The sequence below is a fragment of the Arachis hypogaea genome, chromosome 12 (assembly GCF_003086295.3).
Source record: "Arachis hypogaea cultivar Tifrunner chromosome 12, arahy.Tifrunner.gnm2.J5K5, whole genome shotgun sequence".
Taxonomy (NCBI): Eukaryota; Viridiplantae; Streptophyta; class Magnoliopsida; order Fabales; family Fabaceae; genus Arachis; species Arachis hypogaea.
The window spans coordinates 13,259,996-13,331,935 of record NC_092047.1 but is presented as its reverse complement, the minus strand read 5'-3'; the positions used below and the strand labels follow the sequence as shown (position 1 = coordinate 13,331,935).

General features: G+C 34.6%; 6 protein-coding genes across 6 annotated transcripts; 4 read left to right on the top strand and 2 right to left on the bottom strand.

Moving 5' to 3' along the window:
* Positions 1-14,090: 14,090 nt before the first annotated feature.
* On the top strand, positions 14,091-29,583 carry LOC112726918 (methylcrotonoyl-CoA carboxylase subunit alpha, mitochondrial). The gene is made up of 16 exons (XM_025776480.3): positions 14,091-14,657; positions 15,295-15,416; positions 15,918-16,065; positions 16,580-16,717; positions 16,981-17,076; positions 17,162-17,221; positions 17,453-17,545; positions 17,623-17,734; positions 18,011-18,112; positions 18,259-18,395; positions 18,681-18,906; positions 18,988-19,154; positions 19,407-19,520; positions 19,614-19,856; positions 20,071-20,166; positions 29,321-29,583. Exons 1-16 carry the CDS (start codon positions 14,280-14,282, stop codon positions 29,327-29,329), a joined length of 2,241 nt encoding a protein of 746 aa, XP_025632265.1. The 5' UTR covers positions 14,091-14,279; the 3' UTR covers positions 29,330-29,583.
* A 926-nt stretch (positions 29,584-30,509) lies between these two features.
* Positions 30,510-33,257, bottom strand: LOC112726916 (uncharacterized). The gene is made up of 3 exons (XM_025776479.3): positions 33,067-33,257; positions 32,446-32,576; positions 30,510-31,052 (listed from the first exon to the last, which is right to left on the bottom strand). Exons 2-3 carry the CDS (start codon positions 32,558-32,560, stop codon positions 30,667-30,669), a joined length of 501 nt encoding a protein of 166 aa, XP_025632264.1. The 5' UTR covers positions 32,561-32,576; positions 33,067-33,257; the 3' UTR covers positions 30,510-30,666.
* Positions 33,258-33,978: 721 nt separating this feature from the next.
* LOC112726915 (uncharacterized) lies at positions 33,979-37,212 on the top strand. The gene is made up of 7 exons (XM_025776478.3): positions 33,979-34,184; positions 34,955-35,035; positions 35,159-35,272; positions 35,465-35,743; positions 35,861-35,974; positions 36,748-36,820; positions 36,932-37,212. The coding sequence occupies exons 2-7, from the start codon at positions 34,970-34,972 to the stop codon at positions 36,967-36,969; spliced, it is 684 nt and encodes a 227-aa protein (XP_025632263.1). The 5' UTR covers positions 33,979-34,184; positions 34,955-34,969; the 3' UTR covers positions 36,970-37,212.
* A 14,995-nt stretch (positions 37,213-52,207) lies between these two features.
* LOC140176632 (uncharacterized mitochondrial protein AtMg00860-like) lies at positions 52,208-52,615 on the top strand. Its single transcript, XM_072208164.1, has one exon. The coding sequence runs from the start codon at positions 52,208-52,210 to the stop codon at positions 52,613-52,615; it is 408 nt and encodes a 135-aa protein (XP_072064265.1).
* Positions 52,616-53,097: 482 nt separating this feature from the next.
* LOC140176630 (uncharacterized) lies at positions 53,098-61,238 on the top strand. The gene is made up of 4 exons (XM_072208163.1): positions 53,098-53,263; positions 53,459-54,478; positions 60,275-60,580; positions 61,096-61,238. Exons 1-4 carry the CDS (start codon positions 53,098-53,100, stop codon positions 61,236-61,238), a joined length of 1,635 nt encoding a protein of 544 aa, XP_072064264.1.
* Positions 61,239-61,392: 154 nt separating this feature from the next.
* On the bottom strand, positions 61,393-63,867 carry LOC140176629 (cullin-4-like). The gene is made up of 4 exons (XM_072208162.1): positions 63,634-63,867; positions 63,294-63,416; positions 62,619-62,700; positions 61,393-61,400 (listed from the first exon to the last, which is right to left on the bottom strand). The coding sequence occupies exons 1-4, from the start codon at positions 63,865-63,867 to the stop codon at positions 61,393-61,395; spliced, it is 447 nt and encodes a 148-aa protein (XP_072064263.1).
* Positions 63,868-71,940: the final 8,073 nt, after the last annotated feature.

Below are 71,940 nucleotides of genomic sequence, written 5' to 3'. Positions count from 1 at the left end.
TCAATTCATTTCTCTCAGGATTAATGAGATTTGTAATTGTAAGTAGTAGTTTAGGTTGAAAATTCGTAATATATTAACGAATATTGATAAAAAATGATTGACTTCTAACATTTTTTATAATAAAAATAAAAAGTTAAAGAATTAGTAATTTTAATTTATATTAATCAATATTTTTAATTAGTAATTTAATATATATCTTTAATTTATTAATTTAGTATCATATTTTTAATTAATATATTAATAAAAATTAATAAATTCTGCTATTTTTTTAACGTTGCTTATAAAATTGTTTAAACCTCTATATAAAATACTACAGGATCAGAATGTATTACAGTATAACTATAATATAATATTTACTTGAATAATGTTAAGCCTTTAAATGAATAAGTTAAAAAAAGTATCAATAATAAGGACTAATATTCTCTAACATTATAAATAATGTCACCACCAAATATAGTAATAAGAACTAAGAAGTATCAATTTCGAAAAAAAAAAATTAAATAAATAAAGACTATATGGCTCTCAATATTGAGGTACATATATAGTGGCCCCATATGTATTGTATGTCCTGAATGTAAACAGCATATATATATATATTGGTAATAAATAAATAAATAAATAAATAAACGTTCATTTTTGGATTTCATTCACCAAGCAATGTTTACACTTTAGACAAAGAAAAAATGTTAAAAAAAAAATATTAGTAGCATTATTGTTGTGGTTATTATGTAATTAAGTATTCTTCGAAAGGTGTATTATGGTCAAATAGTGAATAATTTAGTTAATTATTGTGGAATTTTGCTTTTGATTTGATGTTGACTTAGCTTATATACTAATCAACCATCCAACAGATTCTATCCATGTCAGGAAGGTAATAATATAGTTAACAAGATTAGGATGAAGATGTAAATAACAACAAAATATATAACATCATAGCTAGTCATCATACCAATAATATTCATTGATAGGGGAAGAAAATATATTAGAAAACCATTACCTATAGGTCACTCAATCTTCTTTAATTATTTACATATATAGTAATGAAAATTTTTAAGTGTATATTTTTAACTGTGGATCTTAATTATAAAAAATATATATAATATATAATAAAAATTAATAATTAATTAAAATTTATTAAAATATCAATATATTAATATATTTAAAAGTTTTTTTATAGTAAATTTACAATCTTATTTTTACAAAATTAAACATATAAAGAATAAAATAAATTTTGACAGAATTATTCAATTTTTAATCAGATCTATATAATTTGAAAAAAATTTAACTTTTATATATATGTTATTAGTATAAATTTTTTTTATACAAACAACTAATTGTATATTACTATATCAATAAAAATAATTAATTTTTAAATACATTATTTAAAAATCTAAATGCAAGTAACTAATTTTTAAATATATCATTTAAAAAAATCTAAACGCATGAATTCGAACGAATGATTATGTTATTTTTTATATTATTAATGTAGTAAAATTAAATTTATTTAAATATTTGTTTTTTTTTGTATTATACAAAAAAAAAATTGAATCAAATTTTATAATTTCATCACGTTTAATTTAGTTACTATATTGCATAATATTTCTCAATTGTACCTTTTTTGTTTAACAATATTGTAATTAAATTTCTATATTAAATGATAAATTACTTTTTTTTAAGTATTGGGATAATATAGAAGTTTGATAATAAAATTTTAAATTATAAAGAATTAATTAAAAATAATTTCTTATACAATAAAAAAAACCAATAATAAGTTTCGAACTACAAAAAAAATTAATTATAAATTATTGAATAAAATAGTTATGAGAATTTCAAAATATTTAAACTTAATTATTTTCCATCAAGATGATGCGAGATTGAGAATTTAGTCAATTTACTCATTCTCATATATATGTAGTGTGCAAAGTTTTCCAACAAGGACACTACTATATCCCATATGAATTGGTTTTGCTTCTATATGGGTCCTCCTAGTCTATTCATAGGAATATAAATACAAAAATGAATAGCTAATTGCTTAATTCACCATTATTAGGGTTAGGACTTGACTATGGAGTATATATAGTAGGGTGGCCATGCCATTCCAAAACATCACACACACTATGCATGAGTTGTATATGGGAGTAGGAATATTATGAGGATGTGATGTCCCCATCTCAAAACATAGAGCATATCAAATCATGTAAAATTGTCATAATGTTTGTTAGCTAGGTTAAAAGCATGATTACATATTTGTTCAAAAAAATAATAATATATTATTTGAGCTTTAATCATGTTGTTTTTTTTTATCAGCTTAAACTTTAACAAAAATAATTTTATAATATGATATTAAAATTTTATATTTAAAAAATCTAAAATTCAATTTTTAGTGAACTCAAAAAAAAAATAATATAAGATAAATAAAAAAATATCTACACTAAAAAATTAAATAAATAAAAAACTCTTAGTTTAAAAAATATTAAAAATATAATAATTTATGTTGTTTTTTTTAACTTAAGGTTTCAGAAGAAATAGTTTTATGATATACCTAAATATTAAATAAATAAACCTATTAATCTATTATATTATAGTGGGTCACACCCTTTCTCCTAAGTCCCAACTACCATTTTGATGCTTCTTGAATTTCCATGTGCACTTCTTCTTTTCAAATTGAACTTCCCTTCATCCAAATTAATTTGTTACAACATATACACATATATGTATAGTATAGCATATGATCATACTCATTTTATTCAATTATAGTATAGGGCTATATGAGTTTTTTAAGAAATCTTTTGGTTATAGAATATACCACGTATAAAGTAGTTAGCAACTTATTATATATTGAATTAGGACGGTGCTACTAACTTTATCCACTGAATTAATAAAAATTAAATATAATGATCTGTGTGTATTGGTACTTTCAAACTAGAAGATAATAAAAAATAGTCATGATACCTGATGTCTTAAATTAATACAATTTAATAACTGATCTTTTTTTTTATTTAAACTCTGTCAAATGGGTTTGTCAGTGCATATGTATTAGTTTCGCATAAGATTAAGTGTATTAGTTTAATATATTTACTTTATTTTATTCTCATAAACTCTAATAAAATAAAACAAAAATATTTTTAACTCTCTGCTTTTGTCTGGATTAAAAACATTGTTTAACGTATAATTTTTTTTAGCACGCTCTCTTACTAATGGACTTAAATTATTTTACACAAATATTAAGTGATTAATATTTTTCTTTATATTTGTAATACATTTAAATTAACACTAATTAATTCTCCATTTTTTAAATTAAAATTTGTTTCATATAACTGACAAAATAGGAACTTCCATTTATGGGAATAGAACTACATGAATCATGAATGTTACTTGTATCCACTAACTAAAAATGAAGCTACTAATAACGTAACTTTTGGGTGATACATGTGTCAAAAATTAAGTGACAAAATCATAACTCTATAGCTATATACTATACCAAAATTTAAAAACTTTGGTATCACATAAGTTAAGAACATAAGATTATCTGTGGTCTCATATATACAATTGGATTAAGACACTGGAGATTTGTCTCATCAATCTTGACGAGATTAATTTTCGAGATTAATTTTATTATAGTAAAAATAGTCATGAACCTATTTTGATTGGCCAAGCTAAAAATATACTTTTTACTCTTAAAGAGTCTAAAAGAAAATAAACACATAACTTATCTCATATTCAAATTAACTTCAACTTCATTTTATAAATAAATGGTATATGATTTATTTATACTAATGAGAAAAAAAAAATCTTCATAACTTAAGTAATGTGGGACTAATAGATAATACGAAGTTCATTATCCTAATCAATATCAGACTTGTATTCCCTTATTACAAATAACTAATATAATTGACCTACTAACTCTATTTGCTCTCGCGTCACTCCATCTAAATTATATAGATCTAGTCCTACTCGAATTCAGGTATATATGTCTTGCAAACAGACCTTATTTATTTATTTATTTTGAGGCACTCTTCTTGCTGGCGAGTAGAGCAGTGCAAGTGTTTTCAACTAATAGAAAGTCTATCAATTCTAAATTTTAAATCTGAAATTAAAGTCTAAAGCGACCAACTACTAAAGTTTTTTTTTTTTTGGTCTATGACCAACTACTAAAGTATGAATCCTATTTAGTAGTGCCAAGATCAATTGGCTACAAAAAGAGTTTTAGCTGTTTGTCATTTAAAAAAAAAAAAAGAATTTTGTTCTGGGTTGTAGATTTCCTAGAAGTTTTGGATACTGGGTCATGAGCTGGGAACTATGTTCATTATTTGTTTTTGGGTAAACTGGAGCTAGAGTTATAATTAGAACACATTAAAGTAAGTTGGTTCACATAAATGGACTTTATCCTATAAAGCCCAAATTTTGAGGGCCATTTGAAGGGAAATTGCTAGAAAGATAAAACTCAGAAAAATTGAAAAATGGAAAGCCCACTAACAGAAAGCCAAACCAAAAAGAGGTTAAAAGGCTAGGGAATGTACATAGAGATTTGGATTGGATCATTTATTTGAAAATTTTAAACCCAAATAAGACCGTGCAAGACGAGTTAATTGACCCTTGACCTTGTTTTTGTAGAGAAACGTTAACGACCTGAACTAACTTTTACTTGGTAGAGTGGTAAATCATTGGCAAGTTTAAATAAATGTGGAAAGTTTAAAAATTTCATCATATATATATATATAATGATTTATTGGTCAATAATAAACTCTTGAATAAAGTTTAAATTTACAACAAATTAATTATTAATCTGTCGAACTAAGAAATATGATAGACAATAAAAAATGACCGTCATACTATTTTTTTTTACCAAAGATAAGAGACTCGAACCCGCAACCTCTTAATTGAGTATGTGGAGATTATGCCATTTGAGCTATTACTCATTGGCTATTATACTAAATTTTTTAATTCTTATTTGATGTAACAAATTAAAAAATTTTTACCTTATTTTCTTCCTACCAAGTTTTACAAAAATTTTAAAATTTTAATCCTAGTTTTATTTAAAAATTTTAAAAATATTTTAGAAAATAAATTGAGATAAAATAATTGTTAAAAAATATAATATTTCAGTAGTTAATCAATCTCAACACAATATTAATAGTTTTGTGATAAAAATAAAATAAAAAATTAATACGAGTCACAAATATTAAATTAAAAAATTAAATTAAATAAATTAAAAATTTAAAATTAAATTTAAATAAAAATTTTATTTTAAAAATCAATTTGAGCATTAGCTTCGTACAAGATAACAAGCAAGTTGGCCTGGTGGTTAATGCCACTGTCCATAATCTTGAGGGAGGAGTTCAAACCTAGCTGTTTCATTTTAAAAAAAAAAATTTTAAAAGTCTCTAGGGGTGTCCGCAAATCGGATCAGATCGGATATTGTCGAAAATTCGATCTGATCCGCACAATTTCCATCGGATCGGATATGATATCTGCGCTTTTTAGTGCCGGATCCGATCCGCTAGATCGGATATCGGATATATCCGCATGATTAAACCTTCTCTTTTTAATCATATTTCTATGTTAAAAAATTCAATAAAAATATTTTTTCATACTTTTAAACTTATTTATTCCTAAAATATTTTTAATCAAACTCTTTCTAAATAAAAAAAATAAAATAATACAATATATGAATAATAATTACTAACTAAAATATGTTGGGTTTTTTCTCTCCTTTGTGAGGCCCAAGCCCAACATTTTAGGGGTGTATTCTTGCACCCTAGTGTCACAACCCTAATTCAGATTTTGGGGGTCATTGAGAGTGATAGAGAGTAGCCACCAAGTGAGAGAGAAGGGGAAAAACAGAATTTCCGTTTTTGCCCAAAGCAGTAAATTTCAAATGGCAGTTTCTCAGTTGTTCACCGTTGGATCGGCTTGAAATTTAAACTGCATGTTCCTATCATCTTGTTCTTCATTCTGGTCGGTGGAGATGTTGATTGGAGACTTGCAGTGAGAGAAATTGGCTTCACAAGAGAGAAATTAGGTTTCCCATTTTTACTAAGAGCAGCAATTTTGGAACGGCAGTTTATCATTTTTTCACCGTTGGATCGACGTAAAATTTGAACTGTAGATTCTTCACATCTTGTTCTTCATTCTGGACGGTGAAGATTTTAATTGGAGGTCTGCAGAGGGAGAAATTGGCTTCGACAGCAGCTCTGTTTTTTGGGTATATTTCATCTTCTTGCTTTTCATTTGTGAGCTTTGGTGCTTTGATGTTTTGGCTGGTTATATGCACATTTTTGTACTTTATTTGAGACTCTCTTGTACCTCATTCGATTATAGTGGAGCTATTTCATTGGTCTGGACGACTCGTGGTTTTTACCTCTCACACTGAGGGAGTTTTCCACGTTAAAATCTCGGTGTGTTCTTATTATTGCTTTACTTGCTATATTTGCTTGTTATAGTTGCTGCCATATTGTGTTGTGAGTGTTTTCATATTGTTCTTGTGTTAGACATTTGTGTCGTTTCCGCTGCTAGGCTCTTTTCATACTGGCATCAGAGCTTGTTGGTATTTTTCTGGGCTTGTGATTTTGTGAACAATGGAAGCTAATACTAATACTAGTAGGATGATCATTCTTAATGGTCCTAATTATGATTTGTGGAAGTCAAAAATGGAAGATTTGCTTTATGTCAAGAATTTTCATCAACCAGTTTTTGGTACAGAGAAGCCTAATGATAAATCTGATGATGATTGGACTTTGTTGCATAGACAAGTCTGTGGATATATTAGGCAGTGGGTTGACGATAATGTGTTGAACCATATTATTGGAGAGACACATGCTCGGATCCTTTGGATTAAGCTTGAACAGTTGTATGCTCGAAAAACTGGGAATAACAAGATGTTTTTGATCAAGCAGTTGTTGGCTTTGAAGTATACAGATGGGACATCAATGACAGATCACTTGAATAATTTCCAAGAAATTATGAATCAGTTATCTTCCATGGGTATCAAGTTTGATGAAGAGGTTCAAGAATTGTTACTTCTTGGCTCCTTACCAGACTCGTGAGAAATTTTCAGAATGTCATTGTCTAATTCTGCTCCTGATGGTGTAATCTCTATGGATCTTGCCAAGAGCAGTGTTTTGAATGAAGAGATGAGAAGAAAGTCACAAGGTACATCGACTACACATTCAGATGTTCTTGTTACTGAGTCTAGGGGGAGAAGCAAAAGTCGAGGTCCTAAAGGTAGAGATCAAAGCAGAAGCAAGTCTCGAGGAAAGTATAAGAATATTGAGTGTCATCATCGTGGTCAAAAGAGACATGTGAAGAAATTTTGTTGGCAGCTAAAGAAGGAGAAAGCCAAGGCAAGTAAAGACAAGAGCACAAATAAAGATGATGGTAGCAAGGAAGACAAGGTTAATGTAACTCATGATGATTTTCTTGTTGTTGAGGAGTTTGAATCTGTTAACCTTGTTGATAATAGCACTAGTTAGGTGATTGATAGCGGTGCTTATATTCATGTTACATCTAGGAGGGATTTGTTTACGTCTTATACTCCTGGTGATTTTGGTGATGTGAAAATGGCTCATCAAGGTGTTGCAAAATGTGCCGGTGTTGGACATGTTTGTTTGAAAACCTCCAACGGTACCAAGTTGACTTTGAAGCGTGTGAAACATGTTCCAGATATTCGGTTGAACTTACTTTCTGTTGGTAAGTTGTGTGATGAAGACTTGGATAGCTCATTCTCTCGTGATAGTTGGAAGCTCACCAAGGGTTCCATGGTTGTTGCTAGAGGTACTCGACACTCTACTCTTTATTTAGCTCAAGCAAAGATTGTGAAAGATTTTGTTAATGCTGCTGAGTTTGTTGATGAAACTGATTTATGGCATAAGAGATTATGTCATATGAGTGAGAAGGGCATGAATATGTTATCCAAGAGGAATCTTTTATCTGGTTGTAAGGTTGCTTTGCAAAAGTGCAACCATTGCTTTGCTGGGAAACAAAACAGGGTTTCTTTCAAGAGCCACCCATCTTCAAGGAAGTCAGAGATACTTGACTTGGTGCATTTTGATGTATGTGGGCCGATGAAGACAAGAACACTTGGAGGGTCTATCTATTTTGTAACCTTTATTGATGATCATTCTAGGAAATTATGGGTTTACACTTTGAAGACCAAAGATCAAGTTTTGAATGTGTTCAAGCAATTTCAAGCTTCTGTTGAAAGAGAAACTGGGAAGAAGTTGAAATGCATTCGTACTGACAATGGTGGTGAGTACTCAGGTCCATTTGATGCTTATTGTAAAGAGCATGGTATAAGACATCAGAAGACTCCTCCGAAGACTCCTCAGTTGAATGGCTTGGCTGAAAGGATGAACAGAACATTGGTTGAAAGAGTTAGGTGCTTATTGTCACAGTCTGGATTGGCAAAATCCTTTTGGGGTGAAGCTTTGAGCACTGTTGTTCATGTCTTGAACTGGACACCATGTGTTCCCTTGCAATTTGAAGTGCCAGAGAAGGTATGGTCAGGTAAAGATGTTTCTTATGATCATTTAAGAGTCTTTGGATGTAAAGTTTTTGTTCATATTCCTAAAGATGAGAGATCTAAGCTTGATGTAAAGACTAGGCAATGTATTTTTATTGGCTATGGCATGGATGAGTTTGGTTACAGGTTTTATGATCCTGTTAACAAGAAGGTGATTCGGAGTAGAGATGTTGTCTTTGTTGAAGACCAAACATTGAAGGATGTTGATAATGCGGAAAAGCCAATGGTTCAGCCTAGTGATGATTTTTCTGACTTGGATATTACTCCCTCTATACCTATGGTAGAAGATGGTAGAGTTGAAGCTCAAAATAATGAGCATAATACAAGTGCAGGTGAAGATGGAACAGTTGATCCGATACTTGATGAAGTTGGTGATGATGATCAAGATGAAGAACCAGCTTTAGAAATTCCTGCAAATGCACTTAGAAGGTCTACGAGAGAGAGAAAGCCTTCGTCAAGGTATTCTCCACATGAGTTTGTTTTGTTGACTGATGGGGGAGAACCTGAATGCTTTGGAGAGGCTGTTGAAGATGAAAGCAAAGCTCAATGGCTTGAAGCTATGCAAGAAGAAATGAAGTCCTTACTTGAGAATGATACCTATGAGTTAGTGAAGCTACCGAAAGGTATGCGAGTTTTGAAGAACAAATGGGTATTCAGAATCAAGAATGAAGAACACAATTCTAAGCCTCGGTATAAGGCTAGATTGGTTGTTAGAGGCTTTAGCCAGAGAAAAGGTGTTGATTATGAGGAGATCTTTTCTCCTGTTGTGAGGATGTCATCCATTCGTGTTGTGCTTGGATTAGCAGCGTCTCTTGATTTGGAGATTGAGCAAATGGATGTGAAGACAGTTTTTCTTCATGGTGATTTAGACAAGGAGATATAAATGGATCAACCGGAGGGCTTTGTTGTTAAAGGAAAGGAAGATTTTGTGTGCAAGCTTAAGAAGAGTCTTTATGGGTTGAAGCAAGCTCCAAGACAGCGGTACAAGAAGTTTGAATCTGTTATGGGGAAGCATGGTTACCATAAGACAACTTCAGATCATTGTGTATTTGTACAAAAATTTTCTGATGATGATTTTATCATTCTTTTGCTTTATGTGGATGATATTTTGATTGTAGGCAAGAATGCTTTGAGGATTAATGAGTTGAAGAAACAGTTGAGTAATTTCTTTGCTATGAAGGACTTGGGTCCTGCCAAACAAATTTTGGGCATGACTATTACTCGTTATAGAGATTCCAAGAAGCTTTATTTGTCACAGGAGAAGTACATAAAGAAGGTGCTTCAAAGGTTTGGCATGAATGATGCCAAATGTGTTGCTAGTTCTTTTGCTCCTCATTTTAAGTTGAGTACCAAGCAGTGTCCAACCACTAATGAGGAGAAACAAGCAATGGATGAAATTCCTTATGCCTCAGCTGTTGGAAGCTTGATGTATGCTATGGTATGTACTAGACCAGACATTGCTCATGCGGTTGGTACTGTGAGTCGTTTTCTCTCTAATCCAGGTAAAGAACATTGGAATGCTATTAAATGGATTATGAGATATCTCAAAGGTACAACTAACTTGAGTTTGAGTTTTGGTGGTGAGAAACCTTTGCTAGTTGGCTTTACTGATGCAGACATGGCAGGAGATATTGATTCTCGAAAGTCTACTTCAGGTTATTTGGTCAAGTTTGCAGGGGGAGCTATTTCATGGCAGTCAAGGCTACAAAAGTGTGTTGCACTTTCTACCACAGAGACAGAGTTTATTGCAGCAACTGAAGCATGTAAAGAGTTGTTGTGGATGAAGAAGTTTCTTGCAGCACTTGGTTTCAAGCAAGACCGTTATGTGTTGTTGTGTGATAGCCAAAGTGCTATTCATCTTGCCAAGAATTCTACTTTTCATCCAAGATCTAAACATATTGATGTTAGGTATCACTGGATACGGAATGTGTTAGATTCCAAGTTGTTGGAACTTGAGAAAGTTCACACTGATGACAATGGTGCTGATATGATGACAAAAGCATTGTCAAGAGAAAAGTTTGAAACATGTTGTTTGATCGCTGGAATGGCGAGAGCCTCCACCTAGTCGAGAAGGGGGAGATGTGTTGGGTTTTTTCTCTCCTTTGTGAGGCCCAAGCCCAACATTTTAGGGGTGTATTCTTGCACCCTAGTGTCACAACCCTAATTCAGATTTTGGGGGTCATTGAGAGTGATAGAGAGTAGCCACCAAGTGAGAGAGAAGGGGAAAAACAGAATTTCCGTTTTTGCCCAAAGCAGTAAATTTCAAATGGCAGTTTCTCAGTTGTTCACCGTTGGATCGGCTTGAAATTTAAACTGCATATTCCTATCATCTTGTTCTTCATTCTGATCGGTGGAGATGTTGATTGGAGACTTGCAGTGAGAGAAATTGGCTTCGCAAGAGAAAAATTAGGTTTCCCGTTTTTACTAAGAGCAGCAATTTTGGAACGGCAGTTTCTCATTTTTTCACCGTTGGATCGACGTAAAATTTGAACTGTAGATTCTTCACATCTTGTTCTTCATCCTGGACGGTGAAGATTTTAATTGGAGGTCTGAAGAGGGAGAAATTGGCTTCGACAGCAGTTCTGTTTTTTGGGTATATTTCATCTTCTTGCTTTCAATTTGTGAGCTTTAGTACTTTGATGTTTTGGCTGGTTATATGCACATTTTTGTGCTTTGTTTGAGACTCTCTTGTACCTCATTCGATTATAGTGGAGCTATTTCATTAGTCTGGACGACTCGTGGTTTTTACCTCTCACACTGAGGGGGTTTTCCACGTTAAAATCTCGGTGTGTTCTTATTATTGCTTTACTTGCTATATTTGCTTGTTATAGTTGCTGCCATATTGTGTTGTGAGTGTTTCCATATTGTTCTTGTGTTGGACATTTGTGTCATTTCCGCTGCTAGGCTCTTTTCATACTGGCATCAGAGCTTGTTGGTATTTTTCTGGGCTTGTGATTTTGTGAACAATGGAAGCTAATACTAATACTAGTAGGATGATCACTCTTAATGGTCCTAATTATGATTTGTGGAAGTCAAAAATGGAAGATTTGCTTTATGTCAAGAATTTTCATCAACCAGTTTTTGGTACAGAGAAGCCTAATGATAAATCTGATGATGATTGGACTTTGTTGCATAGACAAGTCTGTGGATATATTAGGCAGTGGGTTGACGATAATGTGTTGAACCATATTATTGGAGAGACACATGCTCGGACCCTTTGGATTAAGCTTAAACAGTTGTATACTCGAAAAACTGGGAATAACAAGATGTTTTTGATCAAGCAGTTGTTGGCTTTGAAGTATACAGATGGGACATCAATGACAGATCACTTGAATAATTTCCAAGGAATTATGAATCAGTTATCTTCTATGGGTATCAAGTTTGATGAAGAGGTTCAAGGATTGTTACTTCTTGGCTCCTTACCAGACTCGTGGGAAATTCTCAGAATGTCATTGTCTAATTCTGCTCCTGATGGTGTAATCTCTATGGATCTTGCCAAGAGCAGTGTTTTGAATGAAGAGATGAGAAGAAAGTCACAAGGTACATCGACTACACATTCAGATGTTCTTGTTTCTGAGTCTAGGGGGAGAAGCAAAAAAATATACAAACAAGTAAATATAATACCAAATATATATATATTTATTTATTTTTTAATTATTATTGTACGGATCTGCGGATCCGCGGATCGAATACGCGGATGTAGAGCAGATATCCGCGATCTGGTCCGCAAAGGGTGCGGATCGGATCGGATTTGATCCGATCAATTTGCGGATCGGATTGTATCCACAATTTTCGGATCGGATGCGGATATTTACTGGGGATCTGCGGATACGATCCGATCCATAGACACTCTTAATAGTCTCCACATACTCAATTAAAAGGTTGCGGATTCGAGTCTCCTATCTTTGGTTAAAAAAAAAAAAAAACCCGTACAAGATTGATGTTTAATGAGCATTTTAGTTATAAAAATGCATATAAATAGAGATATAACCTATGTTAAGATGGTGTATATTAATAATAAATCAAAGTCACGTTTGTTAGCTAAGGATAAGAACTGGCTTCTTTTTCCTTTGATAAAGAGCTACCTTTTAACTTCTAAATTCTAATTTTATGATGAAGAATAGGAAAGGAATTTGAGTTTGGAGTTATGTTAGATAATTAATAATTTTTTTGAATAATATGAATAATTATTAATTAAATAAAAATATATTATATTTTTAAATTATTTATTTAAATTTTAATATTAAAATAATTATTTATATATCTAATAAAATAAATATTTAATATATCTATTATTTTTATTATTTAATATTTTTATTATTTATTTATATTTTTTTTTGAGTTTGACTGTATACTTACTCAGTAGACAAGGGATTTAGATCCTCTAAAGTTTGAATTTCACTTTAGAGAGTAAAGTGTGATCTTCTACCTTTAAATAATTTCTCTTTTATATTTATTATTGGTCTCACCTATAAAATCAATGGTGAGAGATCACACTTTACTCTCTAAAGTGAAATTCAAACTTTAGAGGATCCAAATCCGTAGACAAGTATACCAAGCTCCAAAAGGATTATAATAATTATTTTTTAATTTTTTAATAACATTATCCATAATCAATTATCATTTACAGCACAGCACCCTTATCATCTCAACACGTTTGCCCATACTACTGGGACACCACTACACACATATCCTCACCAATATTTTCTCATACTATTTTCTTTTATTTATTTATTTTTCTTTATTTCTTTTGGTACAATACAAATCAAGTATTTAAGTGTGTTAAGGATTTATATACAAAAATTAATGTAAAATGGTTATTGTATGAAAACTGATAAACTTTCATCTTAATTTAAAATTACATGAATAATAACAAAGAGGGTGTGATTTAGTGATTGGAGATTTAATTGAAAATAGAGACGACAAGAAAATTTTAGTTAAAACATAGAATAAACAACAAAAAATTTTTTAATATTTTATTTTAAAGATAAATAAATTTTTAATTAATTCAAAATATAAAAATAATTTTTATTTTTTAAAATATAGAATATTTAAATCTTTTCGAGATTATGTTTCTCAAAAAATACTTATTATTAAAATTAGAAGTACAAAACATAATTTTTTTTTGGTGACTGGTACAAAACATAATTAAATTACGTGGAAGGATTTTTTATTTTTATTTGCAAAAAAATCATCGTGATTGAAATATAATGTTTATTTGAATGTCATCATTTTGATAAAAAAAAAAATTTTAATAAAAAAATATTTTTTTTATTTTAACATATTTAACAAATTTCTAGTAGTAATAAAAATAAAAATACTAAAAAAATAAAAAATTATTTTTTTTAAAAAACTGTAGTTTATATTTTTTTTAAAAAAAATATTTTTTATATAATTAATAAACAAAAAAATATTTTTATATTATTATATCTAAATATAATTAATAAATAAAAATTTTTTTATATGAAATATCAAATATAAAATTATTTTTATATTTTAATAAAATATTTTAAAAAAAATAATTCAAAATTTTTTTTTTTTTAAAAACTCACCTAAACAAATTCATAATATTATTTAAAAAAATATTTTATTAAAAAAAAAATTAGTTACCGTAAATGACCAAAACAGTATCCTATCATTGCAGTTCTTCTTCTTCTGCTCCTTCTTCTTCTTGAGTTCTTACAAGATTGGATCATATTCATGTTCTTCATCTTCTTCCACATTTGATTTCTCCAATTTCAATTTTGAAGCTCAAACCATGGCATCCATGGCTTCCTTCATCTTCCTCCGCAGAAAGCTCGCCACAACAACCACAATCCCCTCCTCCTTCCACCTCATCACCACGCGAACGTTCTCTTCCTCTTCAACTTCATCCCGCTATGTTCTAGAACCTTCTTCTCGTTCGAAGCGCATCGAGAAGGTTCTGATAGCCAACAGAGGCGAAATAGCCTGCAGGATCATTAGGACAGCTAAGAGGCTCGGGATTCGAACCGTTGCCATTTACAGCGACGCCGATAAGGATGCCCTACATGTTACCAAAGCCGACGAGGCTTTTCGGGTGGGCCCGGCCCAGGCCCGTTTCAGCTACCTCAATGGGCCCACTATTGTTGATGCTGCCCTTCGGTCCGGTGCCCAGGTTAACTGCCTCCTCCTTAGTCCTTCCCCCTTTCACTTTTAGAGAAAAAATAAAATAAAATAAAATAAAAATAAATTCAGCCCTTATTATTTTTTATTTTTTTAAGAAAATAAATGTTGACGCGAGAAGGAATTTTATAGAGTCAATATGAATTATGATCTTGTAGTGCTAAGTCAGTGTCAGTAAACTGTGTTTGACTTATGTTTGATAGTATATTGATATGATTATTTATTCAAATGAAATAAGAATTCTTAGATAATTTTTTTAATCAAAATTATAAAGCTTAAGAGTCATTATTGATATTGTCTTAATTTAGTTTATCCAGGCATCTATGATACAGTGAAATTAATAAGAGATAATCTTTGAAATTTGAATTTTAATTGTATGCACTTTCACTGCATAAGTGTGGTTTTGACTCAGAAAGGTGGTGCTAGCGTGCACTACAAAGTACTAACCACTGTTATATGGCTCTTTTGTAACTGGGCATGAATTTCTGACAGGATATGTAAGTAGTGGAAGAGGATGACTCATGTCTTCTGTTTTTTGGTTGTGCTGAAGCTACTAGTACTACCAATCCATAAATATGAAACTTCACATTTTCTGCAATCCATAATGGTTTGTTCATTTTGGTGATTAGGCTGTTCACCCTGGATATGGATTCTTGTCCGAAAGTGCCGATTTTGCGCAGCTTTGTGAAGATAAGGGTCTTACATTTATAGGCCCTCCTGCGTCTGCCATACGGGATATGGGTGACAAGAGGTATAATACAGTGCTGATTACCTTCCAATCATTCTTTCATTGTTTGAATCAATGCTACATTTATGAAGATGGGAATATGGTTTATGTTGAAACTCACGGCCTTGTGCATTCTTATGCTACCTAATAACTATTGCACTCATATTGGTAAAGGATAAATATTAGTTAATGCTTGTATACTTTTCATCCAAGTGACTTTCAATTGGCCAAAGAATATGATATTGAAACCCTTGCCAGGCTAGTGTTTTTATATGTTGTAATCGAGGTATAGATGCGCTTAGAGATAGAATGACAAAATGATTTCTTTAGATTTTCAAGAATTGCCTTCTTCCCCTCTCATCAAGTAGAGAATGTTTCAAGTCTGCCTTGGCTTGACCAAGACTAGAGTAGAGAGTCAATTCAGCATGCTTAACCTTTAACCTTTCTATCTATTTGAGATATAAAACTGTCTGAGATATATTATAGAGCTTCTTCATCTTATCAATGTTTTTATACATCCATCAGTGCATCAAAGAGAATAATGGGGGCTGCTGGGGTACCCCTTGTGCCTGGATATCACGGAAACGAACAAGACATTGATAAAATGAAGTTGGAAGCTGACAAAATAGGGTATCCAATCTTGATAAAGCCAACCCATGGAGGTGGAGGAAAGGTGGATGGTAACTTGATATTTATTCTCATACAAGTTATTACATTTTGTAATTCTTGATGCAGGGGTGCATTGCCTATCATCTTTCTTTCCGAGTCTATTTGCTTTGTGTAATGGACATGTTTGCCTTATTTGTAAAATATGCTGCCAAAAGAATGTAGTCTATTCCATTGGGATTTTTGCCATGTTATATGATTCTCAAATAGATTGCGCTAGCTATGAAATTTAAAAAAAAAAATAAAGCTTCCATAGGATAGAGGTTGAGATTTCATGCTGTAATTATGATACCATGGACCTTAGTCATCTTATTTCTTTTGATAGGTGATAACTGAATACATATCATAGAAGTTATTTAATTTTTCTGCATGTTTGAAATTTAAAAATTTAATGTAAGAATTACAGGATTATTTTATGGTGAAAGCAGATGAGAAATTGATTATTAAGAGAATCTTTGTCACTTATCACTTATGAGCATTATAATCTCACTTATGAAATTTGGAATATGTGAATATTGTAGGGTATGAGGATTGTGCATACTCCAGATGAATTTGTTGAATCATTCTTAGCAGCACAACGTGAAGCTGCTGCTTCCTTTGGCGTCAACACGATATTACTAGAGAAGTATATCACACGGCCAAGGCACATAGAAGTCCAGGTATTTATACTGCCATTTTAGCCCCAGGTTCACATTTCTCTTGGAACATTTCTCTTGGAGTCCTCATTGAATGCTTATTCTTTCTTATGAAAACTCAAAGCTGCTTCATAGTAAATGTTTTTTCACTGATGAGAGTATGTTTTCACTAATTAAGAACTTTATTGGCATAATGGAATTACACTAGTGGTCACTAATAACAAAGAACTTTATTGGCATAATGGAATTCAAGTTTATTATCAATACTTTTCTGTTTGACATTGTAGATATTTGGAGACAAGCATGGGAATGTTGTGCATTTATATGAGAGAGATTGCAGTGTGCAGAGAAGACATCAAAAGATAATTGAAGAAGCTCCAGCCGTAAGGCTTGTTTAAAATTCCCTAAAAAATAACAACATACACATCTCAATGTTCTCATTGTCAACTTGTAACAATGTATGTGCAGCCAAATGTTTCTACTGATTTTCGTGCACACTTGGGAGAAGCTGCTGTTTCTGCAGCAAAGGTAAAACTGTTTTTCTTATCCACTATGGTTTAGCTTTATCGAGATTTTAATAATCGGAAGGCACTGGGTCAATGACTTCTGCTGAAGATGAAAACCTTTAGAGAAATATAACAAGTATGTTATTGAAACATTTTTTGAGATGGCTAGCCATTTCATTTTTATGCCATATTTAGATCTGCATTTCGTTCAATATCATATATTGATTAAGTGGTTTCTCTCTGATGCCTGAAGGCAGTTAATTATTACAATGCTGGGACTGTGGAGTTTATAGTTGATACAGTCTCTGGTCAGTTTTACTTTATGGAGATGAATACCCGTCTTCAGGTGATTGGATTAATTTCTATTGTCCTTTGCTCCCAAGATTATGTCTTACAAAAGTATAACCCGGGACATGTGTCCAGGTTGAGCATCCTGTCACCGAGATGATTGTTGGTCAAGATCTTGTCGAATGGCAAATCCATGTTGCCAATGGAGAAGTCCTTCCGTTGAGTCAATCACAAATACCTATTTTAGGTGATTCTTCTTTTCATATCAGGTTGCAACTATTAATGAACAATATCTGGAGAAGTTCATGACATCCTCTTAAGTTTTACCAATACCAAAGCAAAATGAACATATTTCTAGTGTGAAAATCTGTAACATTTTGGCAATTGTTATAAGCCAACACATCTAATCATTTTGAGCTTGTCAATTATTAATTACACCCGTGCAAGAATGAGCATGTGAGAACTTCCGTCTCTCATACAGAGACTTTAAGTTTCTCTTAGTACAATTCTATTTTGATGTCAGGTCATGCCTTTGAAGCTCGAATCTATGCTGAAAATGTTCCAAAGGGTTTTCTTCCAGCCACTGGTGTTCTGCATCATTATCACGTTCCAGACTCATCTGCTGGTCAGTTACATAAAATTAGCAAGTAATTTATTTATGGTGGATTTGGTTATTGCTGACTTTCTTCTTTTGGAAGAACACATAACTTCAAGATAGATTTGTGGACCTTTTTATTTTCAAAATATTTCTGAAATCTGCCATTTCGGCAGTCCGGGTGGAGACTGGAGTTAAAGAAGGAGACACTGTTAGCATGCACTATGATCCAATGATTGCTAAGCTTGTGGTGTGGGAACAAAATCGTGCTGCAGCCTTGGTCAAACTGAAGGATTGTTTGTCTAAGTTTCAGGTAGACTAGTTTCCATAGTTCCTTTGCTATAGTGAGCTGTTAAGTTATTATGATTGTTATTGTGACTTTCTCAGTAAATTAAACATTTTTCTATTTAGATGCTATGTGACTTACACATTTAAGATCTTCTATATGTTATCTTTGGTAACAAGGGTGGGGTGATATAGAATGTGTAAACCTGTGTAAAACTTAGAAAATTTTCATTTGTCACCTTTGAGAAGAAACTTCAAATAGTTATAAATTGACTCCATCTTTAATTTGCTAATATAACATCTTATTCTACAGGTTGCAGGTTTACCAACCAATATCAACTTTCTTCAAAAGCTAGCGAATCACCAGGCATTTGAAAGTGGCAATGTGGAGACTCATTTCATTGAAAACTACAAAGATGACCTCTTTGTTGATTCTACCAATTCAAAAGAAGCATATGAAGCTGCCAGACTCAGTGCATCACTTGTGGCTGCATGTCTCATTGAGAAAGAACATTTCACATTAGCAAGAAACCCTCCTGGTAAATTATTTCACTCCTGCTGTGTAATATTCAAAGTTGGTTTTGTAAGTTCCCTTGATATTTACAACTGTCACTGTTCAGGCGGCGGCAGCTTGCACCCTATATGGTATGCTTCTCCACCTTTTAGAGTCCACCATCAAGCTAAGCGTACAATGGAACTTGAGTGGGATAACGAATATGGTAGTGGTATCTCAAAGATCTTGAAGCTTACCATCACTCATCAGGCTGACGGAAAATATCTGATTGAGGTAACATCTAAGTATAGCATCAAATAGTTTTCTTTCTTCTTTTTTGCGTATTTCACAAGTTCTTTTGGCGAGCCTTGGCGCAACGGTAAAATTGCTACCATGTGACCTCAAAATCGTTGCAGCTACCTTTGTTTGTTCAAGCTCAACTATGCTGGAGCCTCATGCACCAGCCAGCCTTTATTTTTTGTTCTATAATATTGCAAGTAGCCTGATTTTGAAGTTTTGACTAAAGATGAGAGTGCATACTTCCAGACAGAAGATGGATCTCCTGTTCATGAAGTTAAAGCAACATATGTGAAACAACACTCTTTTAGAGTTGAAGCTGATGGTGTAACCAATGATGTCAATATAGCTGTTTACACAAAGGTAAATGTCTTCCTCTGTGTGCAATTTTTTAGTGAACGTAGATAAGATTGATGACAATAATAAAGCTGATATATTCCTTCTCTTGCGGTTAAGGACCAAATAAGGCATATCCATATTTGGCAAGGGTCCCATCATCATTATTTTAGAGAGAAGCTAGGTCTTGATTTGTCCGAGGACGAAGAGTCCCAACATAAACCCAAATTTGAGACATCAGCCCACCCTCAAGGGACTGTAGTGGCACCCATGGCAGGCTTGGTGGTTAAGGTTTTAGTGAACGACAAGACAAGAGTCGAGGAGGGACAACCTGTCATAGTGTTAGAAGCAATGAAGATGGAGGTATGTGCTGTTGCTCCTTAAGGACATGTTTAGTTGGCAGATAAAAAATGGGGTAAAAATTTTCAATCAATAAGTTCCATCATCCATGTGTATTTTTACACATGGAATTCGTCTATAAAAAATTTCAACTCAATTTTACCCTCCAACCAAACACACCCTTAAAGACTCCTTTCTTCAATCTTCATTTAGTAACTCGTTTTTGTACTTTCTGTAGCATGTTGTAAAGGCACCATCATCTGGTTTTGTGCATGGGCTTAAAGCTAAAGTTGGTGAACAGGTTTCTGATGGCAGTGTTCTTTTCAGTGTAAAGGTTAGTTAACTATCTTTGCTGTATTATATCATAGGTACAAATTCACATGCAGTTGTTTTCATTTGAAGTTGATAGTTAATAACCGTTAGATGATAATTTAGTCAAATCTGTCAAATCATCTAACGATTCTCGATTATCAATTTCACATGAAAACAACTGTACCTAAGTTTTCGCGTATATCATATTACTAGCAATATTGCAATAGGATAGCACTTAACCACTTAGATATTCTCTCTTATTTCTTTTTTGATGTTGACACTTTTATGCCGGCATGAGTTATAACCAAGGTTGCGAGAACCGGACCGGTCAATAAACCGGTGAGGTCACTGGTTCAATGGTTCACTAGTTCGACCGGGGTTCAACCGGTTTAATTAAATATTAAATAAAATTATTAAAAAACCTAAAAATAATTTTAAATATATAAATTCAATAATTTCTAACTTAATAAAATTTAAAATTTCACATAATAAATTATCCATACCTTAATATTAGAGGTTCACAAACAACTTCAAACGTCAAAGTTTATAACTAAAAAAAAAAAAAAAAAAAAACGCACATAATGACAAACCCATAATGTTCTACATTCAAAAGAAACAATTAGTACCCCACTCTCCTCACTAACACCCCTCATTCCTCATCACCTCTCTTCTTCGGTTCTTCCACTAACACTAACTTTAGATGCAAGCTCACAATCGTTACCATAATCACATACATTCATAGAAGAAGATCTTTTATTCAAATTGTCATAAATAGAAATTTTACATAGACAAAGATCACAGTTTGAACTATTTTAGAGGTAGCATGCCCTAAACGATTGTGCGCAGATTAGTTTGAAAATTTGTTAAAGAAAAGACACAAGAATTTTGACTAGAAGGGATTTTAGGAGGAACAACCACATTGTAGAATATGTAGATCCCACCATTACAAATTTCTTGCAAGAGAACCTTCTTAGTATGCTAGCATTTCACAAAACAAACATAAGCATAGAATTCAAAAATGACTTTGTTACCTTCGGTAAATATAGAAACAATAATTAGATCTTTTTACTATATCAGGAGTATGAATTAATTTCTGTAAGTTTTGAATCTTTGCCATAAAAAAAAGAGTTACCAATTTGTTTAATAGTCAAACTTATTCCATTTTCTACAAGAATTGATCTAGACCTGAATATTTAGAACAAGAGATCAAACTTGTAGGATTTAGAGTAACATCATGCGATATTTCTGTGTCTGGGTATCAATTTGGGTCTGCCAGAGATTAAAGAAGAATAAATGACCATTTGTACCCATGAGAGACGAAAACGCTGACATTTGTACCCATGAAAGCTCGAAACTAATCTTGTACCCATGATAGATGCTGTCGTGTGACAAAAGTGCCCTAACTTGGATCTGAGCTTGGTTCGTGGGTTTTCGAACCTACATGGCACTCCCACCCCCCCTCCCCCAAAACCATATCTGAGCCAACCATTCACCATCATCATCTTCATCTTCTTCACCATCATCCCCATCCATCACTGTCTCTTCCCAGCCACCATAACCTCCATCACCATCACCACAGCACCGCCACAGCCACCTCCCTTCACCACAACCTCCGGCGACAACCCACACCGCCGCGCCCCTTTCTCTTCTTCCCCTCTTCTCACCTCCGCTGAGCCCAGAAACCACAGCGCTAGCTCCTCCTCTCCACCAAACAGCCACGACACCCAACCTTCTCCGCAGCGTCCTTACGGCGTTCCAACCCGTCACCACTCCCCTGTCCGAACCCTACCTCCCCCAAAGCTCCCAGCAGCATGAATCAAAACAACAAAATTTTCAAACAGCAGCATGAATCAAAATAAACCTAAATCCACTATCCAGCTCAGATTATCTAACAACCTAAGCAACTAACATGCATTTCTAACTAACCAAATTAAGCAAAATGAACTAAAAGCAATACAATGAAAGAAACAGAGGGAAAACGGAGGGGATGGAAGACACAGGGGCTGCACCCTATTCTGGTCGTTCCATGGGAGAACGGGAAACGGGGCTGGAATCGCGACGGTGCTAGGCTGGTTCGCGATGGTGAGACGGGATGACAGAGAAGGAAGAAGAAAGGGGGAAAGGGGCTCATCGTCGGTGTCGCTGTGGCTCGTCGACGGCGCGGCAGTTCGGCCAGTGAGAGAGAGGGAGGAGAAGGTGGCCGGTTCGTTGGTGTGGCTGAGGAAGACAGAGAACACGCAAAGAGGAGAAAAGGGAAGAGGGTTGCGGTGGCTCGTAGAGGCCGACGGTGATGGTTGGCGGAGCTAGGGTTCGGACAGGGGAGTGGTGACGGGTTGGAACGCCGTAAGGACGCTGCGGAGAAGGTTGCGTGTCGCGGCTGTTTGGTGGCAGACGAGAGGAGACCCAGGAATGGAGAAGGTGGCCACTGCTGCTCTGGGCTTTGGTGGAGAGGAGGAGCTGACGCTGTGGTTTCTGGGCTCAGTGGAGGTGAGAAGAGGGGAAGAAGAAGAGAAAGGGGCGCGGCGGTGTGGGTTGTCGTCGAAGGTTGTGGTGAAGGGAGGTGGCTGTGGCGGTGCTGAGGTGATGGTGATGGAGGTTATGGTGGCTGGGAAGAGACAGTAAGGGATGGGGATGATGGTGAAGAAGATGAAGATGATGATGGTGAATGGTTGGCTCAGATATGGCTTTGGGGGGGTGAGAGTGCCACGTAGGTTCGGAAACCCACGAACCAAGCTCAGATCCAAGTCAGGACACTTTTGTCACACGGACAGCATCTATCATGGGTACAAGATTAGTTTCGAGCTTTCATGGGTACAAATGTCAGCGTTTTCATCTCTCATGGGTACAAATGGTCATTTATTCGATTAAATAACTACTATGTAAGTTGAGGGATTATGAAAGATGGAGTTGGTAGAGGTGGAGTTGATGATGAACTAGATATTTGAGATGCAGTTGTTGAAAAAAGACCAGAAAATAACTTCAGAAAACCATGTAATACAGATAAACATGAAGCAGCAACTCATTTCATCATGAACAGATACCAAATCATGAACAGCAACTCAAACAGAATTTTTCTGATGACCTCATTATGAATCCAGATAACAAATCATGAACAGATACCAAATCATGAATCCAGATAACAAAACATGAACACAGATAACAAATCATGAACAGAAAAATTATAAAATCAAGCACAGATAACAAATCATGAACAAATCGCAAGCTAATAAATCATAAAATCAAGCATAGAAAATCAGAAGGCCGCGAGGTGGAAGGCGCAAACGAATAATAACAGAGTATTACCGGCGGCGAGTAACGGCAACGAAGTACGAAGAGGGGCTGTGGGATGCGGTGGCGATGGTGGTGGCTATGCGACGGCGAAGAGGGGCTGCTCGATCGTGGCCCGTGGGTGCTTTCTCTTCTGCCCGTGGTGTTGTGCTTTCTCTTGTGATTGTGAGAGTGTGAGACTGAGATTAGGATTAGGGTTCGTCACTTCGTTGCGTTTAGTTTTTTTTTATTATTATTATTACCTTCAAAACGACGCCGTTTAGTAGTTTAATCATGGTTCTGAAAACTGAACCGGATCGGCCGGTTCAATCGGAAAAACCGAAAATCGGTCACCTAGCCGGTTTGGGTAAGGTCAGAAATCGCCTGGCAAAAAACCGGTGAGAAAATCGGTCGAACTGGCGGTTAACCGGTGAACCGGGAGAACCGTCCGGTTTTTTGGCGGTTTTTGGTTTAGATATTAAACTACTAAATGGCGTCGTTTTGAAGGTAATAATAAAAAAAAGGGTTAAGTACTGAAATCGTCCCTAAGGTAAGTGGCGAAAATCAAATTCGTCCCCGACGTTTTTTTGCTATTAAAATCATCCCGAACGTTCAGAAACACTTTAAAATCATCCTTTCCCGAATTTTTGGACAAAAATACCCTTGACTATTAATAAAAAAAAAAAAGACCCTACCCCCACCCTCACCCATCAGCATCTCTTCTCTCCCCCCCAACCCCCAATTTCCCTTCCTCCTACACCCACCCCCAAATCCCATCCCATCCCATCCCATCATCATCATCATCATCATCATCATCAGTTCCCACTCCCTCACCCCCATCACCGTCGCCCCCTCACCCCTTCACCGCCGCCGCCTCACCCCCCTCACCGCCGTCGCCCCTGCGTCCAACCCGTCACCGCCCCTGCATCCAACCCGCCGCCGCTCCGCGTCCAACCCTCCTGCCGCACCGTGGGTCCAACCCCCCGCACCGCACCGCCGCACCACCGCTTCTTCTTCTTCTTTTTCTTTTTCTTCTGTGAATTGAATTTGTTGAATCTGTGGACTGGATTTTTTGTAAAATTTGTTGTGCATGTTTGAATTTTCTGTTGATGATGATGATGATGATGAACATGAAGAGAGGGGCATGAGAAAGGGGGTGGGGGGGAGGTATTACAGTGAGGGGGTGAGGAAGTGGGTGAGGGGGAGGTGGTGAGGGGTAGGGGGTGAGGGATGGGGGGTTACAGTGAAGGGGTGAGGGAGTGGGTGAGGGAGTGGAGGATTACAGTGAGGGAGTGAGGGAGTGGGTGAAGGGGAGGCGGTGAGAGGTAGGGGGTGAGGGGGTGGAGGGTTACAGTGAGGGGGTGAGGGAGTGGGTGAAGGGGAGGCGGTGAGAGGTAGGGGGTGAGGGGGTGGAGGGTTACAGTGAGAGGGTGAGGGAGTGGATGAGGGGTAGGGGTGAGGGGGTGGAGGATTACAGTAAGGGGGTGAGAGAGTGGATGAGAGGGAGGCAGTGAGGGGGTGGAGGGGAGGCGGTGAGAGGGTGAGGGGTGGGGGATGAGGGGGTGGAGGGGGTGAGGGGTGGGGGTTTACGGTGAGGGAGTGGGTGAGGGGGGGGGGGGGGCGGTGAGGGGTGGGGGGTTACCGGAGTGGGGTTAAGGTGTTGATGTTTGTGTTTGTGTCTGTGGTGGTGGTGGTGGTGGTGGTGGTGGGGTGATGAAGGTGAAGAGGAGAATGATGATGATGAGGGTATTTTGGTCCAAAAATTTGGGAAAGGATGATTTTAAAGTGTTTCTGAACGTTCGGGATGATTTTAATAGCAAAAAAACGTCGGGGACGAATTTGATTTTCGCCACTTACCTTAGGGACGATTTCAGTACTTAACCCTAAAAAAAAAAAACTAAACGCAACGAAGTGACGAACCCTAATCCTAATCTCAGTCTCACACTCTTACAATCACAAGAGAAAGCACAGCACCACGGGCAGAAGAGAAAGCACCCACGGGCCACGATCGAGCAGCCCCTCTTCGCCGTCGCATAGCCACCACCATCGCCACCGCATCCCACATCCCACAGCCCCTCTTCGCCGTCCCACAGCCCTTCTTCGTCGTCGCCGAGCTCTCCTCCTCGTCATCGCCGAGCTCTCCTCCTCGTCATCGTCGTCGCCGTTACTCGCCGCCGGTAATACTCTGTTCTTATTCGTTTGCGCTTTCCATCTCGCCTCCTGTTTAATCGTCGCCTCCTCCTTCCACCTCGCTGCCTTCTGATTTTCTGTGCTTGATTTTATGATTTATTAGCTTGCGATTTATTCATGTTTTGTTATCTGTGTTCATGTTTTGTTATTTGGATTCATGATTTGGTACCTGTTCATGATTTGTTATCTGGATTCATAATGAGGTCATCAGAAAAATTCTGTTTGAGTTGCTGTTCATGATTTGGTATCTGTTCATGATTTGTTCATGATGAAATGAGTTGCTGCTTCATGATTTTGGTTGCTGAATTATTTATTTGTTCATGCTGGATTTCATGATTTTGGTTACTGCTTCATGTTTATCTGGATTACATGGTTTTCTGAAGTTATTTTCTGGTCTTTTTTCAACAACTGCATCTCAAATATCTAGTTCATCAACTCCACCTCTACCAACTCCATCTTTCATAATCCCTCAGCTTACATAGTAGTTCTTTAATCGAATAAATGACCATTTGTACCCATGAGAGATGAAAACGCTGACATTTGTACCCATGAAAGTTCGAAACTAATCTTGTACCCATGACAAAAGTGCCCTGGCTTGGATCTGAGCTTGGTTCGTGGGTTTCCGAACCTACGTGGCACTCCCACCCCCCCTCCCAAAGCCATATCTGAGCCAACCATTCACCATCATCATCTTCATCTTCTTCACCATCATCCCCATTCCTCATTGTCTCTTCCCAGCCACCATAACCTCCATCACCATCACCTCATCACCGCCACAGCCACCTCCCTTCACCACAACATCCGGCGACAACCCACACCGCCGCGCCCCTTTCTCTTCTTCTTCCCCTCTTCTCACCTCCGCTGAGCCCAGAAACCACAGCGTCAGCTCCACCTCTCCACCAAAGCCCAGAGCGGCAGCGGCCACCTTCTCCATTCCTGGGTCTCCTCTCGTCTGCCACCAAACAGCCGCGACACCCAACCTTCTCCGCAGCGTCCTTACGGCGTTCCAACCCGTCACCACTCCCCTGTCCGAACCCTAGCTCCGCCAACCATCACCGTCAGCCTCTACGAGCCACCGCAACCCTCTTCCCTTTTCTCCTCTTTGCGTGTTCTCTGTCTTCCTCAGCCACACCAACGAACTGGCCACCTTCTCCTCCCTCTCTCTCACTGGCCGAACTGCCGCGCCGTCGACAAGCCACAGTGACACCGACGATGAGCCCCTTTCCCCTTTTCTTCTTCCTTTTCTGTCATCCCGTCTCACCATCACGAACCAGCCTAGCACCGTCGCGATTCCAGCCCCGTTTCCCGTTCTCCCATGGAACGACCAGAACAGGGTGCAGCCTCATCCCCTCCGTTTTCCCTCTGTTTCTTTCATTGTATTGCTTTTAGTTCATTTTGCTTAATTTGGTTAGTTAGAAATGCATGTTAGTTGCTTAGGTTGTTAGATAATCTGAGCTGGATAGTGGATTTAGGTTTATTTTGATTCATGCTGCTGTTTGAAAATTTTGCTGTTTTGATTCATGCTGCTGGGAGCTTTGGGGGAGGTAGGGTTCAGACAGGGGAGTGGTGACGGGTTGGAACACCGTAAGGACGCTGCGGAGAAGATTGGGTGTCGTGGCTGTTTGGTGGAGAGGAGGAGCTGGCGCTGTGGTTTCTGGGCTCAGCGGAGGTGAGAAGAGGGGAAGAAGAAGAGAAAGGGGCGCGGCGGTGTGGGTTGTCGCCGGAGGTTGTGGTGAAGGGAGGTGGCTGTGGCGGTGCTGTGGTGATGGTGATGGTGATGGAGGTTATGGTCGCTGGGAAGAGACAGTGATGGATGGGGATGATGGTGAAGAAGATGATGATGGTGAATGGTTGGCTCAGGTATGGCTTTTGGGGGGGGGGGTGGGAGTGCCACGTAGGTTCGGAAACCCACGAACCAAGCTCAGATCCAAGCCAGGGCACTTTTGTCACACGACAGCATCTATCATGGGTACAAGATTAGGTTCGAGCTTTCATGGGTACAAATATCAGTGTTTTCATCTCTCATGGGTACAAATGGTCATTTATTCTTCTTTAATCTCTGGCAGACCCAAATTGATACCCAGACACAGAAATATCGCATGATGTTACTCTAAATCCTACAAGTTTGATCTCTTGTTCTAAATATTCAGGTCCAGATCAATTCTTGTAGAAAATGGAATAGGTTTGACTATTAAACAAATTGGTAACTCTTTTTTTTATGGCAAAGATTCAAAACTTACAGAAATTAATTCATACTCCTGATATAGTAAAAAAAACTAATTATTGTTTCTATATTTACCGAAGGTAACAAAGTCAATTTTTGAATTCTATGCTTATGTTTGTTTTGTGAAATGCTAGCATACTAAGAAGGTTCTCTTGCAAGAAATTTGTAATGGTGGGATCTACATATTCTACAATGTGGTTGTTCCTCCTAAAATCCCTTCTAGTCAAAATTCTTGTGTCTTTTCTTTAACAAATTTTCAAACTAATCTGCGCACAATCGTTTAGGGCATGCTACCTCTAAAATAGTTCAAACTGTGATCTTTGTCTATGTAAAATTTCTATTTATGACAATTTGAATAAAAGATCTTCTTCTATGAATGTATGTGATTATGGTAACGATTGTGAGCTTGCATCTAAAGTTAGTGTTAGTGGAAGAACCGAAGAAGAGAGGTGATGAGGAATGATGGGTGTTAGTGAGGAGAGTGGGGTACTAATTGTTTCTTTTGAATGTAGAACATTATGGGTTTGTCATTATGTGCGTTTTTTTTTTTTTTTTTTTTTTTAGTTATAAACTTTGACGTTTGAAGTTGTTTGTGAACCTCTAATATTAAGGTATGGATAATTTATTATGTGAAATTTTAAATTTTATTAAGTTAGAAATTATTGAATTTATATATTTAAAATTATTTTTAGGTTATTTAATATTTAATTAAACCGGTTGAACTCCGGTCGAACCAGTGACCTCACCGGTTTATTGATCGGTCTGGTTCTCGCAACCTTGAGTTTAATATCCAAACCAAAAACCGCTAAAAAACCGGACAGTTCTCCCGATTCACCGGTTAACCGCCGGTTCGACCGGTTTTTTGCCAGGCGGTTTCTAACCTTATCCGGACCGGCTAGGTGACCGGTTTTCGGTTTTTCCGGTTGAACCGGCCGGTCCGGTTCAGTTTTCAGAACCATGGTTATAACACTTCAAGTTCTGCTTTCTGAATAAGTGAAAAATGAGAAAAGGGGAAGTTGGTATTTTGATATCAGTAAGAAATGCAGATAAAAATACATTACATATACCAACTTCGCCTTATTTTCGCAGTGTTCTCAAGTTTGAGTTCTAGAGATGAAAAACCCTGTGCTAGGAGGCTCAGACAGTTCCTTCCCCAGATTAGTTTGATTATTTGGTCATAGACTAATACATTACATGTTCCTTCTCTCACTCTCATTTTCGACCTCCTCGAACAAGTTGATATGATCATGTTGCTTCAATGAAATCTATTTTCTGAACTATCATTCTCTTAATCTGTTACTAATAATGTAAGAATCTTTAAGTTGACATTAAGCAACTCACCTTGAAACATCAATTGTTTACTTAAAAAGAGGAGTCATGTTCATGTCACTTAATTTGCTGTGTTACTTCTATTTTTCCCTGCCTCCCAAGTCACCAGTAATTTTGGATTTTCGATTGAATACATAAACATCTTGATAATTTTATGTTTATGCAGGATCAATAAAACCACACAGTTGGTAATGCCTTTTCGCTAAGATTTCAATAAGGGGGCCTTGATGGATGGCTGAAAGTGTAAATTAGTTGTTGGATCTCACTACATTGATGAACAACCAACATCTTGAAGCTTGAAGTTGATTACTTGTTACACAATCTTTGTAACTTGTATCCTAGAGTTACAAGGGATGATGTATACTTTACAATAATGCAAGTAATTCTTCAAATCATTAATAACAAAGCTAGAAATCGCTTCAGTTAAAATATCCTTCCATCATATAGGTCTCGAGTCACAACCCCTCCAAGGACGGAGGAGTTGGGAAACAAGGAAATTAGGATGCAAATAGTCAGACGGAAAATGCAAATTAGGATGCATAATATATAGATAGTTTGAAGATTCCAAAATCCAACCACTCTTCACGTTGAATATGAAATAACTGTGGAATGTTTGTTTCCAAATTTAGATTTACCCTAGAATAAAATTCATTCAATATTACCCAAGTCTTAGACTCAAAACTCAATAAGGTAGCGTTTGGTGGAGAAACAGAGACGAAAAGACTGAGACTGAGAGACAGAGACTAAGAAACAGATATTGAAATAAATCTCAGTATTCTGTTTGGTGCAAAATGGGAGACAGAAATTAAAACAAGAATAAAATTCTAATTTAATTTGTACAAAGGATAAAATTGAAATTAATAAATTGAAATGAATGTATTTTAGATATAAAATGTTATTAAAGTTTCAATCTCTATCTCTAAAAATTTTAGTCCCATGTGTTCTCTCTTTTTGGAGGTACTAAAATACTGAAATTTGTCTCTGAACCAACAAACATGATACTGAATTTCAGTCTTTCAGTCTCAGTACCTCAAAATGCTACCTTAAAAACATCTTTGATAAGAGGAAGAGGAGAGAGGCGCATTAGGATTTCTAAATCTAGGTGAAAAGGACTAAAAGTGGTTTTTTCTTTTTTCCTTTTTTTTTTTTAATTTAGGAGTGAAATACAAATCCAAAATCACTAAGTAACGATGAAAAACTATGCCATTTGAGTTATAAATTTTGGGTGGGGCAGATAATAGGGCATATTGGCCCCATCCCCAAACAAAAAACAATCAGGTCGACCCAAATCCGCTCCATTTAACATGGGGCGGATAGAATTGCCTTCCCAAAATACAATCTTGACACCACGGATATTTCTTAGAAGTTAAAACCATAAAAACTTCCCTCTAATTCATATGTTTGATGTTTCACACTTTCAAGATACTAAAAACAAATCTTTTTCATTACAACAAAAACCACAGATGATAGTGAACTTTTTCTACATGATGAAGTGGATTCTACCCTAGCAAACTAAGAATCAAAACCCGAATATATACCACTTTCCCTCAACAACCTCTTCTCTTCTTCAACATAACTTTTCCCTCTACTTGCCTGACCAAGTTCCCTTTTCCTCTTTTCCTTCTGAGAGAATGAAAGATTCTTCTTATCGTTCCGAGTCTGAACAGTCGCCAGCTGCTCTCCAATCGATATAGCCTCTCTTGTTTTCTGTCGCTGTTCGTACGATTCTTCAGTTTCCTTGTTGTCACGCTTATCTCTTCCAGTGGACCAAGACCAATCCTGCTTTGTGTCGCCTTCTTTCGGCGGGGGTACCCTCAATACCGACGGTCCACCTTTATATCCATGCCGCCTCAGAGCTTCAAAATCAATTGCAGCACTTTTCTGCTTCCCAGATTTTCCTGCAGACATGTACAGAAAAATCATATTGCAATCGACATAGTGAGCAAATTTCAATATGTCAACTTTTTAAAAGCACCAAGTATGAAGCAATAATAATAATATTGGTTACGGAAACTAGGAACTTCATGAACCAACAACACTCACCAATCGTGCTAAAGATCCCAATGTTTCTCATTTAAGTTCAATTGAAAATATCTAGGGCAAATTATACGAGCCTCTCCCCAGGTTTCGTGAAATCCAACTTCTTTCTAAAATCACACATTATTGATTATCCTATCCATAGATTTGAGTAGTAATACACTTGATACTTTCGTATTTTTTATAATATGGTACTAAGACCCTATAAACAAGACAGTAACCTCAGAAAGGTCAATGTCACCTAGACAAATAGATGAGAATCACGATGAATTTCGCCGAGCCTGAGTGAAGGTCGTCATAATTTGCCCAAATATCGATTATTCTAGAAGCTAAAGAAACCATAACTGGAATCACATTTGTCATAGTTGATTGTATACTCACATTTGTCAATCCTTTTTATGCCGGTATAGATCTCAATCAATTCTTCTAAGTTATGCTATCATTAGGTAATGTAACATTTCATGACATGGATCACGACATTAGGTAACGTAACATCCTCTGGAAGACCATAATTATATAGTCATCAGTAATTGCTTGGTATGCAATTATCCTCAACATTATCACTAGATTATTAATCACTATCCACATTAACAAGAAACAACCTATCTGACAATGCAGCATCATCAAATTGTGCAACCTCTCTTCCATAAATTGTCTCTCAACCATCTCTCAACTTTAGGGTATGTTTGGTTAGAACATACCTTAAGAAATTCTACTCTATCAGTTGCCAACAACGATATGATCATCAAGGAATGTTCCATTTTTTGTTTTTGTGCTCGGAAACATTCAAAACAAAACCTGAAAGAACCATATCAAGGTTTCACAACTAGAATGGAAGTTGATACACATGTTAGTTGAAGCAAATATAGAGAATAAAACCATGAGATACATTGTGAATAATATATATGTTGGGATATCTATAACCGTCACACAGCTCGAAACATAGCTTTTGTACATAATCATAACAACCATCTATGTGCATTGCCACATTCATCTTTCAACAAAACTAGGATACTCTTCAGAATCTACTCCCTCCATTTCATATTGATAAGTCGGTTTTAATTTTTCTAGTATGCAATATGTACAATCTGCACCTATCATTCATTCAAATCGACCTTTTAGTTTGAAATGAAGGGAGTCACAGTGTGACACATAGATTCAGCCTAGATACAATCTGCACCTATCATTCAATCAAGAACTTTTCATAAGATCAGAACTTCATCATACATGTCACCAATTCATTCAATCAAATACCTTTTGATTTCTTCCCACTGGCTTCATTATCGTTGTCAGAGTCGGAATGCGAAGCCGGCGACTCGTCACCCGAGGAGTCATCATCATCATCACTCCATGGCATTGTCCTCTTCATGGTAGGTAGAAAATCACTGAAAACAAATAAAGGGTGCTATCAAAATGAAGAAATATGAATAAAATCTCCAAAAGTTTGATACAAACAGGTAAATCAACCAACAAGAACACATTGACAAAATGTTCAATCACAACTAAAAGCAAGCAATTAGCAAGTAATACAGCTAACTAATTATATGCTCACAACAAATTATATACATCAGGATGAAAGAAAATTAAAAAGTATAACTAAGAAATAAATAATGTCACAAAATTAACAGCAACTGAGCATGGCATGCCACATAAGCAAAGAATCCCATGAAATTTAACAGAACCCACAAACCCAAAAGCCCTGAAAATTTTGCAGCAATAACAAAAGAAGAAACTTTGGTGTGATATTTTTTAAAATAATAAAAAAAAATATTTTTTGAATCAAAATCAGCATACATAGCATGGGTTTTAGGGACAAAAATAAGAGACGAAAAAAAGGAAGAGACAAAGTGCGAGAAGAACAGAACAAGAGAGTACCGTGAAAGGGGAAAGAAAAAAAAAAGCTTCTATGGTTCTCTAAATTTCTCTGGCAAGTGGATCAGCTACTCTTATCATTTTGATATTTTGAAGATTTCAGCTCCAGTCATCAAAGGTTTCTATGCTTTCTAGGGATTTCCAAACCTTTTTTTTTCTTTGTTGCTCATCTATGATTTTTCTTATATATTTTTACAAAAATCATTTATTAGTAGGACTTTTTTATTTTTTATTTTTTATTTTTTATTTTTTTGGGTATGTTTTAATGGCTAATCATTCGGTAAAATTTTATAATTTTATTTTTGGATGAATTATTTTTTAAATGCTTAAAGATATAATTGGTTAAGATTCAATTTATAAAATATAATTTATTCTCCCTAAAATTTTAGATCAATTATATTTACCTAAATTAAAAGATATCATTTATACAATAAATTACATAAATAAATAAAGTGTATGCCTAAATTATCCAATTATGATAATAGATATAATTTCGATTTAATTCTTAAAATTTTTTTATATTATGATTTTAAATCAATAAATTATTTTTACAAAATTTGTATGATTTTATGATTTAAATCTTATTAAAATTTTATATTTTAAATACTTAATTTATTTTTTCGATTTCATATAAAATTTCGATTTTTTATTTTTCTCTATCTTACTAATTATAATATTTTCAAAATAGTTATATTTTAATATTGTATTTAGTGTTAAATATTAAAATATAAATAAAAATGTTAAATAATTTAGTTTTTATTTTTAGAATAAATATTTTTTTATTTTTTATTATTTGTTTGGATAAAGCGATTTTTTATCTCTTCTTTTTTTTTTTTGGGATTGGAGATTTTTCATTATTTAATCATAAAAAAATAATAGTTAGATTTATGAGATACCAAAAATACCTTACATAAAAGTTAAATATACCAAAAATGTCCCTAGCTTATCTAAAATGAAAAAACTAAAGTCTAAAACCCTTCTCTCTCTGTTCCCCGCTTGTTTGTTCCACAGCCACCAACTGCCAAGTGAGCGTCCCTGCTGCTCTTCTCCCGCCACTCCTTGACGCCGCCGTCACCGTTGGTCATCGCTCTCCTTCCACCGCAACCGTTACATCCTTCTCTGTGAGTTTCATCTGCTATTTTCCTTTTAACTCTTTCAGCGCTTCACTCTCTTGTTCCCAAAGCATACACACAATGATGTTGCCTTGCTTCTTTCCGTCATCAAAACCCTCGTTTTTGTGAAAACTAAAAAACTTTACCGATTTCAACGTGAAACGCTACCATCAAATTTTGCCCCCTTCGGACTTTTGTCAACCTTAATCCCTAAATGTGAAATGCTATCAAATAGAATATGAAATTTTGTATGGAATTGTTTGTGGTCCAGTAGAGACTAGAGATGTTGATGCAGTTTGTCAAATAATTTGATAGGATCAATTTGGAAGCTGTGGTATTCAATTTGTAATCATGGATTGTCATGCTATTAATATTGTATAAATTTTTTACGTAATATGATTTTGTATCAATTATACAGTCCGCACAATGATGGAAAAAAAAAACTGATTTATACAAAGGTTATTTATTTCATTTTGATTATCTCATGCTGTTTAAAAAATAATTGTGTGTGTAACTATTAAAATATAATATTTTATTTCATTTAAATAGTCATTCCAAATCATTTAATTGAATCAATTCCGTTAGTATACTGAGTTGTTTCTAACATCAGAATTTAATTTTCTCACATATTTAACTTTCCAAACACTGTCAGTTAGTTCTTCAAATTGCTTGTTTTTGTCATTGTCTCTTAACTATTTTCACTTGAATATCATCGTATTCAAATCAATATCGTAACTTTACCATTTCTATACCCGATTTTCCATTTTGTCAAATTGAAGGAATTTTCTACCATAATGGAGGAGACTGAAGCTTGTGCAAACCACAGCCCGCTCGTGCTGTTAAAGCAAGGTGCTGAAGCTGTAAGTGCTAATATTCGTCAATGTCATATTGTCAACTTCCTTTATATGAATTTTCAAAAATCCATCCATGTCTGATATAGTTGACTTGCTTTTTGTTCTGTTGATTTTAATCATTCTTTGTAGAGGGTTTTTGAGTCCAATTTTGTGGGGAGGAGGTCTGTCATCAAGGAACGCTTCTCAAAGAAGTATAGGCATCCAACTTTGGATACTAAGCTTACCCTTAGGCGCTTAAATGCTGTGAGTATCACGATAATTTCATTATTTTCTGTTTATGTTTATTATGATGCCCCGGAATTCAGTGACTTGGTTTAATTCATGTAACTGATGCCATATGGTGAGAAAAGGTTTAGTTGTATTACTATTTTCTGTGCTTTTTGGATTATTTTGACATGCTATCCTTTTACCAATCAAATCAATTTGTTTGAACAGGAGGCTAGGTGCATGACCAAAGCGAGAAAGCTTGGGGTTTGTACTCCTGCACTCTATGCCGTGGATACTGTGTTGAACACTTTAACTTTTGAGTATGTTGAGGGCCCTTCCCTCAAAGAAGTACTTCTTGAATTTGGGTTGAAAGGTGTTGTTGAAGAGCGGCTTGATGATATTGCTTCCCAAGTTGGTGATGCAATTGGTAAATTGCATGATGGTGGCCTTATTCATGGTGACTTAACAACATCAAATATGTTGCTGAAGAGTGGTACCAATCAATTGGTGAGTTGTTTTAACTGTCATCTCATTAGGACTATTGTTATTTATAGACTCAAGTTATGTAATTATGGAAAATATCATAAAACTGATAAAACATAACTCAACTGTGTTTTTATGCAGGTCCTAATTGACTTTGGATTGAGCTTCACTTCAACTCTACCAGAAGATAAAGCTGTTGATTTGTATGTTCTGGAAAGAGCTCTTCTTTCAATGCATTCGTCATGTGGGAATGTGGTAATTCATTATGCCCTTTTTCAATAATCTTAACTTGTATGCGCATATGCTGCAGATTAGAAGTGCTATTGTTTGTGTTTGATGTGCTTCAAACAAAATGGTGCTGTTAGAAATATTTCCAGTTGTGAATTGTGATTGCAGGCTTATTATATAGCTTTATGAGAACTATAAAAGTGCGCACACAACAATGTCTATTAGAATTTCTAATGAGTCATCACTAGTTTCAATCTTGGGGTTTTTATTTATTTATTTATTTTTAAATTCTTAAATTGTATTTGGCTTCTAAAGAGTCTGTGACATATATTGATAATATATATTACTAGTTGGGTTGTAGCTCCGAATGTGAGATATGAACTGAAACCAAGAAAAAATAATAATGCCTCAGCAGCTAGGTCAATGCATTAGTCCAAGTACTGCTTAATCTCCTTCTAGAATGACTGCCTCTCATCGATTACTTGCACAAGAGTGTGTAACCCTGACTTGGCAATTAAAACTAAAGCCTAATTTATGATTAGCATGATAATTAACCGAGTTCAAACATGCGGAGATGGTGAGACATTCCCAAGATGCTCATGCTAGCTGAGTCAAGATTTCCAATGAGGGACTATAGATTGTTATTCTGTTCTAATATATAGCTTATTTTATGCTGATCTAATATTCTTTGTGCTTGGTTTCTTTTATTGAAAAAAAAAAAAGCTTTCTGCTTCATCAAACAGAGGAAACAAACAATATTGATTTCTCACTTAGTACAATCCCATAATCTTCCTCGACAGATGGATCGGATACTTGCTGCATACCGCAAGTCATCAAAGCAGTGGTCATCCACATTGAATAAACTTGCTCAAGGTATCAACTTCCCTCTTGTTTGAAGTTTAGATCCCCCCCCCCCCCCCCCTTCTCTTTCCTCTTTGTTTTCAAGATATGTTACTTATAGTCACACTTAACAATTTACTGTAGTGCGACAAAGAGGGAGAAAGAGGACCATGGTTGGATGATTCTTTTTCAATAATAGTTTCCTTGCTGCAGTAAAAGAAATATGTTTTAGCAATGTAATGAATGTTACTAATGTAATTTTCTTCTGAACATAATGTATTAGACTAGAAGTGTAAGTTATTAGGTGAAGGCTCAGGAATGGTATCATTATTATATTATCTCTGTAATATTTTCCATCTTCACTATGAACATATCCACGGTATTTGGAATAGAAATTCAAAGTCACATTGCACTTTTAGTTGCCATCCGTTTGAATGGCTAAACATACCCAACTAACAAGTCAAAACCATTTTAAGAATGGTACTGACTGATTTAAAGAAACTTGGGAGCATCGTTTTGATTATGTGGCGAACTAGCTATAGTTCTACACCATATGAAGTATTTTGTGTGCACTTTATGCATATTCTCCTTTCCACACTGTTTTGGTGTTACACATCTAGATGTGAAAAATGATTTGGCTCACCTCTTTGTTGAAGATCTTACAATTTATCATCTTTTGCAACTTAGCCCTTGTTCTCTAAAATTATCATTTTATCTTTATACTTATTAAAATTTAGATTATTAATCTCAACCTCCATTTGACTAAAATTACCCTCTACGGACTTATTTGAGTTTTAGATAACTTCTAATAAGCCAACTTTTGTATTTTACATCAAAGACCTCAAACGCTTCTAAAATTATAATTTTGTCCTAATAGTATAACACTCATATACTAGTTTTATGTTATTTACAATTTGACCCCTAATTCTAAAATAATCCTTAAATCATCCATGTTTCATCAAATTCATCAAGAATTTACACATAACTTTAAATGATCATTCAAGCATCATCAGTCACACCATTTCACTTCCAATTTATCAATACATCCATAAATCAACAATTAGATAAACTAGGTAAAACGATTCTTCTTAATCCTTAGCTTAATTCCAAGTCTTTTAATCAATTCTTGATTATTGAAAACCACCAGTAAAACCTTTGACGCTTGAAAGCTTTGCCACTTAAATGAGAAGTTATTGTGTATAAATCAAAGGTGGTGGAAGAAATAGCGAGATTAATTAATAAACCATCTACATTTTTGTTGTCTTATGTGTCTTTCTTCACTTCCATTCCTCAATGAGCCTTCCGTCCTTGTTTTAGGAAGATGGGTTTCCTTCATAAATCAACTTGGAACATTTTACTCTTAGACTTTATACATAAATATGGTTAGACACTTCAATTTCAGATGATTATGACAATATGATGGTACTTTTCATATGCAAGACTTTATATTATAGCTGTTGTTATCATACATTTGTTTGGTCCACTGTTATTCAATGTATTTCTTTGAGGCTTTTGGATATCACATGCAAATAGGTGAGTTTACCATACTCAGATAATTAAATCTACCCCTAATTTTTTGTCCCTCAAGGTTTCATTCTTATATCCACATGCCTCCATGTGAATTCTAATTTTAGAGAAGGATAGTGGTCCTTCAAGAAAAGCACATATTACTGTCCCTGAAAGGCATTAGTTTTTGTTTGATCACCAATGCTTTTGCATGATAATAGTTATACCCCTCTTGCTTTGGCAAAATATGATCACATATTATCCATTTATAAGATTATGAATTTCCCCAAGTCCAATCAGGCTTAATTTAGTTTGATTTGACCTATTCAGTTATAGCGAAATTCATTATTTCGATTGTTTGGTGTGACAGCTAGCGATGTGTTTGGTTTTCATTTTCATATTTTTTAGTATTTTATGAAGGAAAATAGTAAAATCAGACAATGAAAATGAAAGACGAATTTTATTTTTCACTATTTTTTTTCTTTACAATATCCTAAAAACAAAATGAAAAACACAAACCAAACACATTATTGATGTTCATTAATGTATCATTCCATTCAAATTATAGATAAATATATCGTGTAAGAAGTACAGACACATTATTAACTTGCTTTGTTTATGTTAAAGACACAGGTAGTATTTATTTTGAGGTACTGAGACGGAGACTGGAAGGCTGAGATTTAGTATTATGTTTGTTGGCCAGAGACTGGTACTAAAATTTCAGTTTCTATTCCCAAAATTTCAGTATTTTAGTACCTCCAAAAAGTGGGGACACAGCAGACTGAAATTTTTAGGGATAGAGACGGAAACTTTAATAACATTTTATACCTAAAATACTCTCATTTCAATTAATTAATTCTAATTTTATCCTTTGTGAAAATTAAATTAGAGTTTCATTCTTATTTCAGTCTCTATCTTCCACTTTATACCAAATACTAAGACTTATTTCAATTTCTGAGTTCCAAACGCTACCTAAAACTAAACGATACTCGATTGACACACGTCTTTTTTACATCTCAATTTTTTCAAGTTCATAAGTTTCCATATTCATATCTCATATCTATGTTGGTACCACTAAACCTATTGATGCATATTGCAGGGAATTGAGCTGATGCATCAATACATTAATGCTCCTAAATTTTGTTTAGTCATTACTATTTCCTATAACTTAAACTTTGGTGGTTATATGTCACAACTAAGATTGTCCTACTGCAATTAAGTGTGGTCCGTGCATGAAAGAGATATGAACATTCAGATTATCCATTATGTAATCTATATTAATGACCAAATCTGCCTCATTATTTTGATTGAGACAAGAACTGTTACATTGTGGAAAATTCAAAAAATTCCATTTGATTTTAGAGTCTTTGAGTTTTTGGGGTAAGGGTGTCCCACTAAAAAAGAAAATTGATCATGTGTTCAAATTAAATGTGTGCATAAGAATCAAGAATGTCTCTAAATTGTGGGGTAGCATGCTATTGACTGCTGCTGGGTCCAAAATCAGTGACACATGAGGATTGAAAGAAAATTAAAGGGCATTTTTGAAGCTGATTTTAGTTTTATTTTTTATTTTTTATTTCAATTGACAAGGAATTAATTAAAATATTAATAGCTCAAAATCTAATAGAAGATATGGTTTCACCATTTAATCTATTGACCTTTCCATGGAAATTATGCTAAGAATTGAATTATATTGCTACTTACAAAATTGCCATGTGTTCTATGTTAGTATGTATGATCATATATATGTACATAGTGATCTCAAGTTCTTACTAAAAAAACAATCATAGTTTATTGATAATAGGGTTTATATTATGGTGACAGAAAAATAAAAAGATTAAACATTCAAATTAATTTCTACAGAATTTTAAATCAAATACTTTATTTTTTAATAAATTTTCATTTTCTAGAAATTTTTGGAAATTACCCTTTTTAGACAGTTTCTTTTCCGTTTTAAAGGGACACTAATTTATTCTTATAATGATACTAAAAATTTGACTAAAATCGACGAAAAAACTAACCTATCATAAAAATTTATTAAAAACAAAAGTCTCTGATCTAAAATTTATTAGAATCTATTTGCATGTTTACCAAAATAATGGAAATAACTAATAGCATGTTTGGTTTTTCTTTTGGAAAGCTTTATGTCATGCTTTTGGAGATCTTAAATGAAATTCAAAACATTCTATAAGAAGAAGGAAGCAATGCTTAGTCAAGAAGCATAGTATGTTCCTAAGGAAAGATTTATGGTTTCTTTTTATGTATTGGGTGCATGGAAACAATGAAGCCAAGAATAAAAACAATGCTTCCCTTTACAATAATAATCCATAATATTGGTGAAATAATTTTTACCTAGAAGGTGACTTGCCAAATCAGGAAAAGTGAAATGCTACCCATATATCAATCTTTTTTCTAAGGAAAGCATTTTTTATGTACCATTTTTATACAATGTACCAAGTAACTTACCTCTTATAACTTTCAAGCAATTTGTTTTTATCCAGCACAACTTTTATTATTATTATTATTATTATTATTATTATTATTATTATTATTATTATTATTATTATTATTATTATTATTGTCATTATTGTTGTTATTTTTATTTAGTTTGTTAAAATTTACTACTTGCTATAAATGGAAATTCACTTGGTACATGCTTGTACTTGTTTAAATGTTAAATCAAACTGCTTTCTATAAAATACAGAAGATAAATTCTATGATATTTTTATTATGATATTTAAATTGTTTGACTTATTTTTAAAAATAAAAAATAAAATATTTAAAATAAAATATAAAATATTTAAAATTTATTAAATATTATTTATTTATTTTTTTTAGTAAGTTAGGCATAATATTAGAAGTATCATAGCACTCGAGATGTTAATAGTTTTGTATTTTTTATAAAAATATATATAAACTTCAGCTTGGTAGGGTTAGATAGATGCAATAAATTTTCTCATCAAACAATCCAAATTGTTGAGAATTATATACCATTTTGATATGGTAAAACTGTAAAAGAATCATGTGATGTAAACATTTTCCAAACTTTAACTTTAAGAAAAGATTGCTTGCGTGGAGTGTGATATGGATAGTGGCAGCAATTGATTCACAAATAAAATACCCATATAGGCCTCATGATTAAGTCAAAAAAAAATTTTTAATCTTATTTTAAAAAATAAAAGATATGAAAGTTTGGAAAAATGGTATGCAAAATTGAAAGGTTGTGATAAGATCTTTTGCCTAGTTGCTATTTTAATGAAATAAAGGGAAAATAACCAAAAAAAAAAAAAGTGAAAAACTTGAAAAAAATTTCTACCCCAAAGTGAAAAGTTTCACATCAATAATATCAAGCTTTCCCTTCAAGTTCTTGCCATCATCAATAAATAAATTGAGCAACAAAGTCAACTAAAGTGATTTCTTCATTGTGGGGGCATTGCATTGTTTTCATCTAAAAGCAACATTTATTTCATTTATTTCTCAAACCATATGATATGATCATATGATATCACATTAAAGGCTTCTAATTAATATATCTTATGCTGAATTTTATGTTAAGGTTTAATTTTCTTTCTGCTTTGCTTCACTTCAATGCCATTTGCTTCATTTTTTTTTCCCTTTCTTTTGCTCTACCAACTCCTTTTTTCTTTTCTTTTCTTTTTTTTTGATTCCAAACATCTAAAAAAAATATTTTACAAAGAGAAACAAGTTCTTTCAAATTCGGGAATGTGGTTCATTTTGTTTTTTACATATTAAACAGGTGAAAAATTAATATTATAAGCTTTTAATTTCATACCTTATTAATTTACTTTCCAATTTATTTGTATATGTTTCATAAACAAAGAGATACATCCAATCATAAGGCAACCACATAGAATGTATTGTAAATCATATAAATAAAATTCTAGTTTTATAATTAAGAAAAGTGATTAATAATATAATGATATAATAATTCTAAAAGTATTGAATAATGAAAAGGCCCCACATAAGATCTGTTTTAAGCTAAAAAAAAATAATATAAATTCCTTTCGCCAATAATATGTAATAAATTGAGACGTAATCATATATAATTTGTGTCTTTATATTGCTGTTTTTTTGTTTTCAAATTTTTTGAATTAAAAAAAAATAAAGTATTTTTTGTTTTTATTTTCTATTTTTATTTTTTTAATAAAATTTAATAAGAAATAAAAATTCAAAAAAAAAAAGAACTCATAGTGTCATATGACCTGGCTATGATTGATATGATCATAATTCATAAGTTAAAAATATCTTAAAAGTATGAGTGGATAAAGCTGGAGAAACTATATTGTTTCTATTATCCAACAACATTTAAAAAAAAGTATCTTTTGATAAAATTTACGGAATTTAAAATAACATAAAAAATAAATCAAAGTCTATTAATTAATGATTCCAACACTTTTTATAAAATCACACACACACACACACACACATATATATATGGTATTTTAAAAAAAATTAAAAGCTTGAATTCAAATGTGTGGATCACTAAGGATATTACATGTGTACAATAAATCTAGAGATGTACATACCTTTCATATTTTACCAAATTCTGAAAAAAAAAAAATAAGACAAAAAGGGAATTAAAACTAAAGATAATTTAAAATAACCCATTCTATATTTTTTTACCAATAATTTAATCTAATTTAAAATAACCGGTTTATTTATTCAGCGCATTATATTGTTTATTATTAATATCAAGGCATTCTTCTCTTTGAACATTAAAAACAAAATTGACATTAGATTTAAATTATTTGAATAAATATTTAAAAATGATTTCTTTATAAACAATAGAAAAACAGTTGAAAAGATATTTCATTACAAATAAAATCGTTAGTAATAATAATTATAATTGTTCATATCTGAATTTGTAAAATGAACTCAACAATACCAATCTATTATCAGTCAAGAGATTTATGCTACAATGACTAAGTCATTCATGAACTCTATAAATATCTCCACACTTCATGTATATTTAATTCAATTTACACTACATTCTGTTAAAAATCCTGCTGAGTTAAGAATTGGAATGTTTTACATGTACTTTCTTCTATTGTAGGCCCAATATCGTAATTTCAGATACTATCTCGACACGATAATATATATTTGAGTGAACTACTAATTCAATTTTTGTCTATTTTTTAAAATGAGTGACTCCTCAAGATAAAAATTAAACGATTTACTTTATTTTCTGTCTTTTATTTCTGTGACTCAATATAGTCTTACAGGTATTTTTTCATTAACTCTAAACGAAAAATGCTGACATGTCAGGTTCAGAAATGGATAGGAGTCTAATTATCTCTAAATTCAAATTAATTAGAGATTTATTTATCCTTATTCTCTAAGTTCAATTAAATTTAGGACAAGTTACAAAAATAAATCATTTGCATTTCAATTTTACCAGAATACAACATTTAAAAATTGTATAGACAAATAAATGCAACTTTCACATTATTATAAAAACCGCGACTGAGGACCAATGGATTAGGAATACATGTGAATCGCTAACCGTTAGAGGGATATAGCGGTTTACGTTTAAACACAATAAAAAAATCGCGACACTTCTCCAACGATTTCTTCACGAAGTCCAACAATACATAAACCGCAAAAAAGGTATAGCGGTTTATGCTTGATTATAATTTTAACTCTCCATCTTGTCGTAAATTCTATTCGTTCCGAGAAACTTCTGCATTAGCTTTCAGCAATTTGTCCATGTATGCAGGCTATCTGGTAAGAATGCATGCAAGAAGCAGGTGAAATTGTATTTGTTCCCAGTAGATGGTACCATAATTTGGTATGCCCTAACTTCTTATGTTTATCGATGTTATACACTTATACCCTCTTGCTTCTGAAATCGTTTCCTACAATCCCTTTAAAGTTGGAATTTTTTATGGACCAAATAAAGTAATGCTTCTGTTGGCATCACTTATCTCATATTATTTATTCCCCTGTGTAAAAAGATGTTAATTATTGCATTAGATGGTAGAGACAGTGATATAGCTAGCTTCTGACAGATTTGAAGCATATTCAACGATCAATATGATTTCTTTTTAGGTTTTTTTTTTCCCAATTTTTTTAATTTTCAAAATTTGTGAAAAAAAAATGCAATCTTGCTGCTAACATAGGTATTAATGGCATAATCATTTATCATTCAAAGATTGATTTATTTCATTGAAAAAGAAATTTCTGATAATTCAATTATGGATAAGGGACACATAGTTTATTATTAATAGTGGTGGTGGTGTTATTATTATTTGAAATAGGGATGAACTTTTATGACTTCTTTACTTTCATATCAAGCTTCACACTACAAGAAAAAGATCTATGGTCACGTTTTTTTCTTGCCACGCTTTAAAAGTGTAGCTTAAAGTGGTCAATGGTGACACTTTGTTGAGGGTGGCGATTGAATAGAGATTTGGCCACAATTTTTTTGCTACGCTTAAAAAGCGTGGCAAAAAGGATCTATGGCCACGCTTTTATGAGGGTGACAATTGGTTCGAGATTTGGCCACGCTTTTTTTGCCACGCTTAAAAAACGTGGCCATAGAGAGAAACAGGCACGCTTTAAAAGTGTGGTGATAGGATTTTGTTATAGTGATGTTTTAAAAGCGTGGCCGTTTCTTATAACTTTTTTGGCACGCTTCAAAAGCGTGGCCAAAAAGTTCCAAAAAAAAACTTTAACTTTTTGTTTCTAACAAAACCCTGATTCCCATTCCCCTAACCCTTATTCACGCAGCAGTGGCACCCCCGTCTGTCCCTAACCCTAATGTACTCCTCTTCCATCCTTCTCACGCTGACACGCAGGACGACAGCAGTGGTGGTGGGTTCGTTGTCGCTTTCATGGCGCCTTCACGAGTCCCAGCTACCGCGCTCTTCTCCTCCTCCTCCATCCTTCTCACGCAGGATAGTAGTGGCCGTTCTTCGCTGGCGCTCTCACTCTCGCTTCCAATAACACTCGTTAGTCAACCTCTCTCACAACCCCTCTGCCGGTGCTCCCTCCGCCAGAGAAAGGAAGAGATTAATGGCGACACTTGATTCAGATGCCAGATAATGCCTGTTGCTCGTGCTTTTTCTTTGCAAAAACTGATGGCTTCACTGCAAGAATGTCAAAGAAACGGGTAATCACACTATTCATGTGATTTCTTATGTAGTCTGTATTTTTGGCCCTTCAGGTGTGAACAATTCCAGTGGTTTTGAAACTTCCGTGTTTCATCCTTAACAATCAGCAGAAGATATTGATCGATTACATAATTCTTGATGGGGTCAATAATGAAGAGCAGCATGCCTACCAATCGGTACCTAGTTTCATATCTTAATGTATGCTAATTGTTTTGCACCTTGCATCTGTTTGTTTTTAAACTTGATCGACATTCCCAGTTATGTAATAAAAGTGTGCATATTGTCTCAACTATCTCGCAGGTGGTGAACTTAATACCTTTCAACTCTATTGGTATGTTGAGTCAATTCAAACCAACTACTGAGCAGAAAGTTTGGGCATTTCATAAAATTCTTAGAGGTATGTATAATATCCAAACAAAAATTCGGAAGCAGATGGGTCAGGACATAAGTGGTGCATGTGGACAATTGGTGGTTAATGTACCCGATAAGTCTCTCGGAAATGCCGAACCCCTAACAATCATAGAAGATCTTTTCATTTGATATGCCTTAACAAATTTAATTATAGTGCTGCATTTTAAATGTCTACTTGTGAATGTTCCTTTCTTTTGGTCTGCACAACCTTTCTTTTCTTTTCTTTTTTTGTTTTGCTTAACCCACCTGCTCACTTTGACTTTTATTTTGTTTTGCTTAACCTTTTCAAAATATAAGATTGCTTTCAATATTTTGCTTAACCCAACTGCACTACTTTTCCTTTCAATTTCACCTCTAATGGCACCACCACAACCCTAACCCTCTCTGTCTTTCGATGCCACCAAAGTCTTCCTCATCAACGCCTCAAATTCATTCCCACTTACACCAACACGGGACCCTCGCCATGTGTTGATGTCAATAACAACCAGTTAGAACAAGAAGAGCAAGATGATCTAGAGTTCCGCGTTGAGAAGGTAATATAATCAACAAAGTTAGTTTTCATGATCTTTATTTGACTTAGCATAATTGCTTTCTAATTTATTAGTGATGAAACTTTTAATTTGCAGATTATATATAGATGCCGCTTCTTGGTTATTTCTGGAGTCTTTGGTTATTTAATTGTGGAAATTAATCGTGAATCGGGTGACGATATTTTGGACTATTTAAAGAATTTCATTTTTGTTAATTGGTAGAGGACAAGCATAGAATTTATTATATATAATGTGACTTGTAATTTTAAACTCTTAAATTCCTTCCATTCTTTTATCCATATAAAAAGAGTGTCCTAGTGTTTTCTTTCTCCGTGGGACATATATATGGAGATGATGCTTTTGCCATTTGATTATTGCTATTATACTCTGGTTGAGAAATAAGAATTTTGAACTCGAGATATATTATGTATTTGAGTATTAATGTATAAAATAATTATAGTAAAAGTTATATATGTCACTAATTACTATTTGATTTGTCTTGTAATAAAAATTGCATTATATTTATAGGTTTGGTAATAAAAAAAGGACTACAAATTTATATTGTGCAGTGATGAAGGAAAAATCAGAAAAAAAATGTTTTTATTAAATTTGATAAGGCTATCGCCACGCTTTTAAAGCGTGGCCGTATCTCTAGCTATGGCCACGCTTTTAAAGCGTGGCCGTATCTCACACATATGGCCACGCTTTTAAACGTGATAATCCACAAAAGCGTGGCAAAAAATAAAGCGTGGCGATAGGTCACCAAAAGCGTGGCGATAGAGCAACCACCACCCTTTCAGATGTTACCCTTTCAAAAGCGTGGTAGTAGCTTAAAAAGCGTGGCAATAGAGTTGTTTTCTTGTAGTGAATCACCTTGGCCAACATTGTCTTGCTTTGTTATATAAATAGAAGACATGAAAATATCACTCAAATCTCCTCAACAATAGCTCAGCATTTTATTGATGAATCTTGGATCCATAAGGAAGGTTGCATCGGAGATGAAAGACAGGCATGCTCTAAAAGTATAAACTGCTATACTCCTCTCGTAGTTTATGCATTGTTAGACTTCGTGAAGAAACTGCTGGAGGGATGTCGTGGTTTCTTCTTTATTGTGTTTGAACGTAACCAGTGGTCCCCTCTAATGGTTTCTATAATAATGTGAAAGTTGCATTTGCGTATACAATCTTTAAAAGTTGTAATCCGATAAAATTGAAAAGAAAATAATTTATTTTGGTAACTTGCCCTTAAATTTACATATATTTTACTCAAAATCAATTAAAATTTTACGTATATTTTGAGTAAAATATATGTAAATTTAATTGAATTTTAATATACGCAAAATTTTAATTAATCTACATTATTCTTATATTGATAAATTTTTATCTATCTGTAATTTTATGACAATATGTATTATTAATAGATTAATAATATTATTGATATTTTGAGTTTGTTGAGTTTATAAACAGTCTATATATATATATATATATATATATATATATATATATATATATATATATATATATATATATATATTATGTTTTATATTATGTTTTATTTTATTTAGTATTAGTAGTCTACTCATAGTGTATTTTAGTACAAAAATATCAAATAGAATTATTAATTTATATTAAAAAAATAAAAAAAATTAAATTTGTTATTACTCAAAAATTTTTTCGATATATCAAATAATGCGTTCATTAGTTTTCACTTTATTGTGAAAATTATCTAGATCATAATACTAATAGTATATCATAGGGTTATTATTATTAATGTATTAATTAACCGTATTTTAATGTTTACTATTTATATATTTAAAAGTTATGTTTGAGAATTATTTATTTAGTTTCATAATAATAATATTTTAAATTTAAATAATTTATTAATTAATTTATACTTATTATATCATATATGCAATAATTTATTAAAAAAATATTAATATAATGAATAAGAATTAATTTAAAAATATATTGTTTAAAGAATAAGGACAAATAAACTCCTAACCAATTTAAATTTAGAGACAATTAGACCCCTATCCATTTTTGAACCTGATATGTCAGCGCTTTCTGTTCAGAGTTGACGGAAAAACACCCACAAAGACCGCATTGTGTCACGAATGTAGAGGATAGAAATCAAAGTGGATCATTTTTATCTTGAAGAGTCACGTTGTCATTCTAAAAAATAAACAGAGATCGAGTTGATTGTAACGACCCAACTTCTAGCCTATCATGACCAAGGCTAGCAGCCAGGCGCTACTATTTAGCTGACTTTAGATACTTTAGACCATATATTAAGTGTATACATATGAGTCTGTAGCGCTAGTCGAGAATCGTGTATCTAGTTGCGCATATTGGAATAGCAGTTTCTGGAGATCTAGTATCAGCAGCAGCAGTAGTAATAATGGTAGTAGTCTTAATAATAGTGGTCCTTACCCTCGCTCTTGAATAGTCTTTTTAGAGGGTTAGCTCTTTTATTTATTTAATAATGTAGAACGAGTCCCAGTCTAGGATGCCTCTTGTGAGGCGGGGCCTGTAAGCATAATTGATAGAGTATGTACATAATATAGTAAGTAAATAAGTATGAACTTGTGTTTTGTGATGAAATTAAGCCTCCGGAAGTTTCATGTATGATATGAGTATGCTATGCTATGCTTTTCCGTTTCTTGTATTAACTGCTTAATTTACACTTATTCCAATATGCGAGACTAGATACACAATTCCTGACTAGCGCTACAGGTTCATATGTATACACTTAATATATGGTATAAAGTATCTAAAGTCAGCTAAATAGTAGCGCTTGGCTGCTAGCCTTGGTCATGACAGGCTAGAAGTTGGGTCGTTACAATTTGGTATCAAAGCAGTTCATCCTTAGTAGAGCATGGAGAATGGACTGACTATGCTTCACTTAGGGGTGGAAACAGACTAGGCCAGGCTAGGCTTTGCTCTTAACAGGCCTGACCTGTCATGTAGTCAATTGGAGGCTATAGGCCTTTTTAAAAGTACTAAGTCTGGCCTGTTATTTAGACCGGCCTGGCTTGAAGCCTGGTAAAAGCCTGATAATTTTTTTTTTTACAAAAATAAAAATATTATTTAAAAAATTATTTTTTAATAAACATATTTATATGTAATATGTCATATTTAATATTTATAAAAAAATTAAATTTTAAAGTATTTAAAATATACAAAACTATTTATAATTAAATATAATAAATTTAAAATATCTTATAATTTTGTTAATAATTAAAAAATTATTTATATATATAATTATGTATTAACAGGTCCAGGCAGGCCTGACAGGCCAATAAGGCTAATTAGTGAGCCTAGGCCTGACCTATTAACATAATAAGGCTTTTATAAGAGCTTGAGCCTGTGCCTATTTTATAACAGGCCAGGCCAGGCCAAACTCAAGCCAAGCTACAGGCCCCTGGCAGGCTGCCTGGCCTTTCTTCACCCCTAGCTTCACTGCATACTCTGTTTTTTTTATCATGCCACTAGGATATCTCTGATGATATAATCGCATGATTGTCTGTGAGCATATATTTTAGAAATGTTAGCACTTAAATTGGATATCTTAAGATTGATCACCTTAATGTTGATCGTTTGGTGTTAACAGGACCTCAATGTCTGCAAACAGGCGTAGCCCCCGTCAAGCGAGTCCAAGTTCTGAGCCGGCATTTGACCCGGCCGCCTTGCTAGAATCTATGACTGCAATGGTTGCAGCTGTGCGCGATTCTGTCGCTGCAACTAATAGAGCAGTGGAGAGAATGGAACGACAGCAGGAGAATGGTAATGGGAATGGCCACGGCAGTGGAAACAGATTAGAAAACAGTGTACCTGAAGGGGAAAGGCCAATGACTTTAGCATCTTTTCTTAAAGTTAATCCACCCACTTTCTCTGGAACCACCAACCCGACTGGGGCAGACGATTGGTTACGTGCTATGGAGCGGGTTCTGCAGGTGCAACTTGTCCCTGAAGGACAACAAGTGGAGTTTGCCACTTACATGCTAAAAGAGGATGCACAATATTGGTGGCAGGGAGTGAGCTAATTGTTAGGACACGGAGGCACTGAGATCACTTGGGCTGAATTTCGTACTGAGTTCTATAAGAAGTATTTCCCTCCGTCCGCCCATACCGCCAAGGAGTTGGAATTGCTACAATTAAGGCAGGGAAGCATGACGGTGGCTGAGTACACATGGAAGTTTGAGGACTTGTGTCGATTTTCTAAGGTATGTCAGGGAAATCTTGTGAAATATGAAGAGTGGAAGTGCATCAAGTATGAAGGAGGTCTTAGGGAGGAACTGATGGCTTCTGTGGGACTGATGGAGATTAGGAACTTTGCAGAGCTGGTAAAAAGAGTCAGTTGGCTGAGGAATGCGCCAAGAAGTTGGCAGTGGCCCAAGCTAATCGTCGGGATTTTTCCTCTAGGAATTTCAATAGAAACCTGGCACCACAAGGAAGGAACTTTAAAAGAAATGGTCAGCCACAGCACTAAGATCCACCCAGCGAAAACTCTAACTCTTGATTCCACCTGGGAAACCATAATCAGAGACAAGACTTGGGGAGGCAGCCACAGTGAGCTCAGGCAAGTCTGACTTGTGCTAAGTGTGGGAAGGACCATGGAAGCAGGCCATGCCAGCTTGGAGTGGGTGTTTGTTATAATTGTGGCAGGCCAGGGCACATAGCGAAAGATTGTCGCGTTAAGCGAAATGGACCAGTTCCCCCTCGACCTCAACAACAGTGTTTGCAATGGCCGCTGATGATGCTTCTGTGTCAAGTTCCCTCATCCAAGGTGAGTGCTCTGTAAACGGCAAGACCCTAATTGTACTGTATGATTCAGGCGCATCTCATTCTTTTATATCCATAGAATGTGCACGCATGCTAGGACTAGGAACCTCTCAACTTGAATATGATCTAATTGTCCACACACCCACCACACAAAATGCTGTGACCAACTTGGTTTGTAGATGTGTGACCTTCATCATTAAAGAGAAATCATTTACACATAACCTGATTTGTTTGCTTTTGCGTGGTATGGATATCATCCTAGGACTATATTGGTTGTCTGTGTATCATGTCCTTTTTGATTGCTTTAAGAAAACCGCTTTAATTTCGTCTGTTAGTATGTCTGTTACTTCCCATAGTTACTATCTAAACTCAGTAATAGTGAACCTTAGTGGGAGAGAGAGTAGAGGTTTTGTTCTCTTAGCGGCTAGCTCGACTGAAAATGAACAATAGAGCAAATTTCGATAGTAAAGGAGTTTCCTGAGGTTTTTCCAGACGATATTCCCGAGTTTGCTCCACAATGCGAGATAGAGTTTACCATTGAACTGGCACCGGGAGTGGGACCGATCTCGATTGCACCTTATAGAATGTCACCTCTATAACTCAAAGAATTGAAGTCACAACTAGAAGAATTAATGGAGAATAAATTTATCCGACCCAGTGCATCGCCATGGGAGCACCAGTACTACTAGTAAAGAAGGATGGTAGTATGAGGTTATGCGTTGACTATCGACAACTGAATAAGATCACTATCAAGAATAAGTACCCTCTTCCAAGAATCGATGATTTGATGGACCAGTTGCGAGGAGTTTCGGTTTTTCCAAGATTGATTTTAAGGTCGGGATACCATCAGATCCAAGTCAGAGAATCAGATACACAAAAGACTGCTTTCAGAATCAGATATGGTCACTATGAGTATACCGTTATATCTTTTGGACTGACAAATGCCCCTACCATATTCATGGACTACATGAACAGAATCTTTCACCCGTGCTTGGACAAGTTTGTAGTGATATTTTGATTTACTCAAGGACAGAGGAAGAGCACGAGGAACGCCTAAGAATGGTGTTACAAATTCTGAAGGAAAAGAGATTGTATGCCAAACTCTCTAAGTGTGAGTTTTGGGTGAAAGAAGTTAAGTTTCAGGGACATGTAGTATCAAATGGAGGTATAGGAGTGGATCCTGCTAAGACAGAAGCAGCTTTAGAGTGGGAGCAACCTAAGACAGTCATCGAGATTCGAAGTTTCCTCAGGCTAGCTGGATATTATCAAAAGTTCATCAAAAGATTTTCACAATTGGCTTTACCACTAACTCAACTCACTAGGAAGGAGGTACCTTTTGTTTGGACGGATGAGTGTGAAGAAAGCTTCAAGACCCTCAAGGAAAGGTTGACGACAGCACCGGTGTTAATTCTGCCAGATCCCGAAGGACCATTTGAGGTTTTCTGCGATGCTTCCTTAAAGGCTTAGGGTGTGTGTTGATGCAAAAGAGGAATGTGGTAGCCTATGCGTCAAGACAACTCAAACCTCATGAGTGAAACTATCCAACTCACGACCTAGAATTGGCAGCTGTAGTATTCGCTCTCAAGATCTGGAGGCACCTCTTGTATGGAGTCAAGTTCGAGGTTTTCTCCGACCATCCACAAGAGCTTGAAGTACATTTTTTACCAAAAGGAACTCAACATGAGGCAAAGCAGATGGATGAAATTCTTAAAGGACTACGACTTTAAACTAAACTATCATCCCGGGAAGGCAAATGTGGACGCAGACGCCCTTAGCAGGAAGAATGCAAGTCTCTCCTGGATGAAAATTAAAGAAGAAGAATTAAGGACAACCTTTGAAGGACTTAAGCTGGGCTAAAAGAGACTTCACGGGGAACGTGTTTGGCACAGATGCAGTTAACTCATGACTTTAAGACGGCGATCCGACGAGTGCAAGCTCAAGAGTCAGAGATGACCAGGCTTTTGTCATGTGTCGACAAGGACCAACAGAAAGAAGTAAGACGGGATGCAGAAGGGATATGGCGATTCAAGGGTAAAATATGTGTGCCGGAATCCGATAATCTGCGACAGGAAATATTAAGGGAGGCACATCATGGAAGATTTTCAATCCACCCAGGTATTATTAAGATGTACTAGGATTTGAGCCAGATGTTCTAGTATCCCAGAATGAAGAGAGACATAGCTACCTTTGTTTCGAAGTGTCTCACATGTCAAAAGGTTAAGATTGAGCACCAGAAGCTGTTAGGAACTCTTCAGCCTCTAGAAGTGCCACAGTGAAAATGAGAGGTGATTACCATGGACTTTGTTTCAGGACTGCTAAGGACCACATCCGAAAATGATTCCATCTGGGTAATTGTGGATAAACTGACCAAGTCTGCTCACTTTTTACCAATTCGAATGGACTATTCAATGGAAAGGCTCGCACAACTTTATGTTCGGGAAATAGTCAGGTTGCACGGGGTACCAACCAGTATTGTGTTAGATAGGGACCCGAGATTCACTTCACGATTTTGGAGAGCTTTTCAGAAAGCATTCGAAACGCGTCTGCACATGAGTACAACTTATCATCCTCAGATGGATGGCCAGTCGGAAAGGACTATTCAAACACTGGAAGATATGTTACGAGCATGTGTCCTAGACCAAAAAGGAAGTTGGGAAAGATACCTGTCGCTTGTAGAATTTGCCTACAACAACAGTTTCCATGCAAGTATTGGGATGGCACCATACGAAGCACTCTACGATCGCAAATGCCAATCACCACTATGCTGGTATGAAGGGAAAGAATCCAGTATGATGAGACCAGAGTTAGTTCAGGAGACAACCAAGCAAATCAAGAGAATTTGTGAGAGAATTCTGACGGCTCAGAGCCGACAGAAGAGCTATGCTGATAGGAGAAGGAAACCTTTAGAGTTTACTGAGGGTGATCATGTTTTTCTTAAAGTAACACCAACCACCGGAGTGGGTCGTAGTCTCAAGACCAAGAAACTAAGCCCTAGGTTCATAGGTCCTTTTCAGATTCTAAAAAGAGTAGGATCAGTAGCCTACCAAATAGCTCTTCTCCCTTATTTATCCAATCTTCATGATGTATTCCACATTTTCCAGCTTAGAAAATATAATCCTGATGAAAGTCATGTCCTAGAACCTAAAACAGTACAGTTACGGGATGACTTGACATTTCGAGTACTACCCGTGCAAATAGTCGACCGGAGTATCAAACAGCTGAGAGGCAAGGAGGTTTCGTTAGTAAAAGTTGCTTGGGGACGAGATGGCATGGAAGAACACACCTGGGAGCTAGAGAGCACAATGAAGACAGATTACCCACAGTTATCAGGTGACTAAATTTTGAGGGCAAAATTTTCTTTAAGGAGGGTAGAATTTAAGAACCAGATTTTTAGTAAATAGACTTTTCTGGCTAGAAAAAAAAACAAAAAATAAAAAGAAAAAGAGAGTTACGAGGTCAAACTTGGTTTTATGAGGGTAATTAATCCCTCTAAGTCAATTTTGACTAATGAATATTAAATACTATCTTACCATTGGTTTAGTTACCACACCAGAAACTGTTGAGCTGCAAAAACTCTTTTAGTGAAGATTGTGCATGCACCGAAAAAAAATTCTAGTAACCGAAAACCTCAGAACCAATCGTAAAAGTAATTTCTATTCAAGTAAATGTGTCTCTAGATTTATATTGGCTATCTCTTCATAATTTACTTCTTTAAGAATAGTTATTAGCCATTAATTATTTTACTGTCTGGTAAAAGTTATCCGAACCGAATTTCTGCCTAGTATTCCGCAAATGACTCCTAGAGGCCCCGAATCCTCTTTCTTGCTACCAATTAACTCGGCTTCCCTCTCTTAGCCTCTGGGCTGAGATTATCTCAGTCTCTCACCCCACTGTGCTGTATTTTTAACCACGAGAAATTAACTGCAGTTAACTACAGATAAACATCATTATGACACTGACTGTGTTTTCTCGAAATCACGCCTCTTCTCTCTTGCTATCAGCCCATTTCTATCTAATTTTTCCAGCCCTCTTTTACTACATTTAATTAGGTTAGACTTCAAATTTTTATTTAAGACAATTACCAAGCAAAAATTCAATACCATTTTACCATAAAGAGAAGATAAGAACCGTGAGTGATAGAGGAGAAACAGAGAAAATTCTGCACACACTACCTACATTTTCAGCCTCTTATTTTACCATTCATACACTATTCTTCAAGTGTTCTTCAAGGACTCAAACCATACAAGTACAAACTCTTGTCCGTTTTCACTAATCTTTGTACTAGTATGGACAAGAGTTTGTACTTGTATGGTTTGAGTCCTTAAAGAACACTTGAAGAATAGTGTATGAATGGTAAAATAAGAAGCTGAAAACGCAGGTAGTGTGTGCAGAATTTTCTCTGTTTCTCCTCTCTCACTCATGGTCCTTATCTTCTCTTTATGGTAAAATGGTATTGAATTTTTTCTTGGTAATTGTCTTAAATAAAAATTTGAAGTCTAACCTAATTAAATGTAGTAAAAGAGGGCTGGAAAAATTAGATAGAAATGGGCTGATAGCAAGAGAGAAGGGGCGTGATTTCGAGGAAACACAGTCAGCGTCATAATGACATGTTTATCTGTAGTTAACTGCAGTTAATTTCTTGTGGTTAAAAATACAGCAGCGTAGGGTGAGAGGCTGAGATAATCTCAGCCCAGAGGCTAAGAGAGGGAAGCCGAGTTAATTGGTAGCAAGAAAGAGGATTCGGGGCCTCTAGGAGTCATTTGCGAAATACTAGATAGAAATTCGGTTCAGATAACTTTTACCGGACAGTAAAACAATTAATAACTAATAACTATTCTTAAAGAAGTAAATCATGAAGAGATAGCCAATATAAATCTAGAGACACATTTACTTGAATAGAAATTATTTTTACCACTGGTTCTGAGGTTTTCGGTTACTAGAATTTTTTCTCAGTACACGTACAATCATCACTAAAAGAGCTTTTGCATTGCGGCTCAAAAGTTTCTGATGTGATAACTAAGCCAATGATAAAATAGTATTTAATATTTATTAGTCAAATTTAATTTATAAAAATTAATTACCCTCATAAAACTAAGTTTGACCTCGTAACTCTCTTTTTTTTATTTTTCATTTTTTTTCTAACAAAAAAAAATCTATTTACTAAAAATCCGGTTCTTACATTGATAATTCACTCTATATACTTCTATATGAAACAAATTATAGTAAAAGTGGATATATAATCATTTTTAGTCTCTTTCTAATTGATATTTTTCTTCATTTACATGATCGATTTGAAATTAAGACTAATAATTATGAGATTAAACTACTTTCAATTTGGAGTACTTTTATATTGATTATAATTATTCCACATATTGGTTATTCTTTTAACCAAATATAAATAAAAAAAAACGGATTCAAATACTTTAATTTACTTTTACTATTATATATTATTATTATTATTATTATTATGTAAAAAGGTAATAAAAATAAAAGGGCAAGTTGACAGGTTCAAATGAAACAGTTGCAAAGACGGTCTAAGACAAAAAAGGGAATGATGGCTTAATAAGGGATGTTTCAAATCTGAAAAAGCAAAAGAAACATAAAGAAATCAATGTTACATCCCACATTCAGAATATAATAATAAGAAGAAGAAGATACTTTAAAGATGCATGCACCCTTTGTCTGTATCTCCCGAGTTACGCTATTTATTATCAAACATCCTACGTGTATATTATTATTATAAAAATTTATTAAATTCTATTATGATTTTAACTTTAATTAACATATTAGTAATATTTTTTAAATTTCTTTCATACTCTTAATAAAAAATTGTAGACTTTTATAGTATAATGTATAATTTTTTTTTATTTTACTATCTCAAAAAACGACATGTAAATGAAAAGTATTTCGACATAGATAGATCTAATTCTTAAGACATAGTGTTGCATCTAGTCTAATAATAAAGACTCAATCCAAAAGAGTTAGTAATTTAGTATACCTTATGTATTAGGTTCAAACTTTTTTCGTATATTATTTATCTTATTTGAATTTTTTATTTGATTCAGAGTTTTTTTTTTTAAATTTAACTTTACAATTATTATAATATAAAAAGTATTTTAATATTATTTATAATAACATTATTTTTTTTCTAATTTTATTTGGTTGTGTCTTTTCTTTTTTATTATTTTTTCTCTTAAGTTTTACATCTACTATTATGTTAGGATTGGTATTGGACTTAGCCCAATTACAGAATTATGTTATAAATAGGAATATGATGTAATAGTGTGGATAAACATGATGTAATTGAAAGCTCTAATTTTTTTTAGCTCTAGTTTTAGGAATTTCTATTCTATTCTATTCTCTTTTATTTCTATTTATTTTTTTTACCAAAGATAGGAAGACTCAAACCCGCGACCTCTTAAATGAGTATGGAAAGATTATGTCATTTGAGTTATAACTCATTGACCTCTTATTTCTATTTAATTCTTTCTTTTCCTTGATACGATATCATATTAAATTATATTTTTATTGAATAATTCATTACGAGTTTTTCATTCTGAATCTAAAACCAATGGTGATTTAGAGAATTTAAATCACATTCCAGTGTTAAGACTATTCCTATTTTTTATGGTGGTAGTGGCTAATGATAAATTCTTTTTGTCTAAAAATTTTGGAATTCTTTAAAGGTACCAGAGATCCAAAGATTGCAGGAAGCACGCCATGGATTAGTGGTGCATGAATCCCTACACCTTCGTACAGCTGTACCAGCAAGTGCACTGGGTCGTCCAAGTAATATCTGAGCGAGTCAGGGTCGATCCTACGAGGATTGTGGTTTGAAGCAAGCTATGGTTATCCTGCAGGTTTTAGTTAGGCGAAATCAGAATTCAGTTGGATTGATGTAAGGGCAAACTATTCATAATTTGTACTTGTGAGATTCAGTAATAGGAATATGGTTAAGGGTTGGAGTTGCTTAGCCTTTCTGAATTAACTCTGGTATTACTGTCTTCTTTGCTTGTGAGTGATTTCTTCAATGGCAAGCTGTAAATGATTAACGCCTTTATTGAGAGGTCGTCAATACTCCTCTGGATCTGAACCCCAGGGTTAGTGTAGATCCATCTCTGCTTGAGGGTGAAGCTCGTACAATCCATTCTCCTTAATGATCCTACTCAAAATGCCACAGACAAGGTCGGATCTTCCGGATCAGAGAATGCTGTATCTATGGGTTTTAGCCTCTACCACAGAGACCCTAATCTTCCCGTAAATCGGCTGAACTGGTATCTCGAGAAGTCCCCAACGAAGTCATGGATATGTATAATCAAGCTGGTAGTCCGTGCTTTCCACCGAAGTATTCACACGAACCTAAGTAGACGCGGGTGTTTGTCAGGCACGTTCATCTTAGTATGATGAACAGAGCTAATTGTCATTGATCATCCTATTCACCATGTTGAAGTACGAATATACATCTTGGAATTAATCACGCACAGATCGAAGAGAAACAGTAATACTTTTATTAATTCATAGGACTCAGCAGGGCTCCTCCCCTCAACCTAGGAGGTTTAGAAACTCATACTGAAAGGAAATACAATGGTAAACGTGTAGAGTATGGTAAAAAGTGTTCGAATAACATAAATCAAGTCCCTTAAATACTAAACTAATGACTAGTAAGGTTAAAACAGTCTTTTTAGTGCTAAAACTCACTTCTGGGGCCCACTTGGTGAGTGTTTGGGCTGAGCTTTGATGAGATCCATGTGTTATGAGGCCTCTAGGGTGTGAAACGCTGGCTAGGGGTCCTCTCTGGGAGTTTGGACGTTGGGCTCTGCTCCTTGGGCGCTGGACGCCTGGAAGGGGGCAGGAGGCTGGCGTTGGACGCCAGTTTTGGGCTTTTTAATCTGAAGAAAACTATGGACTATTATACATTGCTAGAAAGCTCTAGAAGTCATCTTTCCATAGTCATTGAGAGAACTCTATTTGGACTTCTGTAGCTCCAGAAAAACTCTTCCGAGTGCAAGGAGGTCAGATCCGGACAATATCTGTAGTGCTTTCTCTGTCTCTGAATCAAACTTTTGCTCCAGCTCCTCAATTTCAGCCAGAAAATACCTGAAATTGCACAAAAATATACAAACTCAAAGTAGAATCCAAAAATGTGAATTTAACATTAAAACCTATAAAAACTTAATAAAAACTAAATAAAACATACTAAAAACTATATGAAAATGATGGCAAAAAGCGTATAAAATATCCGCTCATCAATTAGCTGGCAAAGCTCTACAATGATACTGGTTATGGAGGTTCCGCAATCCATCAGCAACTTGGGATACTTTTGAGGTTGTCTTTCATTGTCGTTACCAATCTGATTTCATCCCTGTTCTGCCAATAATTGATCAACATGAAGTTTTAGATTTAGATGTAATTTTGGAAGAAATCAGAGCAAAATTGGAGAAGTATCAAGCACAACAACCGCAACACATCACAGGAGAAGAATCATCATATTTTTATTTCAAAGTTCAACAATAGCAGCAACAAGAAAAATCAACACAAATTCCATATCAAGCAACAATTCAGTAATCATCATTGTCGATTCGTAGTTACAATGAAGTAGCAACACAATTTCAGCAACTAAAATATTTTTGCTAAAATTCAAAAATCATATATGTAGAAAAAGAAGAAGTAATAAGATTGCATATTGAGAGTTTTGATTTAAGGAATTCCATTGAGCAAAACACAACCTCACTCCTGTAAATCTGTTGTCACCCAGTGAAGGGACTGTCATTGAAGGCGGTGACAATATGCAAAACGGCGAGAGTCCGAGCAGAAGTAGTGATACCGAGATCGAAGTACTTGCGACAAGGACAGGAGAATCATAGGTAGGGAGAATTGTGTCAAGATCTTACGCGGTGACTACAGGAAAGCAATGCGGTGAGGTGCATCGTCACAGCCCTCTCCATCGTATTTCTCCTATAGTGGCAAAGCCACCGAAGCTCCTGGCGGCAGTGCTCTTTTAGGATTGTGAGAGAGAAATCCCAGCCACCAGCCACCTTTTCCGTGTTCTCCAACCTCCGACAGTGATTGGTGGAATGATGCATGAGAAAGGCTGATATTTGAGGCTATTTCGCGATGATGACAAAGCCAGGAGTAGCGCTAAGGTCGGCACTTTCGCAGAGAAAAAAGGAGAAGCATGTGGTGCTCCAATAACCGTGGTGAGTTCTCACACTATCGCAACCACCGTCGGCAGTGGGGATCTCCAAGCTTATGGATTCTGTCCCATATCGTGGTTAATCCACAACTACTCACAACGGTTATCTTCCTTAGGATCGCAGGGAGGATGGAACAACGGTGGCTTGCTGTGGCGAGTGGTGACTTCGACCGAAGACAGAGAAAGTAACAGAGAACAGAACCGAAAGAAGATGGAGAAGGAGCCACTGGAGCCGGATGGTGGTGTCTGACTCGCTAACGGCTATTCTTTCGGCAGCAACATCGCACATAGTTGAGAAGGACAGAAGAGAAATGACATTTGGCTCTTTATTTTTGGATTAGGTGGAAAGAATGAGATAACCCCTGATTTTGAGGTGGGCGTTTATTGATTTGGGGTTTTACTTGCAGTACCAAGTCCAACTCAAATTTACAAGTGGGTCAAGTGTTACAAAAAATTATTATTATTATTATATATATATATATATATATATATATAAGATCCATTTTTTTTAAATAATGGAATTCTGGTGGTACAATTTTTATTTTGAACAGTAGCATAAAAAATATTATTTTAGAATTAATTATTTTTTATTAATTATAAATTGCAGTAACATTTTTTATTAGAATTTTTTTTCTACAACCTTGAGAGTGAGATTGTTTTAAAGGGGAGAGTAATAATAGGATTAGTATTAGACCTAACCCAACTAGAAGATTATGTTATAAATAGGAATATGATTAATAGTGTGGATATGCAGGTTTTGCTGTTGAAGCTACAATTCCACAATTTGTTCCAATCTTTCCAATTATGTCCTCTTCAAGCTCTTCTTCTCCAAGGCCTTCACCTCCGTCATGGTGGGGTATAGTCCTCGCTTCCATCCTGCGCCACCACCACATGTGACTCCGTCTCGTTCACTTTCCTTACCAAAAGCCTCCCATCCGGCATTGTCACTCACTCTTGAAACCCAAGTGATCAAAATAAAATAAAATAAGAACAGATAACACTAAACCAAAATTAAAATGAGAACACCAAACAACAAATTAAAATCAAATAATTAAAAAACTGCAACCACAAAAGTTAAAGAACAAATTCAAAATCAACAAAGATCAAGAATCAAGAACATAACAGAAACTGGCAGTGAAAAATAGATGCAGACAAAATACAAGAACAAAAATCAAGAACAAAATCGAGCAATGAAAAATAGATGCAGTGAAAAATCAAGAACCAAAAATTAAGAACAGAATCATCTCATGTACAGAACAGGAAACACGACAAGAATATGGCTGATTAGCTACCATAAAAAGAGTCATAAAATCAACACTAATCTGACGCAAAATATAATTTGGGACGGATTAGCTACCGCGTAGCAACTAATGCTTTCCTCGCTAATTACAAGTCGCAGATCAGTGAGGCAAACAGAACAGTCACTAATTCATCGGAAAGTTTTTTAGCTACCGAATAGATAGTCGCAAATCCATCACTAAAGTAAAAGCTAATTCCATAGAAGAAATAGACTAAACGATAGTCGCTAATTAGCGACAAACTCTACTGTAGCAGACTCATTGCTAAATGCAAGCTAACTTCGTAGACAAAATGGAATGCTTAGTTGACGCTAATTAGCAAGGAATTTTTTCGAACCTAACTCGTCGCAAGTTATCCGCTAATTTGATCGCAAATCTGTCGCATTTTATAGCAAATTTATAGCTAATCTTTGAAAATCCTTAATCAAATTTGTAAGAATTTTGTCGCTAAACAATAGCTATTTTAAACAAGAAAGTAGAGTTATGATGTAGTCGCTAACTTGCTAGGAAATAATATGTAATCAATTAATTATAATACTATCACAAAATATCATCGCAATTTCCTTTTAAACTAGTAACAAATCGATAGATATCTCATAAATATTTTAGTCACAATAGAGTCTTTAATTTGTTACCATCATCAACAGCAAGTATGTCGCTATACTAAAATAAACCTCATTATTTTTTTTTATTTTAGTCATTAAACTAAAAAATATCACATACTGAATAAATTAGTTCATCAAAATTATACACGTTTAAAAAAGTTCGAACCATGTTTCAAGAAAGTAAGTATTGAAGCTTAACCTGATAATAACCAAGCATTTGGGCTTGATCAAATGCCTACTCTATCTTTTCAATAGCTCAAAATAAGATGACTTAATTAGTAAACTATGCAAGCAAAAGTGAAAAATACACATCTCAGTTCCTCGTTTCACATTGAAAATTTAAAAAAATGAAAAATGTAAACAACACCTAAAACTTGGCATATCAATTGCACAAAGAACATGTCCGCCAATTCCACCTTTAGTTTCACCAATATTGTCACTTATACTATGATCAAACTGCAAAAATATCACAGAAAAATAACATCAGTAAATAACAGCACATCAATGAATCAAAATAAAAAACAGAACAATAAATTATTTAATCAATAATAAATTAAATGCAAAAAATATCAGTCATTAGAACATCAGCAAAGATAAAAAAAATTAAAATCAAGAACAAAAAATAACAGAACCAATAAATTAAAATCAACAATTAACAAATTCAAAATAAAAATAATAGTAGAAGCAGCCAACAGTGAAGAACAACAAATTAAAAATCAACAACAAAAAATAGCAACAATGAAGAACAACAAATTAAGAACAGAAAATCAAGAACAAACAATAACCAGAAGCCAAGAACAATAAATAAATAGTAGTGAAGAACAACAAACCATAGCAAGAACAGAGAAAATCAAGAACAGAACAAAATCAATTGTGTTGAATTAATTAATTAATTGATCGATTGATCAATAAAGACCCAATAATCAAGCTAAAGTCAAAATCAAATGAAATCACTATACCCCTAATAATAATCAAGCTAAGTAAGGTGAAATAGAAGGGGGAGGGGGTTGAACACCCAGAAAAATCATGAAGCTGGTAGCAGTCACAACCTTATCAAGAATGGCAGGTATATGGCGTTCAAGAAGTTGCTTTTCTGGTGTGGCTATCAGCGGCTTCCTAGTACTCGCATCCAAGTAAATCAGGCATCTATCATGTTCCTCTTGCAATCTTATCTACAAAAATGAGTACAAAAATATCTATTCAATACATAAACAATGTGATATACAGGCAGGGTTCATCTATGCAAAGATAACTATTATGCATGATCAGATAAAATATATACATGGCATGGCAAGATCCAATAGTTAAAAAACTACTTAAAGGAGCACATACAAATACCAACAATTCAAGCTAACAAGATAATAGAAGGGGATAAAGAAAAGGAAGCACCTCCACATGCTTCAAATAATCTGGAACATCTGATTGCTGCATGTATTTCATACCTTGAGCAGCATAAAATTTAGATGTGCATTCAAGAAATGGCTTCTCGAAGCTTTCTGCATATATTTCCAATGTTGTGAACATCTTCAAAAGATGGTTTAGAAGCGTTCTATCCACTGATTCACCTAATCCGAAATACCAGACGAACAACAGAAAAATGAAAGCTTCATCACAAAAGGACATTTATGCCCTCGTCTCCCCCCCCCCCAAACATGATAATTTAGCTAATCTTTTTTTATGGTAAGAGAGATAAATTAATTCACATAACTACAAAATAATGGTCATATATAATAAAGATGTATTCTACTAGACCAAATTCATTAAAAAATAATTAACAAACTACTCAAGCCAAAACTATTCACAAAATTATCCTTTGTATGTCAACCAGTTACAATGGTTACTGATATATTTTGAAACAGAAAATTAGAAATATTACAAGTATTTTGACAGTACATGCTCCCTCATGGTCTCATCAGTGTCATATCAACTCAGCCCATGCAAGGTAATGGCAAGAAGAAACATAAAATTTATGATGACAGCAAATAGAAAAACCAAGGAAATATACTCCCTGCCACCATCATATATAAAGAGGTCTGACATTCATTTATAAGATTAGGATTGTAACATAAGGATTTACCTTTCACTTTCAATCATTCTTAGAAGACCGGTAACAGTTTTGTGTTCAACTTCAGGAGATAATGAAAGATGTTAGTGGAAAAGTTGTAAGCCCATGTCCCATAAGGACCGTACATTTGCTATTTGCTTCACATATGTCCTATCCAGATACAAGGATATACCCCGAATCATCAATATTTAGTCACAAAGATCCTGCCAATATCTCTCAACTAGAGATAGAAAAATAACCAAATCTGGGCTTTGTCCAACCAAAGACTGCAAAGCTGTAGATATATCTGCTTCGCATTCCATTTCAATTCGCTGATAAAGATTTCCAGCCATTTTATATATGCAAAGATCACTGACAGCCTACAGAAGAGTTCACCGTAAAATACTAATGAGCTATTTCACCATAAAATTCACAGGGCAAACCCAAGCCAACCCAACTGTGAATAATAAATAATAACAGAATATCTAGGAATACCTGATAAAGCTTTTCCAAATCACAAGAGTCGGGTTGCTTCAAGAATATAGCACAAATAGCAGACTTCAATTTTGCCCATGTAACCTCAAAATTTGTGGGCAGTGTTGGCTTACCTTTGAAAGGAAAACAGGGACATATGAATAATAAATTTAGAAGTTGTCCCTTTGTAAAGCTAAATATTCAAACTTATTTACAATACTACTGTGCCAATTTGTTTTCCAAAGAAAAAACAAGAAACTACAAATATGTTCCGCTTCCACATAAAGAAAACAAGCTTACAGTACCACCATGTATTACATATACATTCACTATAATTATAACCAAGGTTGCGAGAACCGGACCGGTTAATGAACCGGTAAGATAACTGGTTCACTGGTTTTATAGTTTGATCAGGGTTCAACTGAGGTTCAACCGGTTTAAATAAATTTTAAACAAAATTATTAAAAATTAAATATATAATTTCAAATATTTAAATTCAATAATTTCTAACCTAATAAAATTTAAAATTTCACCTTTTTAACTAAACAAAACTCTAATCATCAAAAATCATAATCATCATTGTTAGTTTCAAGATTTCCATCATAGATAGGATTTTCAAAGCACAACCACAGAAAAAATTACATTCGTGCACTACATACTTGATGACATCTCATATCATAATAATCTTGCTTTCTTACTTACCACTACTACATGATTTATATTTCTAGGACATGAACATCATAGATATTAGGTAATCACAATTCACAACAAAACGCAAACACAAGCTTGAAAACCAGAAGGGGGGATTAAGAAAAAATATCTTGTTTAACCAGTGATTTGAATGGGCTTAACACCAGGTTTCTTAACTTCAGCCTTAGGAACAGTGACAGTAAGAACACCATTCTCTATGGATGTCTTCACTTGATCCATCTTGGCGTTCTCACAGAACCTGAACCTTCACATGAACTTGCCACTCACTCATAATATCAGCCATACCCAAATCAGAAAACCAGAAAACCAGCAACAGTATTATTCCAGAAAATTAGCAACATCATTTCAAAAAATTAACAACTCAACAACTCAAGATAATAAAAAATGATAAAAATCAGTAATGTAGTACTATTAACTCAGCAAATTAAGATCACTAAAATAGTAAAACCAGCAACCCAATCAACACATATTAACAAAAGTACAAAAACAAGTAAAAATAATTCTAGCATCATTATTTACCGGAGAAGGGTCGTTAGCTCGACGGCAACACAGAGAGATCGAGAGTTCAACAGCGACACACAGAGATCGAGGGCTCAACGACAACACAGAGAGAGGGCTCAACGGCGACAGAGAGGGCTCGACTGCGATAGAGAGAGACGACGGCGAGGGGAAGAGAAACGACGACAGACGACGAGTATCTTTACCTTCTACAGGCGATGATTCCTGATGCCACCACGGTTAGTTCCACCCGGCGGCGGCGATGAGACCTAGCGACGCAAGGAGATGGGATCCGGGAGAAGAGGATCGGCAACGACGAGGCTGGACGCTGGCTGAGGAGACGAGTTTGTCGGTGACGACGGCGCTGGGAACTGGGCAGTGGCTCCTGGCTTCCTGCTGCTGTTGGCTGTGATAGAGAAAGAAAAAGGGGCTAGGGTTCCGTGGAGTGCAGAGAGAGGGGGGGCTGGGTTCTGCGTGAGTGAAAGAGAGAGAAAATGGGAAGTTATTATGAGATTATGGGATTTTCAACTTTTAATTTAAAGTACTGTAAAGAGCGCTTATACACAATTTTTTATTTGCAGTAATGGAAATGGCACTTATTTGTACGTTTTTAATTTTGAAATTAAATATTTTTAAATTAATATAATTTATTTTGTTTTTTGAGTTATTAACTTTTTTTTCTTTTGTTTTTAAGTTTTTATTTTTGATTTTTTACAAAAAAAAATAAATTTAAAAAAATTTATAAGATAGATAAATTTTTTTAATAAACATGAAAAATCTTAATTCACTATTTTTTATGGTTAATCGAACTAAGTCTATAACTATCAAAACCGAACCAACAATCAATCTAGTCAAATTACTGGATCATTGGGTCAGTGGTTCAACCGGTGGGTTATTGGTCGAACTATTTAATCCGATAATAATTTAATAAATATATAAAATTATAATAAAATTAAATTTTAAATATTAAAAATAAGAATTAAATGATAATAATATTTTATATTATTTAAATTTAATTTAATTAAATTATATGTAAATTATGATATAATTCATACTTTTATATAATAGATAAAATAATGAGTAAATATAATAAAAAATCTACTAGTGGCACATATAAAATAATATGGTATATATACAATTATAAGCATTACATCTATTGAAGATTCACTTGTCACAGTGAGATGGAGGCTAACCTTAGAGAGCCACTTTTTGAAAGAGATTCAAATAGATGCTTCTATAGTGATTGCACCCTGCTAGTCTACATGTGGAGCGTGTGGGTCAAGGAGAAAGTGTGGGACAACTGCCTAAACCGAGTTCGGTTTGTGATAAAACCGTTCGGTTTTTAACTATTTGACCGCTGTTGACTGAGTTAATTGAAAGTCCGGTTTTAATAATGAACCGAATTAGATAGGACATCGGTTCACTGGTTTTTCAGTCGAACCGGCCAGTCCGGTCCGATTCTGATAACTATGGCTAAGTCGTTTAGACTTGCATTTTTACGAGTTTGATTTTAGAGTCAAATATTCATCTATTTAAGTCAAATATCCATCTTTTACTCACTCTCAGGTTTAAGGATCGAACGTTAGAGACGCCACTTTTTGAAGGAAATTCAAAGAGATGCTCATACAGTGATCCACACTCTGCTGGTTTACGTGTGGAGCGCGCGGGTCAAGGAGGAAGTGCGTCAACCGACTAAACCGACTCCGATTCACGACAAAATCACCCGGTTTTCAAGGGTTTGACCGTCGTTGACCGAGTTAATTGCAAGTCCGATCTTAATAATGAACCATATCGGATAGGACATCGGTTCACTGGTATTTTGGTTGAACCGATCGACCGGTTCGGTTCTGATAACTATGGCTAAGTCGTTTAGACTTGTATTTTTACGAGTTTGATTTTAGAGTCAAATATCCATCTATTTAAGTCAAGTAAACGAGCTAGTCCGACAGATTTGGCTCATTTTGACGATCCTAATTAATTCAAGAGCTAGCTCAAATTAATCTTTATTGAATGAATTCTAAAATGATTCTAATTAATAATAATCATATACAAATAAATCCTTATATATAACAATTTAATTATCTTATCTATTATATATTTTCTAGTATATTTTGTGATTAAAAATATCAACATTATGCTCCTATTTTTTTAAAAATATTGAATTTTTAAACTTGTCTTTAAAATATATTAATTTAAAACTTCGATTCAAATTAACAGTAAACTTTCTATTAAAAATAATGACTAATTTGTGGTCTAATAGGGAAAAAAATCTTTTTTAAGAAAAACCTTTTGATTTCAGTTGTTTGTAACATTTTTTAGAATGGACATCTTGCAAGAATATTGTAAATTATTAGTTATTAAAAATTAGCTAGCTAATTATTAGTCACAACTTTGGGACTTTAATTATTCTCTCATTTAAAATAACTTTAGATTAGTGACAAAATTATGACAAATTACATTAGCGTGCTTGGCAATTCCATGAATTTTCCATGGATTTATATAAAGGTTAGCGATTAATATTAACATGAAATAAGGATAGAATAAGGACTAACATTTTTTTTCACAAATTAGTAGCAACATAAAATAAGCGAAGAAAGTCTAACAGTTGTTAATCGGTCGCTAATTCCTCACTAAATAAGCTTTTGATTAGTGACTTAATTGCGACCAGTTACTTCTAAAATTTTCTCGGTTAGTTTTGGAGTTGTTAAAACTATGCGACGAATTTCCAACGAGATTAGCGAGTAATTTGCTACAAAATAGGTAGGATATAGCTTTTACTTTGTGACAAAATTGTAGTTGCCAAATCGCTCGCTAAATTAAAATTGCGACAACTTAGCGACAAATGTATTTCGCCCGCTAATCAGCGACTTGAAATCAGCGAACGAAGGGTGTCAGTTGTTAAACGGTCGCAAATTTCTCGCTACTTAATTACTAGGCACTCAATATCCGTATTTCCACTTTAGCGACTAATTAGCAAGGAACACCTCCCTAGCTGAATGATTTATCCGTTGCGACGAGTTAGCGACAACTGTTTTCTGTCGCTACCCTAATTTTGAATTTTTACAATATTATGCAACAAATTAGTGAGAAACTAGTTGCTCGCTAAAAATAAAAACTTTAGTGACAAATTAGCTAGGAATTTTTCCATCGCAAAATGCATTTCAAGTCTTTGTGACGGATTAGCTAGTAACATTGTTCCTCACTAATTAGCCTTTTCGCACAAAGTTATTTAGCGACAAACTAGTGTGTGAATTATTTCTCGCTAATTATATATCAAACACTTGCGATGGAATAGTGACAATAATATCCCTCGCTACTTTACTTTTATCCGATTGATCCCCTGAGTGACTGATTTGCTAGAATATTGTCAGTCGCTAATTAATTTGTGACAAATTAGCGAAGAAATTTTCTCCGCTCTTTTTTTAGCTACAAAAGTCAATATGCGAGAAACAAACTTACTCGTGAATCTCTCGCTAATCACTTGCTTTTATCAAGTTCAGATATTTTGTGACCGCTCATCAATTTTGTCGTTAGTGCATCACTAATTCCTCGCAAGTTAGTGACGGATTAGTGACAAAAAATATTTCTCGCAAAAATTCGTCGCTAATTTGTCAAATTCTTGTACGGAAAAAATAGAAGCATTAAAAAATCATAACAAAAATCAAGAATCAATAATAGCAACCAAGAGACTACTATCATAAAATCATTATAGTATTGAAAACCTGCAGTCAGTAAGTGCATTTCTCTATGTAACAGTTAAAAATTACACTCAAAGAAGATAAGATTCACCTATTCCCAACAAAGAATACCTACAAAAAAAGTAATTAAATAGACTAAGTTGGAAAATCATCATCCAAAGAAACTTAGCTGCCATGACCAACATTAGCTTGGAAAGAACAATGACTTATCACAGTGAGAAAGAGCTCATCGTTCAACTAATCAAAGAAAAAGTCAGATTAAAAACTAATTGCAAATTATGTAAAAAGAAACTATATTTACATATTCATTATAAAAATAAATGACCCCACACTACTTTAAAAGGGGGATGAGGGATACATAATGCGTAAATGAAAATTCAAAACCCATCATTGAGTCAAAATTAATGCATTAAGTAACAAAACTTCCAAAAATCAAAAGGTTAACCAGCCAGTGAAATTATCATAGAACTTACAGCTGATTTTGATGCATCATGGCAAGCAAGACTAGCATCAAGCAGCAAAAGGCAGGGCAAGCTCGTCACTTTTTTCCCTGAAGCAAGCCCAACAGAGAAAAGAAAAAAAAACAAGGTATAAGAACATAAATCATAAATAAGTACATACTAAAGCTTCAAGCTGCAACTCAAATTATCATAAACAACATGTTTAATTGAGAAGGAAACCAAATGTATCTGCATTTTAATCCGCCATTGATTCTCTATCAGTGTCAATGTCATTCAATTTCCAATTTTCTAATAATGAAGGAAAGAAATGGTTTCTCTCAATCCTCATTTCATGTAACTGAAAAATTAAAAAGGTAGAAAAGATTTCTTATAGTATGTTCATGTTCAATAGGCGACTGAAGGAGCTTGGAATGATTCCACTTAATTTGTTAACACTGATGTCTCTTAAAAAGAAGTTATGTCCAAAGCAAGTATTATTTAAGAGAGAAAAGAAATGATTTTAAAAAGTCAACTTAAAATATTTTAAACTCTTATATTATAATCAAAAGACTGAACTGAGAAGCATGTTAATGCATGCACTTCATCAAATAAAAAAGAAGCAAGAATTATGAGTAGCTTCAATTTCTGAATAAAAAAAATTCATACCACTCCCTTGCACTACCTAGAACAATTAAGAACAATTCTTTGGTCAGCCAATTATAACTAAAATGTATTTCAAAAAGAAACAGCTAAAAGTTTAAATTTCAGGGGAATAAGGTAAAGATTCACAGTTTCACACAATCTCTGAGAGTTGTCCAGCTCTGAATAAAATTTGGTATAGTTCTAGAAAATTGATTATTGCCTAGTCGACTGCAGTATAAGAGAGAAAGGAACACAGAAGCATTACATTATTGTTATCCAACAACAATTTAGAGAAGTAAAAGGAATAAGTGAAACAAATTACTTACACTTGATTTAATTTAGTGAGATTTGCAAATGTAGCAGGTAGATTCCCAAAAAAATGGTTGGAAATAAGATGCCTACAGAAAAGTTGAAGTTTAGAATAGATAAATTCAACACTTTAGGTTTCTATAAAAACGCAAGCAACTTAAAGCAATTAGTGAACTTGGAAATGAATTTTGCATCAATGATTATCCAAACTGTTGCAAAGTAACCAAATCAAAGGCAAATGAGTTAAAATTTTGAAAAATCAGTTAATAAACAAATAATTATGCTGCTTGACTCTTACAAACGTAAACCCTAAATGTTAAACTAGCACTTCATGATCCGAAAACTCAAAACCATTCCTCAAAAATTTAGATAACAAACTCAACCACAACAATTGCAAAATGGCAACTAAATATAAAGTGCTTACAGTCTTTCTTGGTGACAATCAGGGCTGTTTGGTGACAGCGACAAAGGAGGTGCTTGGTGACGGCGGTCTTCTTGGCCACGGAGAGGTGCTTGGTGACGGCAAGGGCTTCTTGGACGATGGCACTCTCTGCGACAGAGAAGTGCACCGCGGTAGGGACTCACGACTTGGCACGAGGAATGCACCACTGCCGCGGATTGCGTAAGAAGGATGGCGGGGCTGGAGAAAGGCGCCATGGATGGAGGAGGAGGTAGGGACACGCTACGGTCTACGACTCTACAGATGGAGGGGGCGCTATGGAGGAGGATGGAGATTTGAGAACAGGGTTAGGGACGGAGGGAGGCGCTGCGTGAGTGAGTCTCACTTAGGGGTTTTGTTATTACGAGTATTAGGGATTAGGGATGTGATAAAATATTAAGAGAACGGAAGCCTTTTTTTCATATACGAAGGAAAGCTTTT

What these genes read in the sequence shown, in the direction of transcription:
- LOC112726918 (XM_025776480.3), top strand. Translation starts at nt 14,280, where the DNA reads ATGGCATCCATGGCTTCCTTCATCTTCCTCCGCAGAAAGCTCGCCACA. An exon ending in CCCTTCGGTCCGGTGCCCAG is followed by an intron (nt 14,658 to 15,294) that starts GTTAACTGCCTC and finishes TTTGGTGATTAG; the next exon opens with GCTGTTCACCCTGGATATGG. An exon ending in CCCATGGAGGTGGAGGAAAG is followed by an intron (nt 16,066 to 16,579) that starts GTGGATGGTAAC and finishes TGAATATTGTAG; the next exon opens with GGTATGAGGATTGTGCATAC.
- LOC112726916 (XM_025776479.3), bottom strand. Translation starts at nt 32,560, where the DNA reads ATGAAGAGGACAATGCCATGGAGTGATGATGATGATGACTCCTCGGGT. An exon ending in CAGTGGGAAGAAATCAAAAG is followed by an intron (nt 31,053 to 32,445) that starts GTATTTGATTGA and finishes ACATGTCTGCAG; the next exon opens with GAAAATCTGGGAAGCAGAAA.
- LOC112726915 (XM_025776478.3), top strand. Translation starts at nt 34,970, where the DNA reads ATGGAGGAGACTGAAGCTTGTGCAAACCACAGCCCGCTCGTGCTGTTA. An exon ending in TAAAGCAAGGTGCTGAAGCT is followed by an intron (nt 35,036 to 35,158) that starts GTAAGTGCTAAT and finishes CATTCTTTGTAG; the next exon opens with AGGGTTTTTGAGTCCAATTT. An exon ending in AGAGTGGTACCAATCAATTG is followed by an intron (nt 35,744 to 35,860) that starts GTGAGTTGTTTT and finishes GTTTTTATGCAG; the next exon opens with GTCCTAATTGACTTTGGATT.
- LOC140176632 (XM_072208164.1), top strand. Translation starts at nt 52,208, where the DNA reads ATGGTGTTACAAATTCTGAAGGAAAAGAGATTGTATGCCAAACTCTCT.
- LOC140176630 (XM_072208163.1), top strand. Translation starts at nt 53,098, where the DNA reads ATGACCAGGCTTTTGTCATGTGTCGACAAGGACCAACAGAAAGAAGTA. An exon ending in AAGATTTTCAATCCACCCAG is followed by an intron (nt 53,264 to 53,458) that starts GTATTATTAAGA and finishes ACTTTGTTTCAG; the next exon opens with GACTGCTAAGGACCACATCC. An exon ending in GGAGCCACTGGAGCCGGATG is followed by an intron (nt 60,581 to 61,095) that starts GTGGTGTCTGAC and finishes GTGGATATGCAG; the next exon opens with GTTTTGCTGTTGAAGCTACA.
- LOC140176629 (XM_072208162.1), bottom strand. Translation starts at nt 63,867, where the DNA reads ATGTCCTTTTGTGATGAAGCTTTCATTTTTCTGTTGTTCGTCTGGTAT. An exon ending in ATTATTTGAAGCATGTGGAG is followed by an intron (nt 63,417 to 63,633) that starts GTGCTTCCTTTT and finishes TCATTTTTGTAG; the next exon opens with ATAAGATTGCAAGAGGAACA. An exon ending in TACCTGCCATTCTTGATAAG is followed by an intron (nt 62,701 to 63,293) that starts GTTGTGACTGCT and finishes ATATTTTTGCAG; the next exon opens with TTTGATCATAGTATAAGTGA.